We start from the raw sequence: 71,886 nt of genomic DNA on the forward strand, positions 1-71,886 counted from the left end.
TATGAGGTTAGGAAAAGATTTTGAAATTGTGATGGTTCAGTTTACAGCACGAGGATAAATAACAAGAGACAGAGGCTTTATTAAAGCAGTCAGATTTATTGTTCGAACTCCTTGGCAAGGGTAGCTCAAAATCGCTGTTTCAGAAAGCTGCTCTCCGCCACCTCCTTCCAACCTGCATTTAAAATCATTTTTAAAAATCGCCAGCTTTCCCACAAAGTAGCCAATTATTTCAAAGGGTTTTCATTTCTGGGTCACAAACACTCTGGCATTTAACCCCACCTCCTCTCGCGAAGACGTTCGCAGCAGAAGCATATGCAGTATTGAGTATCAAATCAGTGTTGTGCTGCTTTGATTTTTCGCTCGTGCTCAAGCCAGCTAGAAGCACGTTGCCCCCGCCGACGGCTCCGGGTTGCCGTGCAGAGGGTGCCCCGGCGCCAGCGTGTGCGGCAGGAGCCCGGGCGGCTCACACGGTGCAAGCTGAGCAGGGGTTTCAATTATCCTTAACCGCTTGGGAGCAATTTAGGTCAAACTGCCGTCGGTGGCTATTCATTGATACGGGGAATATGTCCCGTTAGGGAGGACTTCTCCCCCCCACACACACACCCCCTGGGAAAGGTCAAGTTTCCAACGTGAAATCCAGACCCCACTGAAAGGATATTTGGCGGATTGTTCCTGCGCTAACCGCCCCCCCCCCAAAAAAAAATAAATCCCAGAGCTGAGCGGAATTTTGCCTTCCTCTTTCCCCGTTTTGGTGCTACGAAGGGAAGGGGCAGAAGAGCCCTCGGGAGCCGGGGAGCCTCGCTGCCTCGGGTTAGGGAGTCCGAGAGCAGCACGGGGAGGAGACGGAGGTCTCCGAGGTAAGCTGTACCTCGCAGGTAGCGTTTACTTCTCTTTTACCTCCTCGCACACATTCCTTTAAGTTAATAGGAAGCTGCTGTGGACGATGAGGGACGTCTTCTGAGGTCAGGAGGCTGCCGCCAGCCCAGCACAGCCGGAGCCGGCGCTCTTGCCACCGCAAGCTTTCCGGGGGGCACCTCCACACCTTAAACCTGGTCCTGATAAAAGCGAATCTGACCCAGAACTATATGTTTTTATGCTGATCTCTTGCCCCTTCAAGAGAAAAAGAAGATGCCGTGAGAGGGGATGAGAGCAGACCGCAGGGCACCGCTGCTGCTCGGGCGCAACCCCGCTTTCCTCCCCGGCTTGCACAGGGGCCGGTACCACCCCCACTGGGACTTTCCCTTGCTTTCTTAGCATTCCTCCAGGTTTTCGTTCAATAAGTCCATTTCCCCCCAAGAAAGCTGGGACAGAGCCCAGATATGGGAAACGGGGCTGTCGACAGGCTCAGCTCCCCCAGCTCCTCCGCCGCCAGCCCCGCGGTGCCTCCAAGCCGCCCGGATCTGCAGACCTGTTATGTTGCTTTTATTAAATCGAATAAAATTATGATCATAGGTTTCTTGCTTGGGTCGGTTCTTTTTCTGCGTCGCGGAATTGCAGAAGCCGGGCTTTCTGCACGACTTCGCAGAGGTATTCGTTAACCTTTAAGTAACCTGGCAGATAGGATGGGGTTTTGCCGCTCTGAGACACACACTGGGAACCTTTTCTCCTACGGTGGAGCCCAACCCGGGGAGACATTCCCTCCCGACAAGTCACCGACATTACCGGAGAGAAATAAACGGAGAACAGAGAAGCAATTTAATTAGTTGCATCTTCAATAGATCACGCTTGAGAGAGGCATTTCTTTCCGAAGGAAAACTCCACGTTGCCCAATTCCCCTTCATTCCCATCTGTTAAAAAAAAAAAAAAAAGACTTCTCTCCAACCTAGAAGCTCAGATGAGGTTTCTGAGGCAAGTCCAGCTATCGCTCTGTTACAGTTTTGCTGTCTGTATTCCCACAGAGAGGTTTCAGCGCGTTACCTGCATGTGCGTGCCTAAGTGTGCGTGTACGCGGAAAGAGCTCTTTTCCACCCAGTTCGGCGGATTCTCAAGGGGAGTCTGAGAAACCGTCACCTTTCTGCCCAAAATTTCAAACACGTCTAGCACAACCGGCAGGCCTCCGGCTCCCGAGGGCAGGGGCCCGGGGAGCTGCAGCCCGCTCCCACCCGACGGCACACCTCGGTCGCCCCGCGCAAGCCTGCGCGGCCGCTCTACTAACCCCTGCATCAACTTTTGGCCGCTTTTTCCTCCAGCATCCGTCCGCCAAGGCGGAGCGCCCGCTGCTCCGGTCCCGTCGCTCCGCGCCGCCCCGCGCAAGTCGGACGGGGCGGCCGCGCCGCCTGCGCCCCCGCGGGGAAGCCGCGGCCGGCGCTGCTGCGGGCTGAGTGCCGGCAACGTTGATATTTATAGGAAATGAGAGCCCCGCGGAGCAGGGCTTGCTGTGACCACTGGCACCATAGCACGGGGTGACAGCTTCAGGTGCTCCCTGATGAAAATCCTGTTATTTCTCCTCCTGGGAACTCATCCCATGAGACAGAAGTATTTTTTTTCCCCTCTCTCTTGGAATTTCAAGAACATAGGAAATCTTTTTGCTTTTTCCGCAAAGTAAAGAACTAGTGGAAGATCTCGGCGCACAGGCTATGGGACACCCTTTCCAAAATAAAGGACGCCCAGGAGTTGCCGGAGCTGCTCTGCGCCCCTTCCGCCTGCGCGGTCGGAGCCGGCGCCCACAGCTTTACGCAGCACTGAGAGCAAAGTAGTGAGGGGAGCCTCGGGGCGTTGCGCGGGTGTCAAATGCCCTGGGAAACTTCCACCGAAGGCTGATAAGAGGTATCTGAACCACCAAATATTCCCTTCTTCCTTTTTCCCTCCGCACATAGTTACATTCCTGGTGAGTCCAATCCTGCACACATCGAAGAGCAGTTTCTGTACCGACGGGATGAGCCCTAAAACCCAAGGGCCAAACCCACTGCTCTAGCTAGCACGGGCTCAGGGAAAGCTTTTCTCGGCTCCAGCCGAACACGCACACTCGGATTTTTTCTTCCAACACCTCGAGACACGGGTTTAAACACAAAAGTGGCGAATCTTTCTTAAGGAGAAATACCTACACAGTAGGCATCGTAACTGAACTTTAAAACAGGTCAGTCTAAACCAGGAGTTGATTTGAATATGATATTTTGAGTGCGGCTTATTTCAAATTTGATTTTAAGAAGGGTTCATTCCACAAAGAATGTAAGGAGGTCAATTTATTGAAAACGGAGAGAGAGAGCGTGAGAAAGCCGTGAGGGAAAACAAACAGGAAATGGATTTTTCTTCCTAGTTTTGAAAAGGATAATACTTCTGTATGTGCACTCCGGTATTTTTGCGTGTCGGAGTGAGAGAGAGAGAGAAACTTTGAAGTTAATCTGTCTTCTTCTTCTAAACGCACATTTGAATATTTAGACTTAAAGACGATGCCGTTGGAGAAGCTGAGGGCAGCGGTCCACAGGCAATCCGCCAAAAGTACTGAATAATTTTATTTAGATTTTATTTTTAATAGAACAAACAACGAATAAAAAGAACATTACATCTACAGGCTGTAACAAAAATCATTTCCGACAGATGACACCTACAAATTTTTTTAGTTTCATAGCTACAAAGCTGTCAAAACTGATGCATATTTCAGCGTCAGAAAAATACAATGCCGAAATGAAGAGAAGGGAAAGGGTTGTATTTCCTGACGTACTTTAAAATCAGTCCTAGATAAGGTGGCTTTAGCCTCCGTTGTTCTGCATATCTAAGCCGAATAGTTTCTTCTTTCAATTATCTGCACTGCGTTAAAAAAGAAAAAAAGTCAAGTCACTTTAAACAGGAACCAGAGGAAGACCTTTCAGTTTGTCAAATTCATTAATTAGAGAGCTGCATACACTAGAGGAATATGCGTTTTCTTCCTCTGCTTTCCGCCCCCACCAACAATTTCACCATGAGGGAGTGTTTACCAGAGTGTAACGAACAGTTTCTGATGGCTGGATTTTTGCAAAAATTCTGTTGTTTTTTTTTTTTCCTTGCTGATAGTCATATCTTGAGAAGCAGAAAATGATGAAACCCTTTACAGCATTATACGTGCTCATTAAGAAGTCAGCTCTCTTACAGCCCTTTCTCCTCCTTACTGGCAAAACCTATCTCTTTCTCCATTTAGACTATTACCAGCCAGCCAGCAAGCTCTGCCTTGCTCTCTGGTGCCGCTGCAAAGAGAGCTCTTCCTTCCAGCGGCTACCATTTTTTCATCCCTTTCTCTCTCTCTCTCTCTCCTTCTCTTCCACGCCAATGGTTTATTTCCCTAACTCTCCTCCAATCAAGGATTGAACTCCGTGGGAGCCTAACACGTGAAATCCTCCTCGTGTTGATTCCCTCGGCTCCCCAAAGCGACGGCACCGCCGTTTGCAGCAGCAGCAGCGGGAGCGGCCGGGGCCCCGGGGCTGAGGCCGGGGCCGCCCGGGGGCTGGGGCCGGGGTCACCGGGCGAGCCTCGTCGGGCCGTGCCTTCCCCCCGCCGTGCCTCCGTTTCCCCACTTGTAACCCGGCAGGAATTGCACTTGCTTCTCCCGCGGTGCTTGGCCATCCTCTACCGATGGAAAACCCTCCCTCCGTGCCAGCTATGTCGTTGCTGCTACTGTAATATAGCGCTCTCCCGCAGGGGGAAGATTTACAGAAAATTAAGTGCCTCATTTCATGGCTGCGACTCTTATGAAAACACAGCGCTGATGTTAAAAGAGATGACAACCCCAGCCCCCTCCCCCCCCCATGAGCTCTTGAGGAAAACGCAACCAATTTACACTGTTTATAAAGACCTTTTTCGCCTCGGATCGAGCTAAACACTGTGGAGGGGTCCTCTGAGCAGCAGCAGGAGAGCTTCGCGGGATGCACCCTCTGGTTATGCGCTTTGGCTTCATGTCTCGTTGCACAATTTTACTCCCGGAAGAGATCCTGGGTCGGACTTGTGTCTGTCAAGCTGACAGAAGGAGCGAAGGGAGTCTGTGGACATGTTCAGAGAAAGGGACTCCGATCATGTTTAGAAAAAAACAAACCAAAAGGAAACAATTGAAGCCCAGGCAGACATAAAACATCAATGGCAGTTTGCGTTTGTTGCACGTTAGAGGCTGAAGGACCAGGTGATTTAGGTGGTAAAAACACTATCTTTACAATGCCTCAACTTGACTCAGAAGTAAGTTCAGATCGGGTTATGGCTCTATAAACTGAATTGCCGAATGTGTTTTTAATAAAGACAGACAGAGAGGGAGGAAAGCGCCTTCTAATCCTTCGTAGTGGTGCTCACTAGAGCAAGATAGTTCCTCAGCACCATATAGACCTTTACAGATGTTTCCTAGTAGATTTATCCAGCGTAGATTGGCTTTCTGTTTGCAATATGCTTTTTCTTAAGTCACGGACATATGTCTCTTGAATATGTCCTTTGCCCACCCCAACTACACCAACACCTAACTGCGTACCTCACTTTGGTCAAGCATTTCTCTCAGGGCTTGGTGGGTGATGCTCTCCACGAACTGCTCTCAGTGGGGGCTTTCCTTGCCAGGCCTGAGCATCTCAGGGATGTCCAGCGGGGACAGAGGGAAAGGGCCTTTCTTCCCACGCTGATCTCATGAAATTCATGGAAACTTCACCAGGAAAAAAAAGGAATTGCTAAACAATGACTTTAGTGTGCATACTTATAAATAAATATATATGTGTGTGTTTACACATAAATCCATATCCAGAGGCATATACATGGACACGTAGGCATACCTGTGGATATGCAGGTGATATGTATGCGTATGGTAGCTCTGCTAGCTCTGTGCAGCTCTACATTTAACACGAGGAACTTCCTTCCTGCAGTGGGGTCTCTCGGGCATCCCTCCCTCCCTGCGCACCCTGAGAGCAAGGGCTAGCCAGCCCTCCGATGTGCCCTGCGGCCTAGGTAGCAGGCAGCAGGGCGGAGGCCTGTGCCCACGGCTGGCCTCGCGCCGGCGACGCTACGGCTGCTGCGAGGCCTCGTGTTGATGGGGATTCAAGGGACCCCACGGGCACGGTGCAGCCCGCCGGGGGGGTGCTGTCCTGTCCTCCAGATTTTGAGCCACGCTATTTTTTTTCTCCTAGACACAGTAAACCATCAGCAATCAGTGCAGGTGAGCTGCCAAGCAAGGGGGAGGCACCTCGGGGGGCTGGGCAGGGCAGGCGGGAGCAGGGCTGCGGAGGAGCTGCGGACGTGGGGAGAGCGACGTGCCGGAAGCGGGGGCCGGCAGCGAGCGGGACGGGCGCAGGCGGGGGACACCGGGCCCCGAGGCGGTACTGCTCTGCTCGGCACTGGCCCCCACGGGCCGCCGGCAGCGCCAGCAGGGCGCACGGCTCGTCCCCGCGGCCCCGGGCACGGGCTCTCGCTCCGCCGCTGCGGGGCTGCGCTGGCAAAATCCGCTCGCGTTTACCCCGAGAAAAGCTGGGGAGGAGCGCGGCTTAGCAGCGCCGGGCCATTCTTTGGTTTTTGTTTTTCTTTCTTTTTTTTTGTTTTAATTTAAATAACGCCGAGAGAATAAACAAACACCCTGTCTGGGGTCGGAGGCATGTCAGGGCTGTGTCTTTCCCTCGCCCCCTAGCCAGAGCGTTTGAGGCGAAATTATGTCACGGATTTCTGCTGGGCTCAGCGACAGCAAAGGCAGTGCGACTCACCGAGACTAGCTGTGCCGCCATGGATAGACGAGCCCTTCACCCGACGCAGCCAAAGGGAGCACGGCTCCTCCCGCCGCCCTGATTTCCCACTCTTTGTCTTAGAGAAAAATTAATATCAAGAGTCCCGGAGCGAGCAGACGGGAGCAGTTGTTGCTCCCCTCCCTGGTGATGGGGAGAGGAGGTGCGGACGGTTCAGCTTTCGGCCACTTTGCTCTGCCCTTACTGGGCTGCTGCAGATGCCTCGATCAGGGTATGTGAGTCTCCTGTATGCCTCTTAAACCTCCGCTTATAGTGGGAAAGTAAACCCGACCCCGAGAATTGCTACGGAACCGGTTGGTTAAGTGTTTAGTTTGAGGCTTGAGAAAAACCGAAGAAAACTCTGTGAAACAGAGTGCCATACTGCTGCATCTGAGGTCAGCAGGACTTTATATCTCGCGTCTCAGTCCAGTTCTGCTCTGGAAAGAGGATCTTGGTCACTCTCTGGGTTTGGCCATTCTCTTCTTTCCTCTCCCTACCTGTCCAGACCTACCCCCTCATCGTGTCCACGTTAAGAGCCCGGGATTATTGTCTGATTACGGGGCGCAGGCAGCAAGTTTCCCTCCGCTACAGACAGCCCTAAATCCACCTTCCTACATGCAGCGTCGTGGGATTTCCCACGCAGAGGGGACACCGAGATCTTTACTCCCGAGGAAAGGTTGCCGGCAGCCCCGACGGCAGCTGGCGAGGTAGCGGGCGCCGGCACGGAGCCCGAGCCTCGTCCCTGCGCGGGGCCGGTTGTGCCCTCCCGGACACCCCGTCGGGGCTGGGCGTCCCGGCAGAGGCAGCAGTGCGGGGTGTGCGGCCTTTCTGGGGAACGGGCTACGCCTCCAGCGGGCAGGCAGGCTTGCCGGGGACACGGGGACAAAACCACACGGTCGCAGTAGGGATACTTTGAGGTGCAGACGAGCCCAGAGGCGGCGAAAACAGCGGACGATCACCGGTTCTGTTACTTCCCTGGGGAAAAGTAGCCTCTGCAAACAAAGGCCCTGTTACTCGGTAAAGACTCTTTTTCGCCTGATTCTGCTTCTGCAGTGGTTAAACAACATCTTTTTGATGACCGATTGTAGTGTTTAAAACTCATTAACCTAAGTAATGCTTTTGCCACCACGTGCACTTTCGGGGTGCAGAGATGCTGCATTCAGATGACTGCACACCCAGCTTGGTCACAGTTTGAAGGCCAGACTTCAGGTTTGAGTGTTGCTTCTTGCTATGAATCAAGCAAACACAGAGCTGTTAGCGACAGGATACTTTGCGCTTCTAGGGTGACTTGCCTGTATCTGGCATACGGAAGGATAGATGAGCAGGCAGAGGGATGGATGGATATGGACCTCGAGCAGCTTTGTGTTTAAAGGTGAAATATGAATTTAGCAAAGGGTTTAGGTATTCACGTGGTGACGCGTAGGGGACACCCAATGATTATGGAGGCGGCTGTTGAGCGACATTAGTCTCAGTGCTGAAATCGTTGTGCAAGCGAACACTTTCCTCTCACCTATCTCATTTTTTGTAAGAGAAAAAAAGAAAGATGCTGCTCCCGTACACCCCTGCTCGTTTTCAGCTTCCCTCCACCCCTGCTTAATACGCCGTGATGCCCCTGGCCCCTGCCGCTGGGTCTCACTGCTCTGCGGCAATGAGAGCAACACATCAGCTACCAACCAGGGGCAGGCCTGATGCAGGCTGTTCAGAGAGGGGCTGAGGGGAGCGCAGCCTCTCGGCCACCCCCCATGCCGTTGCTGGGTCTCTCCCCGCACCCCCTACTCCCCTGCGCCCAGCAGCGTGGCGCACCCGAGGCGCCAGCACCTGCACCCCAGGTGGGGGCGGCGGCTGGGGGGACCGAGACCCCCGGCTGCCCTCGGCCGGCAGCCGCCCCGGGAAGGCCAAGCCGGCGCCCTGCCCCTCCAGCACCCCGGTACGGAGGGGAAAGCACGGGCGTCCAGCCGGGCACCGGGGCTGGAATAGCACTGGATGGGGGCTGCTGGGCAGGGAGAGGGGTCTGTCTGTGATCGAGATGTCCCGTCGGTGAATGGTTGTCCTCTTCCCTCCTGCCCTCCTTCCTTCTTCCTCTTCTCCCCTTCCCTCTTCCCTTTCTCCCTTTTCTCCCTCCTTCCCACCCTCCCTCCTTCAGCACATGACACTCCTCCGAGTTCTTAGGCCCAGTGAAAGCATAAGGTCCACAGCGCAGGTGCCTTAAGGCTTAGAAGACAGAGCTGAAAAAAGGGTGCCCCTTGTCTTTAGACGGCGAGGTGTTTCTCCAGAGGGTGCCCGGCTGTGGGAGCCGACCGAAGCCAGCAGAGCCGAGCAGGGGGCTGGACAGGCGAAGTGAGCACTTTAACCCCCGGCCGGGCCGATCTGCCGTGCCCCGAGGCGCCCGGGCCAAGTGTTTGCTAGGGGCGCAGGGCAGCCCCCGGCCAGGGGCAGGCAGGTTGTCCCCTGAGGGCCGAGGGTCGGCTGGGCGGCGGGACCCGCTGGAAGTTTCCCGGTGAGGTTTTACAGTCCCACTCTCCCCAGCCCCTGCGACCGTCTTTTTGCATTCCGTTTGCAAGCCCTAGCAGGAGCCGGGCGTGAGGGCTCAGAGGTTTCTTTCGGCTCCTCGTCCCCCGCGACGGCAAAGCCCGTGGCCGGCTCTGCCGCTGACGGCGCCTCCGCTGCGGCGGCTGCTCCCGCCGCCTCGCCGGGGTCGGGCGGCGGCACCGCCGCGCTCGGTCTGGTCATCTTTCCCCAGAAGCTGCCACAGCTCCCCAAGTTGCTGTGCTGGCAGTCCCGCCGAGAAACATTAGCCCAGTCGTTTTCTCTGTCTCTTTTTATTTCCTCAGTTTCTCCCCGAAATCTTTATAAATCTGCCTTTTCTAGGAGGAGTGTCCAGGCGGGTGGAAGTCTGAGCACAATGAAACCTGAGAATTTCTGTCACTCTCTGCATATGGTCCGAAGTGCTTTAATCCCAATTAGGGGCGGCTGACACACGGTCCTATTCATCCCAATCAGCTCTTGAATACATTTGCCTAGAAATGAACTTCACAAATAGACTCTCTCCTAAATGTGCCCAACAGCAAGGAAAATCGAATTGAGTCAGGGGCTCATTCTAAGGCGATCGAGGGAGAAAAGGTATGAATTTATAAGGTACACCGAAACATTGCAATTCAGCAACAAGTTTACTGACTTTTATTTGCACCATGTCAACCGAAAGAACCAAGAGATACGGTGGGGGCTGCGGGGGGAGAATCCGGTTAAAAGGCAACTTTAGACAGACTTTGAATACTTTATGCGGCAAGTTTCGCCTCCAATTGAAGCTGGGCTAAAAGACAAAAAATCTCAGACCATACACTGGAATTTCTAACTAGCACAAAATGTGTTTGAATCTGATCTCGACTAAAGCTCGCGATTAACAATAAGAATACCAAATTGAGATCCTGTCATCTGCTGGAGTTCCCATAGAACCTGAATTACTATTCAAAAGCTGCTTTAATATCCCACCCGCATCTCGTCTGCACCGCACAGCTGGTTAGGAGCCGCCAGCTCGGACCGCAGTGAGCCGGCTCCGCCAATTGGCCTCACCCGCCGTTAGGCGTCGGGGGCACGTAACCGTCAGCAGCAGTATAATAGTGATTATTATCATTAATAGAGTTTGTTCTTTAAAAGGAATTGAAAAGGTGGAAAGGAAAAGAAAGAATAAACGAATGAAAAAGGAAAGAAGAGTTGAGAGAGAGCAGAGAATAGAGAGAAGGGGGAAGGAGGGGAGGGAAAGAAAGAGGAGAAGAGACGGAGAGAAGAGAAGAGAAGAGAAGAGAAGAGAAGAGAAGAGAAGAGAAGAGAAGAGAAGAGAAGAGAAGAGAAGAGAAGAGAAGAGAAGAGAAGAGAAGAGAAGAGAAGAGAAGAGAAGAGAAGAGAGAAAAGAGAGAAGAGAAAAGAGAAAGAAGAAAAAAGAAACGAGAAAAGGAAAAAGAAGAGAAAAGAGAAAGGAAGAGAGCTCAGGCTGTATTGGTCTCTTCGGCAGTTTCCCGGTGCCAGGGTCTCGCAGGCCACCGCGGGCGCCTCGCCCCCTCTGCCGTGCCCGCGGCGCTGCGGGCGGGGGCGGCCAGGGCGGCGGCGGCCAGGGCGGCGGCGAGCCCCGGCCCGGCCCGGCCCGCAGCCCGCGGAAGGGCCGCCCCTGCGGGGCAAAACCATCTCGGAAAAAGGTCACACCGGGAGCCGGCGGCTCCGGTTCCCCGCGAGAGTATCGCCTGCTGAATGAACTTGCAGCATTTTGTTAAAGCCTCCACTGTGCCGCTCTCCGGCATAATGAGCCGGGCCCTGTATACAGGCATTCATGCTGGTCTGAATGTAGTGTTGAACCTTCTCTGTGCCGGAGCAGTTTGATGGTTTGAATGGAGCTCCCTGGTGGGACATTGCTCTCTGCAACTGTGCCTCTTTGGATGACTGTTGTTCCTTAACATTCATGCCTCATTATGGGGCAACCTGTTAAATCAGGGAGAACACTGTGCCAAAGTGTTACTCAGGGGCACTGGCAGTTCAGCGGTGGGCATAAATAAGGGCTGCCTAGGAAAATAACTTTCATCACATCTCTGGGCAAAAGTGATTTCGCTTTAATGGTGTCTCTAGTAGCCCAGTTTAAGTATATAAAGAGCGATGGTGGAATGTTTTGATTGAGTCTAAACATTGTCTTTGAATAAAGCTGAAACCATGTAATTAATGTGTCTTTTTAATAAGGGACAATACGGTCGTTCAAGCTATTTAATTTCATTTAATTTTCCATCCCATTTGCTCCAAAGGCTGCTTTTACTTTTAACACCCGGCCTTTCATGCTGCATCTTGCTCCAGTGGGCACATTAGATCGGTTTCACCCTTCCTTTTTAGGGAAGGAAAAATAAAAGAAAATGTGGTTCCTTTCCTCTTTTGTGGACAATTTATTTCACTTGGGGAACTTCAACTTTGAGCCACAGGACAGAATAAAAATTGGAGAACTGGTGTGAATGCTTCCAGAGCAAGGGCTTTTCTTTTCTGAGTGGATGGGAACCAGCCACAATTGGCTATATTAATAAATAACTTTCCTCACAGTCGGCCTTTACATGGTCCTATTGATAAAATTGTTCGCGTGTCGTTCACGCTTTTTGACTCATTAAGGCCTTGGACGGAGCGGCTCCCCAAGCGGAGCAGTAGGGTACCTTGGTCGCCTTGAAAGCCCTCTCTCTACCTCTGCAGTTCTTGGAATTTAAACTGGGTCTCATCCTAAAGTCGCTAGGCCAGAGGTTATAGGGACATGTTCATGGCTTAAATTTATTGCCCTCAACTTCTTGTTTATCCTTTTTTTCCCCATTCATGCTGCTGATCAAAGGGGTCATCTTCAGTTCCCCGCATCCTCTCCCCCCACCTCTTCTCATCCCCGCTGAACTGAAAAAGAAATCATCCCATTCCCGGGACGGTCCTTACAATTGCACCCTGGAGAGCCATGATCGATAATCATTAATGCTGCTGCGGACAGGCGCGACATTTATCTCGTGCGTGCGCATATGTATCATTATTAAAACTATATCCATGACCTACACTGATTTAGTGCCGGCCAGCAGCCCCGGAGCAGGCAAGGCGGCGGCAGCGGCCCAAGTCGCTGCCGGGCCGCCCCGGCCCGTCCCGTCCGGTCCCGTCCCGCCGGGGCGCACCCGGGCCGGGCCCGGCGCTGCCCGTGCCGCAGCTGCGGCCGGAGCCGCCCCGCCAGCTCCGAAGGGCGAAACGGCGGGTGCGGCGGAGGCGAGCGGCTCGGCAGCCCTTGCTGCCCCGCTGCTTCTCAGCCGAGGAGAGGCTGAAATTTCAGGGCTCGCCCTGAATGTATAAATACTGGCCGGTGTCTTCCAGATGGCAGCTCGCTCGCATCGGGGCAAGCTGGCAGCGCGCTGCTGCCGTCGGGCTGGAGGAAACCGCAGGCAGCGCAATCAGATGTCATTTTAGCGTTAGCATGAACTGGGGAGGCAGCGCTCTGCTTGCTCCCCCAGCATCTCCCCGTGCGGCGCCGGGCAGGTACAGGCTGAGGGGCGTCTTTCCGACTGCGAACTCGTAAGACTCACTGGTTCATAACTGCTCTTTTCCCCCATGCAGATTCCTCTTGTACTGTGGCCTTTGCTGTCGCGGTGACACTCCTAACTGCGGTAAGCAAATCCGGATTGAAACCCACATTACGATCACACTGATAGCAACATGCTAAGGTTTATCCTGCAGAAAGGTCTTAGTGGAGAAGCGCTTGCTCAGCTACCTAGCACCTATTGTAAGACACCTCGAAATATAGCCTTTTTTTTTTTAAGGCTTGCTTTTGAAATTAGTAGATTATTAGGTCTGACACTGAAACTACGGCAAAAAACTCCATACCTGCAATTGCTTTTGGAAGAAATAGATAAAATCTGTACATGCAACTGTCCTTGAGAGGAGAGAGAAATGTTCAGATTTCTTCTTTTTGAACTGCTATAACATATATAGCAGAGAAAACTTCCTAGCAAGAATTAGACAGGATTATAAAAGGGAAACTGGAAGATCTCATTTTTTACTATACTCTTTGGTCTTACAGGCACATCTAGACAGGAGAATGCACATAACAAAAGCAAAAGTTGCACACTCTTGCTTTTCAGTTCCTTAACAATTCTTGCGTCTCTTAGCTACCCTGAATTATGAGCTAACTTAATCCCAGGACTTCATTTTAGCTTAATCAAACTGCTTACAGGAAAAAGAGGCTTTTAGACACCATCTATTCCAAACACTTCGTTCTAGTTTTCTTTAGAGTCGCTTTTTGTTAGGCTTCACCTGAGAAAAGTAACCTCGATGAAGACAATTTTGGATGTGGGCGATGAACCTGTGGATGTACTGAATAAGGAATCCAGCTGCACACTCTAGACGTCTCTGATATCTTCTGGTTGTGTGACTCTATTTCCTGGCCGTTGTATGCCTCTATTTCCTAATGTATCTATCTCCTGATAACACGAATTACACAGTTTCCCCAGCGCTCGCAAGTGCAGGGGTTTGTGTTTTACAGGGGCTAGAGCGGCTCATATCTTGTGCCATTCTTCCTACTTGAGGATCAAAGCTGTTCTAAATAGATTACTGGCCTGAAACCAATCCACTGAAATGGTAATATGGTCGTTCTTTTTTTTTTTTAAAAAGTGTAGGTATTTTCTGGTGTTTTCCCATCAAGTACCTGCCCAATTTCTGTATGGCACACGCCGGGAATCAATAGAAGTTAACAAGTCCTCAAAACATTCCCCATCTCTTTGTTTAATCTCCTTTACAATAAAGCCAAGGGAAGAGAATTAAAAATCTTTGAAGTATATTAAACCTCAAAAGGCTCAGCCAAGTAGACTTAAAATAGTCACTTATTTTCCAAAACTGGTTTGTCGAGGAACAATAAAAGGAAGTAAAATTTATGGAGAAATTATACAGTGGATTTGTCACTTAAAATATCGTAACTGTCTCGAGGACAATACCCCATGCTGAGGATTAATGGTCCCTCCAGACCTTTGATTCACCAGCGCCTTTTCTTTGCCCTTGACAAATTGGATTTTTAGGAATGGGAAGGTCGCCTGGCCCATTGTTTGCTAGCCATTCACAGTACTTGATTATGCAGGAGGGTTAGGGAAAGGCTCCATGTGACCCTCTTGGATGGGACTCTGCAGCTGCTCGAGGAGCTAAACTCTCTCACCAAACTCTGCGCCCTAGAGCATCCGCCTGCCAAGGGGTCCCCCTCCTGCTCCCATTGAAAAGCCGGCGTGCACACACCGCCGCGTCACTCTGCAGGCGGAGATACGCCTGTGTTCATCCTTCTCCCTGGCTGTCTCTGTCACTCCAGCCCTGTTAAGTAGTTTGGGTCCCTGATTGCTCATACCCAGAGGCAGCAATGCAAACAAGCAGGGCTCCGGCCATCAGCGTGAATGCAGAGAGCTGCATCCCAGCTGGACTGCGTCTGGGTCCTGTGCCGGGCATCTTCAAACTGGGCAAGTACCTGTCAGACCGCAGGGAGCCGGGACCCAAAAAAAAGGTATTTTCCTATGGTGTCTCCTGCATCGCTGGACCTTACTTTTTTCGTTGACTCGGGGGAAGCCCGCGCTTTGGAGAAGAGGCTGCTTTCTCCCCGCTCTCTTCGATCCTCCCTTCTTAGAGTGAGCCAGGAAAAGGAAGGGAAACGTTTCTAGAGCGTCCCAAGGTTTCTCCGTGCGGCTTTGCTCGCGGATGCAGACAGAAAAGCCTGCCTGTCCCTACCCTCTCCCACTCCTGCCCAGCGCCGGGGGAGCCTGCTAGCCCGGCTGACTCCTTCGCGGCGAGACAGATCTTCGTGAAAGCGCCGAGCGCGGCGGGGCTCGCCGTGCCCGGTGCCCGGTGCCCGGTGACCGGCGCCCGGCGCCCGGGGCCGGAGGGAGCAGCCCCGGCCGGCCGCTGCCCCGCGGGGCTCCGCTCCCCGGGGATCGCCCCTTCCTCGCTCTCTCAGCCCCGCCACAGAGCCGCCCGGCCCAAACCCGCCGTGTGTGCCTGGCGGGGGGGCCGACCCCGGCCCAAACCCGCCGTCCACACGGCCCAGGATTTCTCCCGGTCTCCCTCTCGCTCCTAGAGCCCCAGCAAAAGCGGGGGCATGCGGCTTTCGCATCCCCCGATTTTTGTCCGGGGGGAAGCGGGGGCGCAGGAAGGAATCGCAGGGAGAGGCAGATGGACTGATTTATTTCTGCGTTTCGTTAGGGTTTTCCTCCCTCCTTGCCCAGTCTCCTCGGCCGCTGGTCCAGCAGGCAAAGCTCTCGCCCCAGAGCCCTCAGAGCCCGGGCTGCGGGGCCAGGTGGGAGCGCAGGGCGGGCGGGTCGCGGGGGCCCCGGGGCGGGCGGCCGCAGGTGCCGGGCCAGCCCCCGCGGCCGGCTGAGCGCAGCCCGGCCTTTCTGCAAGCTCCTGGGCCAGCTCCGAGCTCCGGAGCCGCAAACGACCCGCACAGCCGCAGCGGGACGGAGGTGACAGCCCCCCGGCTGGCGGCTTCAGGGGTCAGGCAGCGTCCGAGCTGGGAAAATGGGGACTCCTCGTTTAAAGCAGCGCGAAGGAGCTGGGGAGGGACACTTACCCCCATCCGACAGGCTTTTCGGGGGTCTGGGGATGAGTGCCACAGCCGAGCCCGCCTTCCATCCCCCCGTGCTCACACGTTCCGCTCGCTTTTTTAATGCCCTTTAATTGTTTTTAAACGCTCTGCCAGCCCACTCAAATTTATTTCTCATCTGGCTCCATTGGTTTCTCGCTTTAGACTGCTTTGTTCCGATGACTTTTATTGCACGGTCATTGAGCGAACGGGCACTTCATTTTCTCTTTGTATGGGTAAGCAGATTATGAAGTATGGGGCTACCGAGACTTGGTAGCTAAGCAGAATCCTCTCCCCTTTTCCTCTCCCGTCCCCGTCTCCCCACAAGTCATGTATTTCGCGATTGTTCTCCACGGATTCAGAAGCTGCACAAATTCTTCAGAATCGACTAAAACGTCTTACCTGGGCATTTAATATAGCGTAAAGCTGACTGCAGCCACTGCGACTGAACAAGGTGCATTTGGGCCAGCGGAACCCAAGGGAAACATGAAATTTATCCTCGTAACGCTGCACACGGCTAGAGCATTTTCTGTCAGGCCGGAGCTCTTCCACCCTTACTCCCGCAGAGCAGCAACTTACTGCAAGCCACTCTCAGTTTTGTCAAGGCATCTGCAAGTGGAGGAAGGTCCTGCTCAAAGAGGAGTAAGGATGGACGAGTCTAACTAGTGGAGAAAATAAGACGCTGCCGCTGCTCTTTCCAAGCTGTGATTCCCAGGGATTTGCTCGGTCTATCGAAAGCTGCCTTGCTAGCTGGTTGCCGGGGCGAGGGGAAAGCTCAGGGGTGGCAGGCAGGGGCACGGGCAAGCTCTCTGCTTTCTTTCTGCTTTGTCTCGCGTGGGTGCCGAGTGGGAATGACAGCGGTGCCGCCTGTGTTCCAGGTGCGGATGGTGAGAGGGGAATTAGTGGACGAAGCCGGGAGCTCAGCTCTGGAGTGGATAGGGTTAATCCGGGCTGCCCGCAACTCCCAAGAGCAGACCCTGGAGGCTGTGGCGGATCTGCCAGGAGGACAGGTACCCCGCTCGCGGCTCCGGGCCAGCCTGGCACCGCTCTCCGCCAGCTGCGTCCCCTCTCAAGGCTCCTGAAGAAGTTGCCTTTCTCCCCCACAGATTTTCTACCGGGCGCTGCGAGACGTCCAGCCGGGAGAGGAGCTCACCGTGTGGTACTCCAACCCGCTGGCTCAGTGGTTTGACATCCCCATCACCGCCACTCCGACGCACGACGAGAAAGGTGCGGGCGCCGGGACACCGTCCTCGGGGGCGGTTTCTGCGCCGGGGTGGGGGGCACAGTAAGACTCCCGGGTCTCCTTTCTGGGAAAAATTCGTCACGGCATTGCCACTTTCATAGTTTTGTATCTGCGCGCACACACACATACGTGTGCACACGTGTGTGTGAGTAAATACAACCATCAATTTCAGATCGACTGCTTAACTGGCATCTTTGACGTGAACTAAACATGTGCTAGGCAAACGCAAGCCATTCAAATAGGCGCTCTCAGAGAAATTAATACCAGCACAGCTGCAGTGACTTTTAACCTGCCACCCTTTAAAATAAGACTCCATCTGCTCATTTTAAAGGGTGATATATTAACTTGGTAACGTATGGAAAGGCCCCCATGCCTCAAGTCGTTCCGTTATCGGCACAATTTTATGATCTTTTGATAGAAATATAGGTTTTATGAAACAACGCTAATGTTGCATGCAAGACAGCAATTTATCTTCATACGTTTTAAAAACGTTGATTTCACGGTGTATGTTCCTTGGTCAGAGCTTCAGATGCTCTTTTCAGGTTATATTGAGGACAGCGACCTTCTAGCGCTCAGATTGACGTAGTCGAGTCAAAACGGGTAACGGTCAGTTTGCGTGAATTAGGCTGCATTAGATAAAAATAAAGTCGGCGTCAAATAAGTATGCCCGGGGATATCAAGAGAGGAGAAGGCATCAATCTCGGACCGCTTATTTCAATCCGCAAGCTAATTCTCAGCTGGGATTGTACCAGCCACTTTTACAGTGTTTTAAAAATCCATAGCGTGGGTAGTAGATGAAAAGGGAGGAAAAGAGCATTTATAAACGTGGCCTGCTTCAGTGTTCATCTGTCGCGCTTGTCAGGCGGTGGGCACGTCCTGCGGCGCTCCGGTCCCGGCGCCCGCGCCGCTGCTGCGGAGCGCCGCGGAGGGTAGCGCAGCGGGGCCGGCCGGGCCGAGGCCGCCCCGTCGGGGGCAGCGCAGCCAGCCCAAGGGGGAGCGCGCAAAGCCCACGACGGCCCCTCGGGTCCCGCACCTTCCCCACGCACAGCGTCGCGCAGCCTGTTCCCGAGAGAGGACTAAGGACAAGATCCGGCCAGGGGCTGAGTCTCTAACCCTCTTTACCCCTCAAGGCTCAAGCTCATCCCCGGCGGCACGAAAGGGATGATTTACTTGCAGGCTTGGCCCTGGCAATTAATTTTCAGCTGAACACGTGCGATGCGGAATAGCCGAAGTTCCTGTAAACTGCAACTGCATCCGGATAAGAAATTCGTGGTCACGTTTCTCCTTCCCCTCCCCCCCCCCCAAAGCGCGGCGAGGCCGTGGGTCGGAGGGGGATATCCCCTTAAGGCAGCCGGGGCACTGGCGAAGGTCTCCCACTGCAGAAAGGACGAAACGGTGCTGGTCTCTGTCTGAGCCCTCTCTCCAGCGGACTCTGCCTTTTTCGTGGGTACCCGGCGCTCCTCGGGAGAAGTGACAAGACAGCTCAAGTCTGCAAAAGGCACGCAGCGGGTCGCATCTTCCTTGCTAAGTCAAAGCGGGGTTAAGTCGCAAACTGACCCCGCAGATCTGCTGTTTCTTCAGCTCCACAGTTTCCAGACTAATCAATACGGATTCAGAATATAAGGGGTGTATCAAAATGCGGAGGCATTCTTCTGTGGCTAGCATGATGGAAAAAGAATAGCATAAATTCATAGAAAGTATTACCTTTAGAAGTTTGGAGAATCTTTTGAACAAACGCATTTAACTCCATCGATTTTTTTTTTTTCATGTGATGAACTTTTTTTTTTTCTCCCAAGTGATCGTTGCCTGGGCTTGAGTTTAACTGGGGAAAGTTACCAATTCAGCTCCATCATCCTTTTCGGGACGAAGCTTAGCTGATCTCGCTACGATTTTGTGAAGGACAACCAAAGCCGAGCAGCGTCTTTGAAAAGAGCCACAAAGCCAAGGTTTCTGAACCAACGCACTAGGATTTAGAGCGGCGAGGTTCCTGACCGCAAGCCTTTCAGTCCTTAATATCTAGTTTGCCCGTTTTTCAATGCAAGGCAGCTGGATTACTGCAGTGGCTCAGTCTCCCACTGCCCCCGAACAGTCAGAGCCCGGGCAGACACGCTCCCGCCTTCCTTCCCAGCTCAACCCAACAGGGCGAAAAAACCCCTGACAACCGAAGTGAGATTCCTGCAGAGCCGGAAACCCCCCTGCTTCGAGGCAAGCGAGGAAGCGACACACACGGCACGCACAAACGTACGAGCCGATTTAATCCTTCCGTGCGGCTTGGCATCCAGGTGGCCCGAGGAGGGCCAGGACTTCTCCTATCCTCAGCGGCCCTGAGTGCATGAGCTGCCACCGGTTGATCCCCGAGAGCCAAATGTCACCTGGAAAGGCCGCTTGGGAGGCTAATAGCGGCTGCAGGTCCCTCCGGCGTGACCCGCCGCTCCGCCGTCCCCGCTTCCGCGTGGGGCGCCCACGCCGCCCCTCGCCACGCTCGCCGAAGGGTTAATTGAAAATGTTGCCAGCTCCCGCACGCTCTCTGGTCTATTCGGCGCGTTTCCTCGCGTTTGTCTCTTTAGGGCGTAAACTCTTGAGTTCGGACCGGTTGCTAACGCGTAAGGGGGGCTACGGCTCGTAGGAACTTCGGTGGCTTTTGAAATATCTTATCGGTGTGTTTTGGTGCCCGGGGTGAATAAGAACGAGGCAGAGATGGATAACTAGATAGAGACGGGTAGCTGGAGAGTCAGCAGGGCGGGCAGGCAGGCAGGCAGGCAGGCAGAGAGACAGACTGCCGCAGCGGCAGCGCTCCACCGTCGGGGCTGAGAAAAGGCGGCTCCTTGGAGGGACTTTTCCCCACAAGCAGGGCCAGGAGCAGGAAAACGAAATCTGTGCCTTCACCGTGCCGGGCAGCCCTCACACAACCGCGGCCACCGAGGTCTGTTCCGCTCGAGAGAAGCCGAAACGTTTAGGGCCGGGGCACAAAGGGCATTGTCCTCTGAAAGGGAACGATTACATATGGCCCATACATATCGGATATTGTCTCGCCGCGTAATGAGGGGCTCACGATCATTAGATTGGCCTTTGTTCGGTGCAGCCGACTCCCTGACATACGCTGCCTCTCCTGCAAACGCCAACAGATGGGCCCCCCGACAGACGACTCGCGGCAGCAGCTGCTCCCCCCCGCCCCGGCCCCACGGCGCCCGTCCGCGGGCGCGCACCCCGGCCCGCGCAGCGCCCGCGCCTCGCCGCGGGCAGGGCCGAGGGGCGCCCCTCCGCCGCGGGGGGAGTGGGAGGCGGCGGGGGGGCCGGGTCGAAGCGCGGTGGGTGCGCGGGGCGGGGGCCGGTGCCGCGCCGCTGACGGGCCGCTGCGCTTCCCTCCGCAGGGGAGGAGCGGTACATCTGCTGGTACTGCTGGAGGACCTTCAAGTACCCCAACAGCCTCAAGGCCCACGTCCACTTCCACTGCGCCCTGAGCCACGGCCGGCCTTTCCTCCACCACGACCACGGCCGGCCCGCCGAGGCCTTCGGGCTCGCCGCCAAGGCGGCCGCCGAGCTGCCGGGCGCCGCCGCGCTGCGGGGCCCCCCCGCGCCGCCGCCGGGCTGCGGCCCGCGGGAGCCCGTCAAGCGAGAGGCCGTCGCTGCCGCCGCCGCCTCCCCGCCGCTCGCCAGGCTGGGGCCGGCCCGCAAGGCGGCGGGCAAAGAGGAGCAGGAGCGGGCCTTGGACATGAGCGTGGGCTCGGCGCGGAGCCAGGCGCCGCTGCTGGGGCTGGCGGGCGGCTCGACGGGCGGCAACGGCCTGGCTTTCTACCCCGGGGCGCGCTCGGCCTTCCGCCCCGCCGGGCCGCTGCGCCAGGAGGCCAAGGGCGCCGCCTCGCCGGCCTTCGCCAAGCTGCTGGGGGGGCTGAAGGCGGGCCGCGCCGCCGAGGCGCCGCCCAAGTGCGCGGCGCTGCCGGGCGAGGCGCCCCCGACGGCGGCGGCGGCGGCGGCGGCGGCGGGGCTGCCGTGCGGCGGCGGGCTGCGGGCCCTGCCGCTGCTCTCGCCGCTGGAGGAGGCCTCGGCCTTCCGGCACGTGGAGCGGGGGCTGCCGGCCGCGGCGCTGCCTCCCGGCCGCTACCCGCCGCTGCCCGGCGGCGGCGGCCTGGAGCGCTTCGCCCTGCCGCCCTTCGAGGGCCTCAAGGCGTACGCGGGCGAGTGCGGCCTGCCGGTGATGCCGCTCACCGTCTACAACGGGGAGCTGCTCTACAGCGCCGCGCCCTACTACCCGCTCAAGCTGCACTTCGGCGGCCTCCTCAAGTACCCCGAGTCGGTGTCCTACTTCGGCGGGCCGGCGGCGGCGGCGGCGGCGGCGGCGGCGGCGGCGGCAGCGGCGGCGGCGGGGCTGCACGGCGCCGAGCTGGGCTCGCTGGCCAGCATCGACCGGGAGATCGCCATGCACACGCAGCAGCTCTCCGAGCTGGCGGCCGAGAAGGGCCGCGGGCGGCTGGAGGCGCTGCCGCCGGGGGCGGCGGGGGCGGCCGGCGGGAAGCCCAAGACCGGGCACTTGTGCCTCTACTGCGGCAAGCTGTACTCCCGCAAGTACGGGCTGAAGATCCACATGCGGACTCACACGGGCTACAAGCCCCTCAAGTGCAAGGTGTGCCTGCGGCCCTTCGGGGACCCCAGCAACCTCAACAAGCACATCCGCCTGCACGCCGAGGGCAACACGCCCTACCGCTGCGAGTACTGCGGCAAGGTGCTGGTGCGGCGCCGCGACCTGGAGCGGCACGTCAAGTCCCGGCACCCGGGCCAGAGCCTCGGCAAGGCGGCCGAGGACAAAAGTGACTCTGCCTACCCGCACGCCGAGCAGGAGCAAAAGACTGACAACGAGAGCGACGTGGACGTCTGCTTCACGGACGATCAGAGCGACGCCGAGACGAGCAGCAGGAACCGCGAGCAGTAACAGCCGAGCGGGCCGGGGCCGGGGCCGGGGTCGGGGGAGGACGGGCTGGAAACCTCCCCGTAGCGGAGGAGCAGCGAGAAGTGCGTGTTCGCTGCGCACCCCCGGCTCGCGGTCCGCCGCCGGGGCCGGCCACCGCCGAGCTGCAGCCGCGGCCGCGGGACGGGCGGGAGAAACCCTGGCGGGCGCCGAGCCCCGCCGCGCAGGCACCGCTTCCCCGTAGGCGCCGATATTTCAGTGGCCATATATTTTTATTGTACCTTTGTGTCGAGGAAATTGTGCCTTTTTGGAAACGATTCTTTTCTATGTACTTTCCTGTCACTTGTTCCAGCTTTTCGAGCTGTAGGTCTCAACAACAGTCCCGGTTCTGCAAGCGCCTCTAGCATCTGTACACTTTATTTGACACCTCAGATGTGCTCTGGTGGGTCTTGAAAAAGCAATACTAACAGCTTTTTGGGGGGGAAAAATGCAACAAAAAGCCGCATTTGCAGCACTGAAGAGATTCGTCTATGATAACAGGTGCACCATTTGATCAAGTTGCAATTATTTATAACAGATAATATTTGAGTAACAGATGTAAAATAAATATTGAAAAGCATGAATCTAAAAGCACGCACTATATAATTTTAAAGGAAACACACTGTTTGGTAGAATACAAATGTGGTGTATGTTTGTTTTCTAATGAATGATGTACAGTGGATACAGTATTTTGGTCTTGGTTCCGGTTTGTCATGCGATTTTTTTAAAAAAAATAAAGTTCCTGACAAACTACTGTTTGTCTAGCTGTTCACTGAAGTGCTGTTAGCAAGATCTCGTTTTTCGATGTAACACTTCTGATAATCAGGAGCTTGGCTCAAATCCCGTTATATCCAGCGGCTTTGGATCAAGCTGTACACAATTTGCCTCTCATTATCTTCTCCGAATATTTTCCTTGTCTAACTTGGAAAAAACAAATAAGCAAACTCCCAAACAAAACTCACTCCGTTTTCCCCTATGCCTACGACTTTTTGAAAACAATCATTCGAACAGGGCCAGCACAGAGATGTTAAAGGGTATCCATTATTTGCTTGCTTTATCTGTTTGCGTGTTGTAAAACGTGCTCCCTTTGCAAACACCTCTCTTTAGAGTCACCCTTGTTCTAATCATCTGAGGGAAAAATCTCTTTATCTTGTTAGTAAGAAAAACGAAATACGTTCAACTCAGAATACTGTCAGGAAAACATTTTTTTCCCCCTGGAGAATCCTCCAGTTCAAAGTGCAGAACTGTGAGAAACTCCTAATGGTGATAAGGCAGTTGCTCAGCTTTCCGCACTGAAGTCAGTGCCCCGCTGATTTCAGTGGGAATTGTCATTCGAGTGGGCAGAAAAGACGTGGGAGAGCCACTGGTGGTGGTCTGGGCAACCCTCAACCCTCAGTCTGGTGATAAACCTTTTCAGTTGAATCGGAGTCTGCGAGTCTCCAGGATCATTTCGGTCCCGGGTGAAGGTGATGCAAAGTAAAGCACAAATGAATTTCTTCCAGCGTCTGATCTCAAAGATACAAAGGTGATCCTCCTTTTGCTCACTTAAGGCTAAACATGCACGACAGTAATAGAAAATGGAAATTCAAATGCCGCGCTCGCCTTCCTCTACAGGCTTGATTTAAATTCAAAAGTTGTAGGAATTAGATTTTTTTTCTGGGCTCGTGCACTAAATACCTACCTACTCAATTTGCTGTTATCCTGCGATGAAAGTGTGTGTCGCTGTCATATAAGTAAATGGAAAAGGTATCTCCTGTGGACTCCAAATAGAGCAAGATCTTGTTATTACCTTCACTGGAATAAAAAATCTTATCGTTATTTATTGCACCGGGAGCGGGATGCGGACTTCAGGCGGCCAATTCTGTATTTCAGTATTTATTTTTCTGTTGCCTTCCTAGAAGAAGGAAGCCTCTCATGGCTGGTGCCGGAGAGAGATGCCTCACATACACGCTGAGGACATAACTCCTGCATCAGGGCTGTTCCGATCTCGGCGGAGGCACCGTGTCTCTTTGTGGATTTGTGGGGCTTCTTCAGCAGTGAAACGGCCCTTAAAATCCTCCAGCCACCTATTAGGTTTGGATAATTGGTATAATAAAAAAAGCTCTCTTGGAGCCTATAAGTGACAAAGGATAGAAGATAAAACCCTAACCTGTGAATTATTTCCGTATCGCTGGAGTCTGTGTGTTTTAAAAAGAAGTGTCCCACCGAAACGTAATACTTCAGCTGCCTTAAAAAAATCACTCCGCACCAGTCAGCTGGTATGAATTTTATGTAAAAATTAACGTAATCTTTGATATGAGAAATAGAATATAAAACGAACTAAATAAAACCAATGACAAACAACGAAAGCTGAAAAAAAGAAAGGACACCAGCACTTTATTTTCTATATAAATAGTTTTTACCGCTGTGCAGCGGCTAACCGAAATGCAAAATACTCGAGGAGAAATCCTGTCCCATTTTGTTTTTAGGGCTCTATTCCTGCAACGTCGCTAGCGGAGACGTGCACTTCAGCGTTGGATACATCCATCCAAACACGCGGGCCATACGGCGGGCCACAACTGAAGCTCTATTAACCAGCAGAGACGAGCACCAGCGTGGCTGAGCCGCCCTTAATCACGCCTGCTGGACCTCTCTTGCGCCAGGCGCGGAGAGGCAGCCCCTTCCCGGCTCGGCCCAGCCCCGCGGCTTCCCCGGTGCCGTCGCGGGGCGGCTCTGAATCGCTCCGCGGCGCCGGCCCGAAGGGGCGTCCGCGAGTGCCCGGCCGAGGGCAGCGCCGTCGCGCCTCAGCTGCGGCTTCTCATTTGTCACCGTTGCAGCGCGATGCAAAAATAACCGTCGGATATGCCCGTGACGGCCAGCAGCAGAGACCTCGGTTTGCTCACAAGCCGTCTTGTGACAAATGACTTTTAAAATTGTATTGTATTGTATTGTATTCTTATAGGCGATAATATTGTCCCGTAACCTGAGTGAAATGCAGCCTCGGAAGCCTGGATTGCAGTATGTGCTTTGTAAGTCTATTAAAGAAAAAAAAAAAAAGCAAGCCAGACTCGTGTTTTTTTTTTTTTTAAAAAGTCTCAGCACCAGCTCCGGGGCTCCGGCACCACTCAGCCAGGAGCAGCGCAGTGCTTCGGGCTCCGCGCCGGCTGCGGCCTTTGCCGGGTGCCGGCCGGCGGTGGCGGCGGCGGCGGGGTGGGGGAAGGTCCCTCGCCTCCCGCCCCCTCGGGGCGCACCGCCCGCCGGCGGCCGGGCGCCAGGTGTGAAAGCCCATTGGCTGAGCTCGCGCAGCCCGCGCTGCTATTGGCCAGCCGGCGATGCTGGGCGGGCGGGGTCCGCGGGGCCGCGGCGCGTAGCGCAGGGCTGCGCCCGGCGCGCAGCGTCCTGCCGCTCCCGCGGCGTCTGCCCGCAGCCTGGTGGCTGGCAGCTCGCGAAGTCACACGCCGTTCGTGCCTCTTCCTGCGCCCTCAGGTCTCCCTCGGGGCAAATATGGGTCTGAAAAGAGCTTTTTCTTAAGAAAGTGCAAGCGGTAGTTTCCATGCCGAGTTGACTGCAGACCCGACCGTGGCACAATGTGCTTTAGACTGCGCTTTCTTAACAGCTCTAGGTCGGCCATTGCTGCCGGCTGCAGCACTGACTAGTGTTTGTGACCAGGGGAAAAATGGCTTTTCTTTCCAAATTTGTAAACATTCACTGTTACAGTACAGCGAGATGTCCTCTGCATCTTCATACAGAGAAAATAACGTTTAAGATACTACAGACAGATTTCAGCTTTCCAGATGAGAAAACATGCTCTTTTGGTCCATGGGAAGTGGAAAATATAGGCAGAAAGGATGGTGGTGAGGCTGAAGAAGAATTATCTCCTTTAAACATCACACATTGAGAGGTTTGTTCTCTCAAGGACCATGGAATTTAAATTACAAGGTTTTCTTATTCTATTTTTATGGGAAACCCCAGAGACATCTAGGTCTTACTACTGTAAATTTGCTGAATAGATTCAAACATGTTACTTAAGTTCACAGCTTTAAACAACCTGGCAAGTAACCTGATTTTGCAAAGGTACTGGATACTAGCCTTCCCCAGTGAAGCTAGTGGTGCTTATTTAAAATTTGTCAAGGTTTTTGAGATACTTGTCAGAACTGACTAAGGAAATGGCTGCAGTCTACTGTAATGCCAGTGAGTTCCGGCTATGGACTGGCTGCTAGCACGATACTCAGAGGAGGATTTGATCACTTCTAGGCAAGGCAATGGCATTATGTATTTACAGGCATACAGATTTTTTGCATTGAACACACTTTTTAAATAACATGCACGCATGTGATCTGGTCAGAAAGCTCTGAGTCTTAGACTGCTACAGGTATGCAAATGGAAGTGTTTTTAAGTGTTTTGAACACTGCAAATCTGTGATCTGGCAAAGAAATATGACTTCTAGATTCATAAAAATCTAGGAATTCACTTGGACACATTCATGCTGAAAATATTTCTATGGAATTGCTTTTCTGTTTTCACTAGAAGTTACGGATTTGGAAGGATATTTTGAAATAGTTGCTTTGTTTGTAAACAGTATTTTCAATGCAAAAAACAAAACCAAAAATAAAAACAACCCCCCCCCCCAAACCCAAACCCAAACCTGATAAAGTAAGCAGAAACTTCCTATGTGACAAGGAGACATGGGGAAGGGAGAAATCTAACTGCACTTGGTTTTAGGTCAGGGAATAGTAAAGGTTAAGGATTCTTTTTAATCTTTTCCTTTTCCTCAAAACTGGCAGAAAAGAATGATGTTAAACCTGACTGTGAGCAGTTACTTCCTGGATTATCACCGTAAGGTAAAGAGGAACATGTCAGGGTCAGGTTCAAGCTCACTAGAGTTGATTGGACCATAGCAGATAAAATCTAGGAGCAACGTAATGCTTTCAGATATATTCAAAGTCAATCCAGTGAGGAATGATTCCCTGCAGCATGTTGGATTTTATAAACTTGCATTTTACAAGAAACAGCAGAAAGAAGATCCTTAGCAACTGAAAAATATAGCAGAAGAAATAGATTACTAGAGCTGAGGTATATATTCAGCTATGTTTAGAGATGATATTATGAAATACTATGGAATAGTATGAACAAATTCACAAGCTCTCTCTGTAGACTTGCAGCTGGGAGTGTTTTTTGATTTTTAATATTTTGTAACATTTTATCTGTTGTGTTTTGGAACATACTGTCCTCTTTCAAGTGTCATGAAAGAGCTTTTTTAGAAATTGTGGACTATTGGCTTCTGGGTGATATGATTTGGTACCAGGTGATCTGAAGCCCCTGTCTGAAATGGAGAAAATGTGATTTAGAAAAACAATGTCGATAAACTAAGGATTCAGGGTGCTAAGGTTTAATTCCTAACTTTTTTTGCTGCTTATATCACTTTAGCTTTTTTGCAGATGAATAAACAATTGTGTGGGGAAAACATTAGGAAGAGAGATATCCTGAGAAGAGACTATATTTTGCATCCTTTACACCTTCATATTCATAAAACCTGCTGGCGAGTCAAAGCTGTTCAAGTCTATCTTTAAATTTGGAGCATATAATTGCTTCTTGTAGCATGAGCAAATTTTTCTTTTAACTCTAGTCAGAAAAATGGAGTACTAAAAATACATTTCAACTCTGACTCTGGCATATCTGTGTAGGACTTCCACTTGTCCATTTTGCAGAGCTCTGAACAACGCAGTAGTTCAATAAATACCAAAAAACCACAGAGTGTATTTCTGAGTATATGTATTGAAAAAAATGAAGAGTCTGCATACCATAGGGTTTTCATGGGTACTTCACCAGAGATCCTGCTAGCCACAGCACAGGGCTAAAGAACCCTTCTGAGAACGCACATTTGCAACTAAGCAGCAACTTAAAATTGTAGCGCCCAAATAACTATTGATGGTTAGCCCCCAGCTTGTCCTTTCTACGTGGCGAGAGAGCCCGTTGTCATAAAAACAAGCAAAACAGACATTTTTGGTTGAAATGAAGGGCTCTGGGGACTGTTTCCAGGCCCTGCACTGAGCTGAGGCGGGATTCGGGTTGGGACTTGTAGCTCCCTGTGGCCAACAGTGATACTTGTCTTTGGGTTAGCAGTCCCTAAGGCAAACTACCTCAGCTTTGGCTTAGCCCAAAATTCACTGTGTCAATACACAGAAATTCTGTGGGCGATTTTTCTTTTTTTTTGCTCTCCTGTTTTTAGAGCAGAAACATGACTTGGCACTCGTTAGCTTTGTGCTGGAGACAGCCAGCTTGATGAAAAGAATGCTTTTTGGACAAAGTGGTAGGAGGAAGGTAACTGATTTTTCAAGCTACTTCTGTGAGACCTAAGAAACTCTAAAAAAGTTTGTTATATTAAATGGTTTCAGTGATTCCATAACAGGTTGTATGTTAAAAGTTAAATGAGGTGATTTAGCACCTGAAGAAACTAAGGAGACTTAAACTCCAGAACCACTTAATTTTAGTGTAAATGGGGCAGCTAAGCTGCTTAAGCTTAATTTTTCAAAGTGGCCTGAATTAATTTTAAAGTATGCCTCTCTGCTTTGTTATGATCTTCCAAAAACTCTAAAATAAGGTAGTGACACTTAGAATTTCACTTAGAATAGAACACTTAGAGTCTTAGGGTGAAAAAACATTGTTTTTCGCAAGGGTAATAAATGGGAAGGATCATATAACTTTTGTTTCCTGAGTGGAAGTTGTTGGAAATAAAATTTGTCACAGCTTATGGAAAGATATCGTGTTTTAAGGGTGTATTATAAAACAACTGAAAAATAAAATTAGCAAAGTAAAACACTATACAGTGATGCACAGAATTATTTATCCTGATTAATAAATCCAACGTTTTCCTTAAAGTAAACCAGAAGAATTAATTATAAAACATAACCTTTATCTCTGGTTATATGCAGCTCTTCCATAAAGGTCTAATTTACGACATTTTATACTAGACTTTACTACTTGTTCTGAGCTTAGTGTTTTGGAAATAAATGAATTTTGGTGAAGAGCAGAGTAGTAAATTAGAATCCATAGTTAGAAGTGTATCTTGACATGATTCTTTATGAATTCACAGTTATATTTAAAGTCAAGCTATACATTGGTAAAAAGAGAAATAGATTTCATTGATTATTATGTATCATGTAAGAAAAGGAAAAAAATGATTTTAAATTAAAATCCTTTTAAAATGCCTTCTACTTTCATGCAGCAGATGGTGCTAGATTGTGAATATATGTCAATTTGTTTTATTTATAGTCTGAAGAATGTATGGTGAAAGACATGACATGTACAGTGTTCAGATAGACTATATAGCAAAGTGATCTTTGTAAACTCATCTGTTCTGGCACAGTCTTCTGTGGTGTGCATCCTTTTCCTGATGTCTCCTCTGCACCCTTCCAAGACATCCAGAGTTGTTTCTATCTATGGTGCTTAGGAAAGAGGCCAGAACTAACAAGGAATTGAGTGACGGAATTGCAGCCAGTTCTAAAAGGTAGCCTTTATCTAAAAAATATGTAAAGCAGAGGCAGAGGTACTAGGAATTTACACAAATTTTACTTGCCAGTGTTCTTATCTTTTGTGCTAGAGTCTCTTGACTACAGTGTGGCTAAAACACAGTGATTTTCCTGATCCAGGTCCGTGTGTCAGCACTGCTGGGCTTAGCTTTGGCAGGTAGAGCCATGCTACCATAAGGACAAGCCAGACTCCAGACGCCTATAAATCCCATCCACCCTTGGGACATGTGACAGGCTTCCTCCGCTTCCAAGGGAGAACTCTAGAGTGAATTTGCCAGCCGTATGATGTTGTTCCAAGAAAAAGAAGTGTTTGGGCATCTACAGAAGGACATATGTTTGGACCTGTACCCAGACTTCCTCTCAACAGGTCTTGCAGCTCACCTGAAGTGCCTGTTTGCAGCCTTGCACCTAAACTTGCTCTAAGTAAAGGTGCTACAGATGGGACCTTACATAACTACCAAAGCATAGCTTGTTACATGGCTTCTGACATTATCCTATCTCCATCCTACACATTTTTATTCAACAAATCTGTCCAACAAATTAAATCTGTTGCCTGAGCATTATTAAAGGAGCTCAGTACCTGACGCTTGAGGAGATACAGTGGACGACTCTTGAGGAGATACAGTGGACTTTTGGTGTGTAACTTTTTGGGCTCTTTTGAAAAGTTAGATGCAATAGTTTGCAAAATAGGCTGATTTGTCACTTAACTGTACATTTCATTTCTGAATGTTCATTAGAATCTGTCAGCTTAGGTCCTGGTAAGATGCTTCAGTTTTTAGGAAGGCATAGATCAAGAGAGATGCACAGTTGCAGTTCATTCTCTCTTTATCCAATACCTAGGGAAAGAAAGAGGCAGCATCACTTCAACCTTTCTAAAGGCCCTTTCTGGAACAGAGAAACACCCTTTTGGGATCCTTTAGTCAGATGCTGATTAAATATTCAACAGAGAAAAAGCTTACTCAAATACTGAGGAAATCTAGGAGATATTTGCAAAGATATTGTCAAATATCGGCCCAGGAAGCATATCCTGGGATCGGTACTGTTTTTTGTTCGTCGGTGCATTGGGATGTACACCTGTGAGGGAGAAAAAGAATTAAATCAGTGGATTACTAAAGTAGAAACTAGTATGATTTTCCAAAGAGTGACCGTGACAGAACTCATTAATCTCATCAAAGAAGTGGTTACTAAAGCAACTGCAGAAAGTCTAATCACTGGAACACAGCTAATGTCAGTGTATCCAGGTGTTGCTGCAATTCCTCAGGAGGGAGGTCTGCATCACAGTAATGGCATAATTGTTTAGCGACTCCACAGACGAGGAAAACAATATGAAGAACAGTTCTGAGGCTTTGATCACCTGAGTCATTCTCTCATAAAGACATTTAAAGTGTTACCCAAATTTGCATCATGTTAAAGCTTTTGAATATCATTCCCTCCATGTGAAGGGTATGGGGAAATCTCTGGTATTTTAACTTTGCACATACAATTCAGACTCCCTGTTCTTTCCTTCAGGGTCCTGTGCAAATTAGCTCCCATCTCTCTTCCTTTTATTCCATCTTCTAGTCCATTTCTTGCCTTCCTTGCTTGGCTCAAGCCGCCACCTTTTTCTACTCTCACCTCTGATTTCTTCTCTTGTTTTCTTTCATTTTGCAAGTCACTAGTTAAAAGCCTTCTGGAAGTCCTTCTCACTAGTAAAGATGAAAGTATAAAAAGAAAAAAGTCAGAAATGCCTGTTTTGTGTGCTTTGTGTGACCCTTGCCTGAATTCTGGGAACAAACTATATGTAAGTAATAACTTTCTATGTGGTAAAATCAGAAATGCTCAACTGTAGAATATACTCATGTACCATACAGATACATACCGTTAATATCAGAAACGCATCTTACACTCTGCTGGACCCCTAAAGGGTCTTGATCTTTGGGAACAGGGAAAATGTGACAGAAATTACAGCAAGTAAAAGAAAGAAAAAGATAGAGAAACTGTAAGCAGTAATGATGTTGAGCTAAGGTGGAGATGTTGTAGAAGAGTTTCAGTACCAGGTTGATAGAACCTGGATGTAATTCAAGAAAGGTTTCTTAAAAAAAACCACTGATAGCTTACTTCAGGCTTTACTCTTGAGCAGAGTTAGATCTTTCGAAGAAGCTGAGCCAGTCTGTAGTCTTCACATGAATTAATGGGTCAATTTGTACGTCCTGAGGAGCAGGATATGTTAATGTGAGCCCTTTTTACCGATAATATATAGATAGACCTTCCTAACTGAAGTCAGCTTGCACTTGCCCCCTTTGGAGTGCAGGTAATGCAGATGCTCCTGTGCCTGCAACCACTTCTGGGCTTCCCACAGTCCTTAGCTTGCTCAACTGTGGGAAAACGTGAAATGTGTTTGTAGGACAGGATTAAAGAGATTTCTAAATTGGACTCTATGGCAGTGATGAATCTCGGGCAAACTGGGAAGCACTAGTTATATCTCTCTTCCGGAGGAAAAAATATAAAGTAGTAGTAATATCACATAGGGAGAAATAATTTTAAATTTGTTCTTCAGTGAGTCTCTTTTACCTGAAAGTCCTTGGAGAGTAGCGATCCCACATTGCTCTGCTCAGCCCTTGCTGCTGCCCCAGCCATCGGGCCCGCTGACCCTGCTACTCAGGGACATGCAGATTCAGAATCTCTCCTTTTCCTCTGCTTTTCTGGAAGAAGCTGGAAGACTTTCCTGTTTCATTCAGTCACCTATCTTTTTGTATGGTAATCTCCTCAAGGGAGAAAGGAGAAATTTCACAAGACAGCTAACTTATGTACTCTCTTTAATGCCAATACAAATCCAGGTTTGCAGGTTCAAAGCCCTTACCATGTCACCCTGTATCATGGTGTGTGTATCATGTGTCTGTCTGTCTTCTGTCTATCTGTCTGTCTGTCTGTCTGTCTATCTGTCTACCTTTTTCTCCACAGTGTTTATATTTATTCATCTTTTCCATGCCAGATTATTCCCTTCTGCATTTTCCATTGAAAAACATTTTAGAAAGTCTTGTGTCTTTGGCATCACGCGTTTTGTCCTGAACTTGGTTATGGTCAAATAGGGATCCATATCGGAGTCTCTAAAGCATTGTTTAAGCAATTTTAACACTATTCATACAAAATCAAATACCCACATGAATTTCACTGCGAAGGTGACTGCCATAACTCCTTTTGTGTCATAATTCAGGTCTTCTCAGATACCTTTAAAAGTAGCCTACTGAGGAAGGTGTCTTTAGGTTTCAGGCCCTAAGTGTTCACAATAATGAACATTTTAATGCTTGAATGATTCTCTTCCAGTTCTGCCCTTCTCCAGCTCCAACTCTTGCTTTACTGCCTTTCCTCCTTCTTCCCTTAAGAGACAGCTGTTCTGCTTTGGAGAGAAGAACTGGCCTAAGGATCTCAGGGAAAATTTGAATATAATAGTTTATCTGGGTTTTTGTGAAAGAGGGTAGCTTGGCTGAGGTTGTTCTAAGACAAGTTTTTTCCTAATTGCCCAGACAATTAGTCCTTAGTTTTAACAGCTCAGAAGGATGCAGCTGGGTTTTGTGGGGTCTGCTTCCTCTGAGAGACATCTTTGGACATTGCTGTCTTTCCCGAGCCTCTTGCCCACAGCTCAATGGATTAAGCCTGACTTTGCCTGCACACAGCCAGCTTCACCGTATTTGAAACTGAGAGGCAGATTACTGTCTGTGAAATGAGTTAGATAACCACAGAGTACTAAAGGACCGTTAAGAAGGCCTGTTCTTTGCCCGTCATCTCTCTGAGTGGGAATTGTGCAGCAGAGGTTTCTGGCAAAAATAAAATACGTTTTGCTTTTTGACGTGTGTCTTGTCTCTCGAATCAATGCCCCGAGGAAGGACCTTAGCTCTGAGATTCAGCCAAACATATGTTAATCAGAGAAGGACCCTGATTCCCCACCAGCTTTGGCCATATCCCCAGGTAATAGAGAGCTCTGCTGACACTGAGTCAGGCTTATGGGCTCCCTCAGAGGACATGAAGTCCAGTCCTGGAGACACATGCCAGGCAGATGACAGAGCAGGAGCACGAGATATGACAGCGTCTGCATCCCTGTAGGAGCCTCCTGCATTGGCATAAGCCCGTCCTATGCAGCAGATGATCAGTGATCTGCCTTATGCTGGTCAATAACTCAAAGCATGGGGAGAGCACTGGAAAAGGCCGACAACCCAAAGAACTGTCCTGTGTCCAGTGCTCCTCCTTTTGAGGCCTTGGTTAATGCTAAGAGGTAATGACATGTCTATTACAAAGGCTGTGGGGTGAGTTACAGGATGAGCATGGCATAGGTTAGCAATGTTTGTAAAAAGCTCTCGAGAAGAGAAAGGCTTGCCAGGTGTGCAGTGAGACTTCACAGGACAGGTGAGACACGTTTGGGGAAGTATGGATGTGACTGGGAGTCTCCAAAAGTGCTGAAGGAGCTTGCAGTGTGGGTGGAGAAGGATGTTTTAGTCCTGGATACACACAGGGACAAGTAGAATCAACAGCTTAATGATAGGACTGACCGTCTGATACATTTTCGGCCCTTAAAACAAGTGCTTAATTTCCCAAAACTCTTACAAACATTATCTTTTGATATTTTATTTTACCTTACCACAGTAAGGAATGATTTCTCGACTTCTCTATTATCTCAGGTTTATCTGTCTGTGTTCCACATAACTTAGTCATGTTTACTCAGCATTTCACCTTAATGTCATGTAGTACCTTAATTTGTTCACCAAATATCTACTCTTACATTGTATGGACTCCTCAGTTTCATTTTTTCTCTGCCTTTGCCTTTCAGTTCCCTGCAGCATTGTTTATTTTCCCTTTGAAACTTTGTCGGGTCTATGTTCTGCAACCTTTAGAAATCTGGATGAGCATTTTCTAACAGTTACTATTTCAATTTTGTGTTTCTGATCCCTATTATAAACTGGTTTTGAGCTAGGGATGCCACAATACAATACTGAATGTCTGACTCAGCAATCTCAGATGTGCTAAATGATGAAGAGAAATCACCAGTTTGAGGGTTATTTTTTAACTTGAAATCATATCTTTTAGAAATATCTTTTTTTCTAGGATCCCATATTCTTCAAGTTTCTTTAGCACAGTCTGATAGCTGCATTCTTTTCCCCACTTCACTGTAGGCTCTTAAAATTCTAGCATCTCTGAACAAACAATAGAAAAAGTATTAGAAAAAATAACCTTTTGCACACTGCTGAGTCTACATGCACTGCCATGTTTAGCTGTTCTTTTCTTATTATTCACCACTTTCTGCCACTCTTCTGGATTTAATCCTCTGGCTTTACCTTCACTCCTGCAACTGGGAAGTGTTCTTTGGTAGAAAGAACGGATCACTGTAAGCCAGAGCTCATAATTATCAGGCAGGCTCACACAGAGCAGGCAGCTGCCCCTAGCAGCAGACTGCTGGGGATGGCATGAGGGCCCTGCTCTCATACACTGTGTAGCCGGTGCTAGACTGCAGGAGGCTGGACTTGCTCTCAGCCTAGCAGCTTGGTGCTGAATGTGGAAAATGACCCTCCCAGCAGCAGCATTCACTGCCTTATCTCTCTTATTCTCACTCTGTTCAATAGGAGAAACCAGCCTAATCCATCTGTGTGCTGTTCGGTGGCTGTCCTGTTCCAGCTCCTTTCCATAGCAGGAACAGCCTAGCCCTGGATCCTATTCTTGGTGGGCTGCAGTTTGTCTGTTTTTGCTTTAATGAGTTACTGGATCATTCACAAGGCCATCTAGTCAAATCTCCTGTTTGAAGGAGTCAGTGCTGAATTCAGACCAGGTTGCTCAAGGCTTCTCAAGATGCTAATGGCAGTGAAGCCTCAGCTGATCATACTTAAAAGAATGAGAACAGAGCATTTTGGATAGTTGTTTATCTTGACTTAAGCAAGGCTTTTGACACTATCTCCCATGACATCCTCATTGATAAACTGCTGAAGCAGGGAGTAGATTAATGAACAGTGAGGTGGGCAGAGAAATGGATGAAATGCCAGGCTCAAAGCGTTATGATCAGTAGCATGAAGTCCAGCCAGAGGTAGGGTTCCCCAGGGGTGGATGCTGGAGCCAATGCATTTAACATCATTAATGACCTGGACCATGGGGCAAACTGCACCCTCAGCAAGTTTGCAAATGATACAAAAGTTAGAGGAGTGATTGAAATATGAGATGGTTGTGCTGCCTTTCAGAGGGACCTCATCAGGCTGGAGAAATGGAACGGATCATGAAGTTCAATAGAGGGAAATGCCCAGTCCTGTACCTGGGGAAGAATAACCCTAGGCACGAGTACAGGCTGGGGGCCAACTGGCTAGAAAGGAGCTTTGCAGAAAAGGCCCAGGGGACAGTGGTGGACACCATATTGAACCATGCCAGCAATGCATCTTTACAGCAAAGAAGGCCAGGGCTATGGTGGGCTGCATTAAGGAGAGAGGTGCCAGCAGGTCGAGGGAGGTTCTTTCCCCTCTGCTCAGTACTGGTGAAACACATCTGGAGTGCTGTGTTCAGATCTGGACTCCCCAGTACAAGAGAGATAGGGGCTTACTGGAGTAAGTGCAATAAAGGGCCACAACAATGACTAAGGGACTGAAGGGTCTGTCGTACAAGGAGAGGCTGAGAGACCTGGGACTGCTCAGCCTGGAGAAGAGAAGGCTCCAGGGGCATCTGATCCGTGTGCATAAATACCTGATGGGGGGAATAAAGAAGATGGAGCCAGACTTTTCTTAGTGGTGCCCAGAGGAAGGACAAGAAGCAATGAGCACAAATTGAAATAGAGGAAATTGCATGTAAATATAAGAGAACACGTTTTTTAGTGTGAGGGTGGTCAGTTTCTGGAACAGGTTGCCCAGAGAGGTTGTGGAGTCTCCATCCTTGGAGATGTTCAAGCTGGACTGGACATGGTCCTGAGCAACCTGCTTTAGCTGATTCTGCTTTGAGCCAGGGACTTTGAGCTGGACTAGACAGTCTCCAGAGGTCCCTCCTAACCCCAAGTTTTCTATGATTCTGTGAGTCTGTGAAAAGGGCTTGGATTGGAAAATCAACACAGAATATTGTTGGGTTGGCATTGGTCTACTTACAACATTTGGAGTAAGATCTGAACTTTCCCAAAGGCCGAAATCGTGGTTTATGAACGTTAGCACCTTAGCCATTCTGTCAGGGGCTCTGATGGACAAGTACTGTCAAGTGAGACCATATTTTATTTTCTATTTTGTTTTGTTTCTAACATCACACCCTTTTTCTGGCTTTTGTATGTCCCTTTTCATCCCCTGCTTTCCAACTGTAAAGTACATGGTACAGAAAGCTGTATCTGGTCTCATCTCCTTTTATAAGATGAAGGGATGGATCATGCAAAAGGTGCACCATGAACACTGATCAGAAAGCTGTAATCTGGCATTTAGGCTCAAAAGCAGCAACTGACGATTTTTAAAGGCAGACATAATTTCATACTTAGTATTCACATGCATATTATTTTTTATAATTTGCCATCTTTCACGTTTCATTTTTTCTGTGTCTTATTTATTGTATCCAGGCTCTGCTTTCATAAAATTCTCTCCTCTCTTCAGGAATGTGAGTCAAGGCTTTACTCCCTGACAAGTGTCTTGTGTCAAATAGCAGCTACAAGATATTGTGCATACTAGCTGGTATACAAGAAGACTGGTAAATACTTCAGAAGGAAAACAGGCATTTCAATAAGGCGCATTTTATGATCAAACAAAGACAGAGACATTCATTTGTAAATTAACATTATGTTTGATGTGAACCCAGTGAAAATGTCTTACTGAAGAACCCATAAGCTCTATAGAAACCTGTGAATACTTTTTCAGGTACTCACATGTTCATAACATTCAGTGTCTGCGTCGCGTGATTTGATCAATAAGTTGTGTTTTTTTTTTTCCTATTAACAGATTTAAAGTCTGTGAGAGTGACTTCTGTGCACTACAGCTAATACTGAGGATTTAGTCACTTAGGCAAATTTTAGTTGCTACCATGAGTTTTGAAATATATGATTAGACTCTTCTGATAAATCACTAAGAAGTACATAATCTATATCTCAAGCTTTTTGGTGACATTATAAGTGATAGTGTCACAAAAGGTATCCAAACACTACATATAATCACAAGAAAAAGACCAAGGTGACAAAATTATGCCAGAACAGGATGTTCAACAATTAGCTGGGAAGAAGCCTCTTCAATAGTGTAAGTCAGCTAAGGGCTTAGCCTTCTCCTGTCATCAGTTGAACAAATATAATTTCGCAATGTTACAGAGTTCTTGTTGTTTACACAGTTCAGTGAAACTCTGGTGTTTCTTAAAGAATTAATGGAAAATAATTCTGCCTTAAAATAAATTAAGTTTTCGGTGGACTGGAGACTTGATGGGGGAATATACATGCATCCAACTCAATCCCTCCTTCTCTCTCTAAATACAGAAACAACTCTTTCTCTGGTTTTGTTCCTCTTTTTGCTGCTTCTGTTCCTCTGTGTGCATAATATTTTACTGCATGCTACGGACTTTCAGGCCCCCAGGACATCTGAAGTTGCTCACTAGGGGTGAGTTATATCATCTAACTAGTCTTCTAAAAGCTATCCAGGCTGTAGTTCCTGGAGACATAAATGTCTCCTAAGAAATGCTTATTCTTTATTTGTATATTCTTTCATTAAGCTGTTACTTACTGTGTATGACACTCAAACATCTCAGAGTTGCAAATGTGAATGGGTTCTTGACTAAATGTCATCAGTAACATATTTACTTTATGGTGGACTGACATTTTCTGGGAAAGAACAGTAGCGACAGCAGGGAACTGTTCCCGTTCTTTTAGGAATTTTTGTGATCTTTCTACCTCTTATTTTAGGTTTGCTGCTGGAGGTCAGTAGCCAGTAGACATTTTCTGAACAAATGAGAAACTGAGAAAAATGGAGGGTTTGAAATAGTGTATCAGAGATAATAGGAATAATTTGTTTTTTGATGGTGGAAAGGTAGAAATTGATCCTTTCTCAACACTGGAAAAAGTTCAGTTTGCAGTTTTCAAGAAATGATTTTTCCTGCTACTTGCTTCATGCTGAACAACTAGTTCTAATAAGGAACTTTCAGTATTTGCATCTTTATGATTATTTCAGAAACAGTAGCTCATTTGTTCTTAATAATATTACGGAAAAATACCAGTAATTATATAATGGCTGTAGAAATCACATTTTAGGTAAATGAAGAGAGAAATGATTTTTTATTATAACTCTCCAATTTATATGTAATTACCAGCTATAAAAGAACCTTCCTGGTATGCATAATGACCACCTTTTGTCCTCGCATAAAAAGTGGAGGTGTTTTCATTCAGCGTTTTGTTCCCTTCAGCTTATTTCTGGCTGGTTGGGGAGACAGAGGCAGCTGTTTTTATGACAAGTCACACAGCCCTTCCCCAGACTATTGAAAATGTTGGTCTGAAAACCAGCTGGGTGTATTCTTAGTCTGTCAAGCTCAGGCCATAGAAACTAGAAGTCTGGGCAAACTAGTCAAAATGTGCCATTGTTAAAAAAGAGCAGTTCTTGATTTTTTTTTTAATGTTAACAGAAACTAGCAATTGTTAATTACCTGTAACTGCTATGATTTAAGGGTAATACAATAGAAGACATGCAGACAACGTAAAGTGACACACATGCCAGTTTTTTCCAGTTACTTTGGACTCCGCTGGAGATTTCATGTTCCATGCTCTTTTTGTGTAAGTACATATAAAATTCTAAAAGAAAAAAACACAAGACTACTCTTGCAGCTTCAGTTGCTATGGCTGTTACCTGTAAGTCACAGGTTGATATATAATGAGAATGGATATATTTTTGTCTCTTGGGTAGAAAGAAAATTATGGTCATAGCCACCTTTCCGACAGAAGTGTGTCAGTTAGTTAACGGACAGGTGGGGATGATAATTTGGCCTTTGTATTTTGATTGGACTAGAGGGATATTGTTTGAGACAGAAAATCTAGAAGAGAGGTGATTGCTTTAAAAGGTAAGGTCATGGACTGCACTGACAGGCTGTAATTACTGGGACAGAAAGCAAATGTTTGATTTAAATGTCATGGAGAGATGAGAGGTGGAGCTTGCCAACAGCTTGGATACATACTCCTAAGGTGGAGGCTTCTCAGCTGAGTGAACTTGAATAACAGATAGAAGAGCTGATGAGTAGCAGTCTTCATAGCCTACAGTAACGTTATATACTGGACCATTATCATGTGAGGATGCCCAGACGCTGAGAAACAGCACTTTTGTCTTCGTCATTCTTGTGACGGTATGACATTCCAGGTACAGCGAACGACTGGCACAGAAATGACCCCTGGACCTCTCAGCCTGCCATGAACCTAACAGCAATCCAGACAGCTGCAGGTTTCAGTATGGGTAGAGTTGGAAGAAACGTTGTTGTCAAGAATGCCTTGTTCTCTCTTTCAAAAACTGAAAACCTTGACAGACATTTTCCGTACTTCACAGTCTGCCACAGCTTGACTCCATTTTGGCAAAAAGAGCCAAGACATTCCTAAGAAAGAAGCAGAGGAAAAGAAGGATCTTGCTGCAATGTTATTCTTTCGAACTTTAAATAACTCATGTTTTGAATCAGGAACTAGAAGCTGGGTGAGCAAATAATTCTGAAGCTTGACTTATCCCATCTGCCATCTCTTCTTATGAAAATTTGCCCAGATATGGGATCTGAAAATTGCCTCTTGAATTACATAATCTCTGTTATATGCAGTGCGCTGTTTCAACTGGCAAGCAGTCCGTACTCCACTCAGCACAGAATTCTTGTGTTATAGCTGGCCAGGTGAGTAAAGCGAATAGATGCAAGAAAGCTGAGTTATATGAGCATGAGCATTAGTAATTCCTGAATGTCCTGATACTGACTGGTTCGGGGCCCTGAACAGTCTGCATATGAGTAGGAATTTATAGCTTTTGAACTTCTGTTGTTCAAGGCATTTTCCAAAAAGATAAAAAATAGTCCCTAATCTGAAACACTATGGTCTGGAAGGTGGAATAAAATGTTCTGTGCACAGCATGACAAATAGGAGTCTGGTTTCCCACGAATGTGTGTCCTGTGTGCTGTTCCTTTCTCTGGATATCCGCATACCCCAATTTCCCCGCAATACTTCTACTTTCATTCTTTTTCCCCTTAACTTCTCTATGATACCTTCTGTGTCTCTAATTATCAGTTATGCAAGGGGAGGCATATGCTACAGCTGGTCCTGAGCTGTGTGTGTGCTCGTTGGATGCACCCTATCTATACAGGGATTGGCACCTAATGAAACAACAGACTGATAGTTGCAGAGTTCACACTGAAGCCCTTCCTTCAGCAGAGGCACTCTGCCCAAATGTAGGTTCAGGGTGAGCTGAATCGCACTCTGGTCCCTCTGCTTATTTTGCCTAAACCTCCTCTGATGATAGTGAGAGAGTAGAAACCCACGTGCAGATATCTACATTTACATCTCTTAAGCTGGAGCTGAATCTGGCCACCAGTTAAAATCCGCTAACATTAGAAGGGAGGTTAAGCAAATAACCACATGAGTAGGATGGTAGTTCATAATGGTGGTGCCACATTTATATTTTGCTGCAAAAGTAGTCCCCAGTCAGACACTGTCTTTCAGCACTGATGTGTGTCCAATGAAGGAGCATGATAAGTTAGTGCGCTGGTTTGACATATACTTGGCAAAGGCATTTTACGTGGAATCAGATCTGTAAGGCATGGAAATACGTCAGCTGATGGTACTGGGTTACCTGTTCAGATACTAATGAAATGCCTTTGTTCAAGATTTAGAACTGAAAATTCAGTGTCTATTCATAAATAAGGCATGTTGCATCAGATATTATAATAATTAAATCCTTAACAATCATACTTAGTATCTAATTCAAAAACTTGTTTTCAGCAATCAGCATATTTTGTTCTGTTATTGTATGAAAAAGTGAACTAAGTAATGATCAGATTTACAAGACTGGTAATTTATTCCTAAATCTGTCAAGTAACAGAATTTTCTCCGTTCAAATGAACAACACTTATTAACTTGACAAATGTTGAAAGATACTTATTTGAGGCAACAATGCTTTGATATCACTGAACTTGTAACAACAAAAACACTACTCCGCTTTTTGTTGTGGGAAAAAAAACCATTTACTTTACTCTAAAATTCAATATAAACCTAGTTGTCTCTACCCCATTTTTGAAAAGACTTGGCTATGTTTTAGAAGATTTTTAAGCTATCTCATTGTACTAGATTCCAACTTGGAGGGTTTTTATGTCAACAATTTTTGAGCTTCTTTTGAGAAAAGCTGACAGCTCTCTTCAAAGAGTACTGCCAGATGTGTTGTGCTATGGTGGTCTTTTAACTCTGTGAACAAAGGCTTATATGTGCTTAAAGGAGGTCATCGTGCATTTCATCTCAATCGTTTTCATCCACTTTGGACAAGACTGATTCAGTCTCCAGCTCTAGAAAAACAGTGCTTAGCCCATAGAAACATGCATCAGTTTCTGTAAGTGTTTTTAACTCTGGGAATACTTGTAGCATACTACAATATGTGGAATAAGCTTTTCCATGCCTGATGTGACCATGCTTTGTTATGAATACACTAAGAAACGTGTCTGGACAAATTACATGAGTGAAAATGGGTGTAGGAAAAATAGACTGATAACTCTGACATTTCAATGACACCTCTATGTATGCTGGCAAGCACATTATCTATTCAGTAACCCCTTAAGATTTATTTCTTAAAAATAAAAGAAGTTTTTCTTTGTTGCTTTATTTAGTCTCCTCCAGCCTCTGTGAAGAAAGGGTTTGTTTACCTTATAGGACTTATGGACATTTTTATTAATATGTGTGTGTGTGTATTTATATGAAGAACCTTAATGAGGGAGAGCTAACACAAAAAGTGAAAGAAACTTAGGTATTATTCTTGTCTTTTCAGTACTGAGTTTCAGAAGTTTTTTCTCTTGCATTACAAGCTTCATAATCTTAAATGAAAGTTTCAGCATTTTGGAAAATGCATAGAAAATGTTAGCTCTGAAGGAAGAAACTATGTCTGTGAGGCTAGGTTTGGCCTTATGGTGAGTCTGGATAGCATGGCTAAGATTTTCTTTCCTAAAAGTGTTCCAGTGGTCAGTCTGAGAGGCAACGAATGAGTGGATCACAGTTTGCTCGCTTTAAGAAGTCAAAAAAACCCCACACTCCCAGTGGGTGCATCACACTGTTGTGATGGGTTGTCCAAACAAGGCAGGTGCTCCATAGCGCTTTTCTGGTCCTAGCACTGTCACCTCCATCTTGCCTATATTTGTCCTTTGCTTTTCAACCAAGTATTAGGTGCTGTCCCTGTAAGGTTTTGAGGAACTGCAGAATGATGTGATTAATGCACAATATAGAACTGAAAACATATATAGGTATGTGTTATCTGCTTAATGTTGGTGCTTACAGACTGTGCTGTCTCACCATCTCCCTCAAGAGCTTCATATGGATGCTGATGGATACGGAAGAGAGAGCTCTGGCTTGAAGGAATCTGCAGATGTCGCCACCGTCGCCCATAATGACCCTTTGCGTTGAATATGAGTGAGAGGCATGAACACTTTTTTATTCAACCCTGAAGCCTTTGGAGATGGGACAGAAATATTTGGTTACCACCAAACATCACAAACACCAGAACATAACATCTAAATAGGGTTCAAATAATTCTTTCTTTTTTTTTTTTTCCCGCAGACACACTTGTGTTATTGACAGTCAACAGCAACTGAATGGTGAATATAATACATAGTAACTCATGCTAAAACCTACAGGTAAATGACTGTCTTATTTTGCAGTAAAGAGCTTTCCATTTAATATACTGGAGTTTTTCCAAGGACATCTTTTCATAGGAGAAGCAGATGCAGATGAAGTTTTGCACAATTTAGGCTGCATTTTTTTTTTATAAAACATTTAATTAGCAGGCATGAACACAGCCAGACACTTGAAATGGCATTAAAACAATTGTTTGATATTAAGCAGCACACACATTCAGCTTGTGAATGCAGTTATACTGAAAAGCCCGAAAATATCAACAAACTGTGGTGTGTTTAAAAAAGAAATTTTAATTTTCTTCCAAGGTTTTTTCTTACATAAGTTGAAAGCTAAAAAAAAAAGTTCAAATGAACACAAAAATAGGAAAGAATAAAAGGAAAGAAAGAGAAAAGATTGTTTCACTAAATGCCAAAAGCTTATTAATGGTTCTTTTATGGATCAGAAAATAATTCTGACCCATATTTAAGCGCAGTGCTGAACTGCTGTGCTCTTACGTGGAAAAGTTTGTTCACATCGTTATAAGAGACCAGGATTTTGGTTTGTCTTCTAAAAATTTGAATACAACAAAACAACTTACATAGTATTTAGAGTGAGAGGTTTGTGAAAAGAGCTAGGAAATCTGGCTTTACAACCAGTTTTGCAAAATGGTTGCTCAGGGCCAGTTTCAACAGAATGTTGCAAAAGCGACTGCTTATTTTACTGAACTCATCTACTGATTTACATTGAAAGTGCCTGAATGGTTAAGACTTGATCATATCCTAAAGAGTCTTGATGTTTTGGGTTAAAGTTCAAAGAGTCCCTTGAAGGGACTTTTTGATAGTGCATAGGAAAGTACAGCATTTTGTAGAAATCAGAGTATGACTTACCCTACCTAATTCCTTAACAGAAGAAAACGTTGATTGCATTATCTAAAAAATACAGACTTCCCAGATTTCTACCATTAATTAGTGATTATTACATCAGTCTTTGTCTGGAGTGCTCTTATATCCACACATGCTTTCTAGACATCATGATCATCATAAAAAGTGACAATGTACAGAGGACTACACACAAAATATCACAAATCTACCTCCCCAAAATCAGAGTTCTTCCAAAACATACTGAAAAACTTGTAGTTGTGGCTGAGATCACAGGCATCACTGTAAAGGCCTCAGATTTGCACTGAAAAAGCTTTTCATTTTAGCAATCTAAAGAGGACCATCACCCTATAAGCACACCTCTGGAGGAATAAGCTGGGTCTCTAACTGTGCCACCTGCATGCAACATAAAAACTTTGTAGTATTAAAAGGTACCCTGTCCTTTAGTCATATATTCCTAGTAATCACGTATTATATCCATATATGCATCATATAGAAAATCTTTTACACAATTACAGCATGTGCCATAAGAAGACTATGCCTTCAAATGCATTTTACCCATACCTCCTCCATCATCTTTGGAACACCTCCTAACCTCACCAAACTCGTATTCAAAAACAAACTTCCTGCAGCTCAACAAGTACTGAATGAATCTGTCCGTAGCAGAACTATGCATTCCAAAACAAGAAATAAATGGTTACTACATTTCCATAACTACCACAGTAAATGTATCTCACAAGACAGTTACCAAAATCCGTGGGTCCTATACCTGTTGCTGGTACAACATTCTCATCCAATATGTTAAATACCTTTATAGAAATTATCTGGGTGAAATCAAGCTATCACAACAGACAGGCATTAATTAATACAGAGAGCTGAGAAACACCCAGTTACCAAGGAGAGAACATTTTCCTAAAACAGCAATTCCGTCTTTGACATCTAAGTCCTGGTTTTCAAGGAAGATCTACTTAATCCCTTCAAAACATGAGCCTGGAAATTAAAATTCACATTTCTGCTGGATCCTGGACATCATAGCCATTATAAAAACAAGAATTATAGGACAAGGTAACATTGCAACTTATAGAGTTACAAAAAATGCCAGAGCTGGAAAGAATGAAAAGCTTTGGTGTGCATGTATTTCTAGAAACACAAACAGCTAAGACTGTTTGAGAGCGATTGTCTGAGTTTAACATAATTTTTTAGTCAGTTAGACAGCTAGATAGAAAATGGGGATTGTCATCTGTGGAGCAGGGTGGGGATGTTAGCAGCAGGAGAGAAAACGAACTTGTTGGCCTCTGTGAGACAGAGTCACGGACATGGAAGTACATAATTAATTGCCATTTGTAGAAGATAATGGGTAAAATTATAAATGCTCTATAATGCTCTATAAACCTGAGGCTTTTCTGGTAGCTTTTAAAATAATCATAAGGTAGAGGGAGAAAACCCAGAAAAGAATCTCGTACCACCACCTCATCACTGAACCATGTTTTCGAGCAAGTGAACATAATTAATATTTTATGCAGTTGAGATAAGAAGTTGAGATAAAAACAAATAAGCAAAGCAGGACCTTTCATTTCAATTACGTATTTAAAAAAGCTGCTAGTGAATTGTGCTTTCCTGTTTCTATTTTTATAATGTACACATATACAGTCATAGACCAGTTATGGCCACACAAAGAAGGGGCAGTAGGGAGCATCAAAACTGAGTTTACTATGGCGGAGAGCACGGCAGACCCTGTATGAAGCCACAGAGCATGGGATTTTCTAAACAAAGCACTCATGTGGCAATATAAAGGATTTAGAAGAGAGTAGTTCATGAACATATTATAGGGAGAGATTAGCATATGTAGTACCATTTTTACAATCAGCCCATGGGTTTTAGAAAGGGTCAATTATTGCCAGCACCTGCTTTCGATAGCAATTTTGTCTTAGCTGGCCAAGAGGTCATGCGAATCAGTCACGAAACTTATGCTTCTCTTTATGAAGCCTGGCCTAATGAGATGGTGATTGCCTGCTGGGTAAGGTGAGGGATGAAGCAGAGGAGTTTTGGAGGGGCCATTGGTGTGCTTGGGAGAGTATCACATAGAGGAATGAAGGAGTGCAGTTCGATCTGCTGAGCCTGGAGAACTGGAAGAAGCAGCTCCGCTCATGGTCAGAGTCATATGTTCCCTTGCAGGACGAGATAAAAATGCCCCACTCAATCTGCAGGTAAATATTCTTAGTCCACACCTCTGCTATTATTTGCTCTTTCACAACATGGCTCTAGCAGAGGGTTTGAGCAGTTTAGTTCTGGACGTTGTCAGAGCACGGCTACATCAGTCTGCCCTTTGCTGTTACCTTCCTTAATCCTACTTAAACTGCTAGCTCACCTTCGGGCTGTTTGCTTCTTACAACACAGGATGTTGATATGGTCCCCTGGAGCTGGGCCTCCTGCTAACTCCACCAAGAGTGGGGATGTTTATCAAAAGTAACCTTTGCATATGGCCTTATTATCAGTCCTGCAGTGTCTGAACTCTGGGTAAACCATGTGCAGACTGTAAAATCTCTGGTCCAGTCCTACTGTCTGGGCAGAGCTGTGTGGCCTCTGCAGAGGAACAAGCACTTTGCTCGGGCAGTTGCCCTTCCAGTGTGCAGTTTGGAGTGTCTGCGAGAATGCGCTTTCTCTTCCTTCCTTTTGCCTCACACAAGAGCATGAACACCTAGAGCAAAGGCAGCTCCAACAAAAGATGCCTGAGGCTGATCTAGGCTTGCATGTATTCTTTCCCTCTCCTGGTATCTAGACAATAGGAGGTTTTGCACTGAGTGATGGAACAGAGCTTAAGCAGCAAAACGCAAAATAAAGCATGTCTTCTGGCTTCTGAAGCACAGACTAGCAGCAAGAGGCAGTGAGTCCACCACAAGCTACAACAGAAGATGGAGGTAAATTTTCAGTAGCACTGCATATATTCTTCATCATCTGGGAACCTGTTGGATATCTTAACTGCCTTCTCCACTTGGCGCTCAGGTATTCATTTTTTTTTTCCTTAACGGTGGTTAGTTTGTGCTTTGATTAAGTAGATTTTGAAAAAAAAAAAAAGAACTGTATGTATGGAGAAAAGTACTCTTCTTCCTCTTTAGATAATGTTTACTGTAGTTCTTAGTCATATTCACTTGCGTGAGTAGGAGTATTTCAACACAAAAATTTCGGTTAGTCTCACTCAAGTCGCCTCTTTTTAGTTATGCTTTTCCCATTTCAGAATATTGCCAAGGTTTTCACGAGGAATAATTATGCTGATGGTGTAGCCCTTCTGCTCCCTAAAAGAAAGACTGCAAGAGAGTCACTGTAAGAAACAGAGATGTTGACACCAGGAGCAGAGATGGAGTTCTGCAACAAGGGCAGCCCTTCTTCACAGGCACAGTTCTGAGCCTTTCACTAAAAAGGGCTTTGCCAAAAGAGACCTAATGGTCTGTAGGATAATATACCCTATAATGCTATAATATATATGCGTTAATTTTCAAATACATACCAGTTCAGTAATTACCCTGAGTATTTCCTGTGTATTGTAGCTAAGTTTTGGACAGATATTGCTGTCCTAAAGTTGTCATGCTGCTTAGTCCCCTTCATTGCCTAACCTTGCTCTGCTCTACCCGAGGTCAATAACTCAACATTGCACAGGAAAGTTGATTTGTTAAATAATTTAATCACCTCTTCGCATAATGATAGAGTAAAATTGGCAGAGGAAGCTTGTTATCAATCTGGGGTACTGGTAAGCAGTAATTATGTGTAATGAGGCTTTTGTCTTGCAGCATTCTGAAGATCATCTTGAACTCCTCCTCACGCTTTAGCAAAGGGACTGTCATGTTGAATTTTCCTTTAACATTTTCCTCACTCCCTGGAGAGAAATTATAGGTCGTTAGATGGAAGCTCATTTGAAGCCTCAATTTTCTTGAGTATCCTGCTCTTGTGGGGAGTACCAGGTGTGCTCAGCGGCTGTGGCCTTCAGGTTCAAACTCAACTGGCATTCTACAAGTCTTTGATTTTTTTTCCCTTCTGCTGAAGAGGCAGTGGTTGTCTTGGCAGCAGAAACAAAGCTTCATCCTTGCCCTTTGATATGTAGTAAGGCAAATAAAACCAAAGTAGGCTTTTGAGAAATGGGGTATTTTTAAAGACAAAGATTAGAGTAAATGCTCTCATGCTGACAAGATATATTAAAAATTAATAATTCTATTCACATTTTATGTTATTCACTGTGAAATATGAAGACATCACTCTATAGGCTTTCCAAACTCTTTTGTGAGGTGTGACACACCCAGAACTCCAGATGATGTTGTGCTCTCAGAATCATATCCGAAAGGAAGATAGAAAAGCACTCAGGAAATTAGTTTTGCTGAAGAGGAGCAAATATTGAAAAATGACATGATTGTATTAAAACTGTTAAAAGGAATCTTGGAGTACTGAACAGACAAAACAAACTGTTGAAAGAGAAGATAAGCACTGCCTTTTATTGATTCCTAGAACTTCCTACATCAATGATTTCTACAATGCCGGCCAGCTTTGGAAGGACCCATATTCTTGATAAGAAGGTCAATATAACATTGTAGGAAGCATAAAAAAGCCTTTTATGGCACTAGAATTTTGAAGTTTTAAAGAAAGTCATAACATGACCTGCTGTTTTCTCAAACCAAAACATGTTTCACCCTATAATCAAACTGTATTTGTGGATTAAAACTTATGGTGAAGGCAGAAGTTAGATATTCGTCAAGTTTATTTGGCACTATTAATTCTTGCTGTCAGCTTAATATAAATTATGATTTTCTAGTTAGCTTAGTGTGGTTGTGTAGATATCTGAATGCTTCTTTTGGTAATTCCAACTTTTCTCATGCTGCTGTTGCAAGGACTTCAGGAAAATATACAACAAATGAAATAATAGTGAGGAGAACTGGCTAAGCAGCTTATACACCTCAGGTGAACTACTCTGAGAATAAAACAATAATATATCTGTATGAGAATAATTTGTCTACAATGCAATTGAAAGCAAAACCTAAGATTTAGAAGTGCCTATTCACATTCAGATCTACATCTGTTAATCCTCAGTGAAAATCTTTTCTAGTATTTATTTGATTCTACCAAATATACAGGGCTTGTCCCAAATGATATCTGGAAATATGTACCTAATCAATTTTATATAACAACAATTTCAGTTACGAGGGCCTCTATGTGATGTGTTGAAAGATATTAGCTTTACAAGAAAGAAGATTAACATTAATTCGCAGCGCAACAGGCTTGCATTTAATGTTTATTCCTCTAAAAAATACCAGAAATGACAACATGGAGTCACGAATAGTGACAGTTGCTGGAAAGTTAACGGAGGTTACCATGTTAGGGAGAACTGGTTGCCTTTAACAGAAGGTCTGTAAGCAGATGAGGTGAAACAGAGTCTTTTTTCCAGCCTGGGATCAGTAAATAATTGCAGCAGTATCACGTTGCTGAACTCATCAGTTTCCTCATTTGAGATGACTGTGACAGGCAGTGCATCCCTGAAGAGGAGGTATGTGGCAGCTGGTTTCCAAACCTCCAACAGTTCCCAGGAATTGTGGGGCACCGGTGTTAGCTGGAGCAGTGACTGTGGGAGAGGTGACCCTGGAGAAAGCAGCCAGCAATAATGAAAAGTTGCTAACCCTTCCCTGGATGCTTGTCCAGATGCAGGTGTCAAATCAGAGCATGACTAAAACAGCTGAGAAGCCCAAAACTTCTGAGTTTGAAGTACTTCAACAAACTTTCCTCCTGATGAAATAGAAGGAAATTTGCTAACCTTTTTAATGACTGCAGTAAAAAAAATAGCATAGATTTTTGTTGGAAACGTTGAATACAGTGCAAGCATCTTGCCATATCCGTATCTTTGGATTGCTGTTCTTGTAATAGTGGGAAAAGTTATTGATAGATAAAAATGAATGTGTTCCAGGGATGTGCTGGGACGTGTGTTGTATGTTTAAGAACACTTCCCCGTCCAGTCCTTGTACTAGACTGTTCTCTGCATAATGACCAGTTGTCAAGATGTTAGGTCTGATATGCTACCTTTAAAAGCAACAAAAACCAAAACCACTGTAAAAGATTACTTTTCACGTCTCTATTGTAGTATTATGCTAGCAGATTAACTATGACAAAAAGTGCAGAATACTCCTGCAGAGTGTGGTTTTAATAATCAAGGGGGGAATTGAAACGGAAGGTCAGAAGGCACACTGGAATCAAATAATTAAAGAGATTATGATTTTTCAAAGTGACATGAGACATTTCTGAGTAGCGGATATTATAAATATTTTGGATAGGGAGGCAAAAAGTCTTGTAGGGAATTTAAATTCACAGGAAATATTTCTGGTTTATCCTTACTGAAAAAAAAAAGAAAAGATTTAACTAATGCCTGTTGTGGTTTCAGTGGCCACAGGGTATTATTTGGGATGAATTGCTACAGTTATATAAATTAAACTTATAAGTGGCATTACTGATAACAGAGACTTCATGATTCTTGGAAATTCAGTGCTCAGATACTTTTCAATCTTACTGTGTGAGAAGAGACTTGCAACACATCATCTCATGAGATGCAGCTCTACACAGACCTGCTTGCAACTATGTTTGTATAGGAAGGTTTGCCATTCATCGCAGTTTTCTGCTCATTTGAAAATGGCTCAGAGAAGCTGGTGCTTGACTCCGTGAACCCTCAGTTGGGAAGAATCAGGAGATGAACACACCAAGCAACGTTAATAATTGTTTCAGATGTACCTTCCTTTTTATACCTTCTGAAAGGCTTGTCTCACGCTCCAAATTAATTTTTATAGCACATTTCAATGGTAAATGAAAATGAAAGCCTTCTGGTGTTATCCTGAACATCTATAAAGCAGTATTTTCCCATGGATACTTCTGTACTGATGAATCTTGAATTTGGGGCTTCTCTTTATTAATTTACCGCACAGGCCAGGGTAAAAGGACAACTAAGAAGGGTGACTCTTTAGATACCTTACTGATATTCTGTTTAGGCAAAGTGAGCACGCAGGCAAATGCAAACTCTAATATATATTCAGAGATTTGTGTGCTGGTTATGCAATACCTTAGAAAGAGGATTAGCTCTTAGATTTTCTTGTCCATTTATCATCTGCTGAAACAAATATAACTGCTTAGTAGAAGCTACATTATTTTTATTAAATGGAATTTCAGTTAATAACTGTAGCTTAATCGATGCAGTATATAATTTGTTTTCAATAGGCTCTATTGGTCTCCTGGGAGACAGTGACTGAAGGAAATTCAGCAGTTGTATGATCAGGCATCAATTTTTTTGTGGTCATTGTACTTTTAGAATTATAATTTATATTGTTTCAAGTAGTTTATCTTTATGTATCTTCTTTGCGACTGCATATAACTGTCTTAAAGAATATTAGGAAGGAGTATCAGAAAGCAGAGCATAGTATGAATCTTTTGCATGCTCCAGATACAATGGGGTTACAATACTGTAGCAAAGCTTTTTCTTGCAGATGACCATGTGTATTTTTAATGTAATTATGTGAAAACCTACAAAAGTAATTTAATGGATTAGTAATCAAAAGCTAATTTGTTTTATTCTAATATATAATTAGCATACAAAGCTCAAACCAAAAAACCGATGAGAGGTGTACAAATAAAAAAAAAAATTACCGTAGATAAAAACATGTGAGTGGATACTCTTAAAAAAAAGCTAACAGAATGCACTAAAACTCTGGATTCAGGTGTAGTGTCAGTAGCAGTCAGAATCTGGAATTATTGTTATATGCTTCATCAAAGTGGTAAAATGGTGTCGGTATTTATACAAGGTTTGTAACAGGGATTTTCATTTTCTCTGAAGAAACACTTGCTATAGCAAAAAGCATACTGCTGTTTCCATGAAAGACAGCTCTTTTGTATTTTCCTGTGTCCTGATAGTGTTCTTTTACCCTAATTTCATACAGGAAGAAAGCTTATATGATCATGTGTGTAACCTGCATGTATCTTCCCCCTTGTACCTTTTCAGTCTCTTAGCTGATTTCAGCCAAATTTATCTGAATTGAGAGGTTTGAAAGATACTTAAATTCCTATGCAACCCATGAAAACAGTCAGTTGGATAGGAGAGAACATTTCTCACCAGAGAGAAGTTGCAAAGTGATCTTGCATGTTATTAGGCACCACAGAGCCAGCATGGGAAAGAGCTGCTCCAAGTGTCTAGCGTGGGAAGAGCTTCAGCCAGAGCTCAGACGCTTGCCTGTCAGCCATGAGACACAAACCTACGGGAGATTCATTAGCACTGACGCTTGCAGAAATTATTATTTTAATAACTGAGAGGAGGGAGGGCAGTGAATGCAGCTCACAGAGCTGCTGTGTAAGCCTCTTGCTTGACCGCGCTCGAGCTAGTCACCAGCCAGCTGTGCTGCATGGCACTGGGCTGACAAGCCAGCTGTGTCTGTAATGCCAGATGTGTCTGATGGCAGATGCGTCTGTGCTTTGGGCAGAGAAGCCAGCTGCGTCTGTGACGCGGCCAGCTGTGCCTGTGCTTTAGGGCAGTGAGTGATTGAAACCACAGTGCTCTACCTCTGTTAGCCTGATGGCCCTTTTGTCCCAGGGAGGCTGGGATGAGAACTATGATTTTACTCTGTTTTGGAGTTCCTCTTGTACCCCCTCTAGGGTCAAAAGCTTCTTGAAGGTTCCACACAGCTCTTTACCTCAGGCTTTGCCTGTTTTTAAATACTCAACATTACCTTGTTATTCTCCTTCCACTGATTTTGAACCTTTTTAACTTAACTCCTGTAGTGGTAACTTGTTGGGAGTTGGTTGGGCTCCCTCCCGGAGTCATCAGGCGACTCCTAAAACCTTGGATAATAGCTAAACACTGTGTTGAATGAAACTGCTGCCATTATGCTGACTAATAGAGTATGAGAGTGTTACTGCATCTCCTCACCTGCTGGCCGACCTTTCCTCAGAGAAAAGCATGCCAAGCACTGCTCTTTCTGTAGCTCAGCAGTACATGGCTCAGCTGTTGCTACTACTTCTACCCCACTTGGCACTAAGTTATGCTGCAACTGCAGCACTCCCATGGCAGGTTTCTTTTAATTATTTCCAGTGCAATATAACAACCACATACATGAATAAGTGAACAGTTGCCATTTGGCATCAGTCTCGACTTTAGCTTTTTGTCTGTATTCTCTTGCTAGACACCAGGAGAGGCAGGCAGACCTCTTCTCTGCTCTTCTGAGACTGCCACTGGAGGCTGGCTTTCCTGTAAAAGTTATTTGTTTTCATTACAGTTGTGAGGAAGAGATAATGGACCAAATTCTCTTCCCTTTTCCGGCAGTGTAAAGTGATAATAACTCCACTGGAAAAAAATAGTTATTGTAGTTGCAGGTGGATGTAAGAGGAAGGATATGTCGGCTCTTCATCCGTCTATATGCATGCACTGATGCATGTTTGATTTCTCCAGACGCACAAGAAAAGACAAAATACAGGGAAATACTTTAATGCAACTGCAGTTTTACAGATTTAACATCTGTGGCTGAAACTTGCACAGTGCTGGTCAAGAGTCCTTTAATTGATTTCACCTTTTTTCCTCTTCCCCAACCTGCTTAAGGAGGGAAAAAAGTCCAGGAAAATGGTTGTTGCCTTCACTGGGTGCATGTATATTAGTGATGGCGTGCAACACAGGTTTTCTTTAGGTGTGAATCTGCCTTTGATCCACACTTCGGGGCCGGTGGAGCACACGTGGTGGAACCAAGGACAAAGCTGTGTGTTGGATGCTATCCAAGCACCCCACTTGCAGAGTGCGTGCAAGGTACTTCCTTCGAGAAAAGAGCACATCATACCTGAGGTTCTCCAGCTATGTGGTTCTAACACGTGTGCAAGGTCTTGTCCCTCCCTCACAGCCCAAGGGAATCTGTAACGGTGTGGGAAACTGAATTTTTGAGCAAATGGCGTGGCCATTGTCAGACTGTGCTGTGGGAGACTCTTGCTGGTCACCAGCAGCCAGACAGAGTACGCCAGGTCTTCCTGCCAGCAATAGAGGGAAAGATATATTGCATGCCTGTCCTCTTTGCAAGCCTTGTGACTTAGCCCCTCCGTCAGGAGTTCATGAATCAGAAAGCAAGGGCGGCTCTCAGAGGGGAGCCACACAGACGAGACCAGCAGGCTGGTTAACCTTCGTGTGGAACGGGTGAAAATGTTGCTGAAAGCCCTGTCCTACCATGTGGCAATATGTGGAGGTCACCTGTCGGTTGACATGGGCACAGCTCTCCGCACAGCTGGGGATGTACCTGTAGCTGGAAGGGGATGTGAGGAGCAACAAAGTTCACCTAACTGAGTATCTATGTCTGAATTAGTTGTTGTAGTCTCCCTTTATAATCAACGGAGAGAGAATTAGGCACTCTTAGGATATAATCCTCAGACCTACTAGCAACTTTAAAGTGAGATATAACTTAGAAGTGCCCGTTTTTTGCCATTGATCACATAGGCAGTCTGGATGACTAACTGGGATGTAGATTTTACACCACAGAGGTTTGTCCCCATGTTAGGGGACTTGAAACTGCACTAAGGGGCTTAACTGCATTTCTCTGCTCATTTTGAGTCTCTCCGTAAATTCCAGCCCTAGGCTATGGGGACTAAGGGGACTTGGCCCCTTTATGTAATCAGTGTTTTTGGGGGACATTTGTTACATTGCAGCCTCTCTGAACCCAATTTCTTAGCTAACCCACCAGCTTTTTGAAGTGCTGGGGGACCGCGGGGGACTGCAGAAAGGACCAACAGACCTGTCCTCCATGCCCAGCCTACAGTGAGGAACAGCTCAGCTCATTCTCCTTCCGTTCCTCCCCAGCACCCCAAAAGGCTGTCGATGTGCAATGCCACTGGAGACTGTAAATCCAAGAGCTTCTGACACCAGTCTCAGCAAAGGAAACTTTCTTTTGCCGCAAGGAAAAGGCCTAGCTGGTAAAAAAAAAAGGTATATAAATACCATTTCCTATATCTGTAGGGGCTCTACCTGAGCCCCACCGAGCAGCCACAGAGATGGACATAGTCACTTCCAGCTACTTGTCTCTATTCCCACCCTATTGGCTTCCGAAGGGGAAAGAAGGGGCCTCTCCTGCCAGAGAGGACACTCCCTCTTCTTCCCGCATATGAGGTTTCAGGATGCGAATTTGTCTAGCCTAATTTTCTTTTGTGCTGTTAAAGATTATTGTGCTGCTCAAAAACTGTGACGTGTAAAAATGAATGTGTTCACTGTGAGCTACGCTGGACACATATTTCTTTAATCATTATATTTCCCATATCTGTATGAAATTCGTTAGTAGAAAAAGGCTTTGCAATTGTGTCGCTACTTTCTCTGTGAGTGTTCTTGAGTTCTTGAAAACTTTGCTAATTTCTCAGTGGCATATTCAGAAGAACAGAATAGAACAGAAGACTTTTAGCTGGGGCCTATTATGTGTTTTTCCATCTGTTGGGGGTGAACCAGAAAGAGCTATGTGTTAGGTCTTGCCTTATGGCGAATCCTGATCTGCAGTTGCTATTTTCCCACACTTACTTAAGCTTCTTTGCACATCCACGCGCACAAAGCAGATGCCGGTGCCACAACAGGCCTGAGAGCCTCCTTCTGAGTGTGAGATAGTTTTATACAGCCAGGTCCTTAGGACTAGCCTCCAGCAAAGCCAACCAACCAAACAAAAAGGCTGCTTGCAGTTGACATCAGATGATCTGAAACAGGTTTATTGATTGAAAAGGCAAAAAGCATATGAGATCATCAGTTGTCTGCTGTAATCCTTCCGGATTCAATAGCCTTTTTGGTGAAAGGTTTTGGGAAAGGAAAATAACTGCAGGAAGTACACAGTGTTTTTCAGTTTTCAGGTTCCTAAGCATGTAGCAAAAAGCAGTAGTCCTGTAGAGATACCACAAAGATTAAATGATATTTTCTCTTTTAAAAAAGTAGGAGGGGACGAAACAACAAGTGAAATATATCTTTTCCTACATTGATGGTGACTGTTCCCTCTCCACAGGGGTGAAATCTTGCATATAAAAATAACTGGGAGTATGCCATTAATGTCAATAGGGCCAAGATTTCACCCTTTTTATTCAAACCTGGACTCTCTCTTTGGCAATCGGCCTCATCTCAAACTTTGCTCCAGGGAGCCATTGTCTTTGCATTATTTCCAAATCCCCAAGCATTGCTGCAAAATACTTTTTAGAACTAGGCAGACTACTCACAAGAAACAGTGAAGCTGGTAAATTTATTCTTGAAAGACTAAAATCATCTCAAATGAAAATCAGCTCAAAGTTTTACTTTATTCTTTCTTCTACATTATTTGGAGGCTTTGTGTAGCCATTTGGTAGCTTTTGAGTGTGAGGTGGTCGAAACTGGTTTCACTTCCAACTTCATGAAAATAAAACTCACGATTTATTTATGGAAGTTAGAACTGTTTATGGGGTTAGAACCTATAGAACAGTTACACTGAAGTTACTTTAGAAACTGTGCCTTTTTGTAACAATGAAATAATCTACCATGTCAAATTAATTACTGTATTTTAATATCAACAGCAGGTGCAAAACTTCATGTTTTTCCTATGTGTTGTAATTATAAAGTAAATTGCAGCACTTCATATTCGTACTGATAGAACATTCGCAGATATGCATGATTTAAAAAACTAATTGATTTTGCTTCTTATCTTTCCCAGACAGATTTTTGGGTCAAATTCTCCTTCCGTTCTCTCAGTAACTAAACTTACATAACTTCTGCTTTTGTAACTAAAATAAAGATCTATATCACTCTACCTGTTTTTGGCATTTTATATCTCAGGTTATATTCAGGTAACTGAATCAGTGCTTGCTAACATCTATTTTACCAAAATAGGATTGCACTATTTTATCTCTATGAACTAATTCATATAATGTCCTCTTTAAAGATTTAATTTTGGCCCCACTGTAATCTGCAGCACAATTCTTATTTATTTCCATGGTGCAAGATCATTTAAACATATTTACATTCACTTTTGCAAGATTCTACTGAAAAGACTTGGTGGAGTAGCTTTTCATTTCAAACTGGTCTACCCATATTTGTGGATGAATGTTTATGGAATTTGGCGATTTAATCTTCTCCTCCCATTTTTAGAAGCCTATTCTTAGAATCAGAAATCCATTGAATCAAAAACATACAGCCTGAATTATTGTTATTTTTTATATCTGTGAACTCCTGAATATTTGTTTCTCAAATTTATCAATTGCTTGGCACTATTTTTGTTAAAGAGAGTGTAAAATCTTTCCAATGTTTGCTATAAAATACAGATATAAGAAGGAAACTATGAAAAACGTCTTGCCTTTGTGATAATATTATTATTAAAAGTCTAGCAGGGGTCTGGATCTTAGAATTGCCCTTAGAATTTACTTTATTCCAAAAAGCTTTTTGAATACATAATGAATACTCACAAATGAAAACCTATTCAAACGGTGTGCTATTGAATCAAGTTCATCAAAGTTAAAGTAGCATGTATTTTCTGAAAGCTGTAGATGATTACTCAGTGGTCTAACTTCAATGAGTTCTGATAATCATAATTTCCTGCAATAGAGTTGATTAAATTATGTTCTGTCTTGGGGTGCCTTTTCTTATACCAGAATGATTGTAAAATGCTCTGTTATGTTCCATTGCCATCTAGCAGATTCTACTTAAAAGAAACCAGCCCAGCTACCATATCTATTAGGCAGAAAAAAACTCCTCCTGTTTTGTGTCTACCAATTCCTTTAATGTGTTACTTCTAAATTGTACCTGCCAAAGATGATCAAGAGCTGGCATTTACGGAACTTAAAGGAGCAGAGCCAGACTATGACTGATAGGCACATGGCAGCCTGCCTCGTCTGGCTGGAGCTTTTTGGGAACCCAGTCCACCTGCAGCATCTCAGCACACCACTTTACACCAGTAAACCACTGCACCTTGCCCACGTGGCACTGAAAGCCTTTGTCACAAACTGCGGGGGCTTGGCCTGCCGGCTCCTGTGAGCTAAGGTCCAAGGTAAGGATTGAGATTATTCTTTGTATGGGGATTCTTTAGCCTGTCTTCATATCCGCAGCAAAGATAATCTATGGCTTCTGTTTTGCAGGATCCAAAATACCTCATTTCTAAACAGTGCTGCACCCCACCTTTTTAAGGTTTCAGGGAAGAAGGTTTAGAAGAATATTATGATATTTGCCTCTATCCTTATATTAATACAAAGAATTTTTAGTGTAACTCACCGATATGGCTGGAAAAGGTTGGTACGGTGATTTAATGGAAAAATAAGTTTGTCAAGGTTTGTGTAATTATATTTCACGTATTTCTTGGCCATTATTTAATCTCATCATCAAAGCCCTGTAAAATAAGACTGTCATATAGTATTTTTTAGGTTTTAACTACTGGGAATAATGCAAGAGAGTCTCTGAGGCTATGTTTAAAGTCATTTTCAGTCTAACAGCCGAGGAAGAAACATTAGCTCAAGCTTTAAGTAAAAGCTTGCCACATTTTTCATCTCTGACTAACGTCGTTGATCTTTACTCAGTTTAAAACATACTTGGAGATGTTTTTGCACCCTTACGGTTCCAACACAGCACCTCAACCCTGTTCATAGTGGATAGGGAATTAAAGATCAGTTTTCCTGGAGTGCATTTTTCCTGTACGGTTCCTGCTGTTCCCAGAACCTCACTGGAATTTCTTCTAAAGGTTACCTACATATCACACTAGGTTTTTTGCTACAACAATCAGGAGGATGTAGCATTAGTTTTGTTAAATAAAAGCTGGTCCTATCTCCTATTTACATAGTTGCCGAGAAACAATAACCAAATGATGTTAGTATTTGCTGTCATAACAAAAAGCATTCTTGATGTGCAAGTGAGGGGGCTGAGACCCATGGAATCCTGTCATAGCAATAATGACTCATCTTTTGTTAGCAGTGTGTTACATTTGAAACATATTTGTAACATGTAATTAAATAAAATTGTGTACCAGTGGAATTATACTAATACTATAAAGAAAACGATGCTTAAGGCCAGATGCGTAACAGAATCTGAGTAAATGTGAGCTTCTGATCATGTTCCAACACTTGATCTTTGAACTTTCAGTTTATGATATCCTTTGTCAAAGCCCTTCGATTGATTTAGAGTTCATCTTTCCCCATCCGTTATACTTCATAAGCCAATAAGGCTCTTGGGGTTTAAGTGACAATGGAATACAGTAAAACACTAGTTAATTTATTAACTCTGTCCATAGCTCACCTGAAATTATTTTATACTGAAAATTACATTCAAAATACATTAGAGGCATATGTGTAGCCCAGCTGCTGCAATACAGATAGAAGTGCAGGTACTGTTTCAGGAGGACTAAATTTAAAAATAACGCTGTGTATGACTTATTCCTGAACCTTGCAGAATTCAGAAACTGCACTATTTCTCGCTGCAATGAAAATGTATATATTGTAATATTTGTTTTGAAAATTTATATATTGGCTGACCGTATGAACATGTTCTCATTGCCTACTCAGGCCTTTGAGCAATTTGCAGCCTTTTGTTAGCAAATAAAGGCTCTCTGAGCCTCCTACTTGAGCACAGAGTTTACCAGCTGCTATCCACTACTAGACCTCATTAGGGGCCTGCTGTTCTGCTGAGAACCACACCACATGCTACACCCCGCGTTGTCTGCATATTAGCCTGTTGCTGCTCCTTAAATTACCAGGTACAAAAGGTTGTTCTATTTCTCCATAGAGAACTACCACTCTTATGCTGTTTGAAGAGGCTCTATATCATGATCTCTCTAACTAATTAAGGTTTGCAGACAAGCCACAGGTTGTTATAGAGGATTCGTCCCCATGGCTGATATCAGTGGGTTTTTTTGTTTTTTTTTAATTTACAAAGGATTAAAGCTGCTGTTTCTCAGATTCAAGTCTTAAAAAAACAACAAAAAACGCACATACTCATGTAGATGTTTAAAACAAAATACTTAGAATCAGCTAATATAATGAGCTATTTTACCTCAGCTGCAGGACATTGTTAAGGAGAAATATTTCATAAATTCAAAAAGCAGATTTAAATATGGGAAAAATGGAATTATTTTCTGTGTCACTAGAAATAAGTCCATTCTAGTTATGATCATGGATAGTTTCATATAACTCTGGACATGGGGGGTTTGCAAACTAAAACAAAAAAGGAATGTTGACCCAGTTAAGTCAATCAGGTAATACTCTTTTTTTGCTTTCATGAGATACAATTTTGATGGATTTGTGTGAATATATGGATAATTTAGGGCGTCACCAGGGAGAGACTGTAATTCAGTGATCTGCTTGAAGGCAGAGAGCGCTGCTCCTGCTGCCCCTCTGCTGGCTTCCAAGCAAGCCATCAGTCATCATGTACTGGACCGCATTTATGGCACTAGGATTTTTTATAGCTTACTTTTTTTTTTACTGTATGATAGATAATGTCTTATCTGTTATATAGTGTTATTAGGTATTTTGTGATTTCTTTCCCAGATGTAAGTCTGAATAAGAATTAGTTGCATTTCTAATAAGGTAGCACGTGTTCCACAGATATCACGTATTGATTTGAGACCTTGTCCAGCACCTGGAACACTCAACTTTAAGTTCGTTCTTTTGTGTATACATCATCATATGCTGGTGCCAGTAAAGATTTGCTACTTGCCTGTGATCATGGAATTATCTACCTATAGATAACATCAATGATGTGCATTATTATTTAAAGAGGTTCAAATAACAAATATGAAAGGAAGAAACAAATATGTTAGTTAAGAAAATAGGTTAGGAACCATTTTTGTAACAATGGCGAATATATAAAATGTGGTTTCTCTTACTATTAAGCGTACAGAAATGTACCAGTACTGTATACAGCTGCTTTACAAATGCATTTTGGCCTATAATAAAACTATTTTCTTTTAAATTAGAATAGCAATATCGGAATCTTTTGGGAAAGTCCATGTATATAATCCAGCGGCAGCCAATGACCCTGTTACATGATCTGCCATCTGTTTAAAAAACAAGCAAACCCAGTTATCCTTTTCTCCAAGAACTCACAGCCGTATCACAAGGTGTTCCAGGAATTCTATAATACACATGTATATAAGATCCAAAATGCCCACATGATTGTGAAATGTCAGTTACAGGGAAACATCTTCATTCTACATATTTAACTGTGTAGCTCACTAGCATTAGGGTTTCCAGTGGTCATAGATTTCTGTTAATGATAATGCGGTCTGATACCATGGGTACCACATGAAACGATCCTCATCCAGTAATCTCTAGTTAAACCTGTAGCTCATGCTTGAGCTATGCCACATTTCTGAGAAAGCAACACAGTTTAAATTTGACCACTTGAAATGAAGGAGTTCCAGCATGTCCATGGCTGTTTCCAGGCTTAGTGTCGTTCACGGTTCAAAATTTGCCCCTTACTCATCATGAATTACATTATTTCACCTTCTAACCAGTATACCTTGATCTGCTCCACGAAGAAGCTACTGCTACCGGAAATTCCTTCCCTGCATATGTACTTTACATACTAGAAAAGCTAGTGATTCTCTTTTTCCATCCTAAAGCTGAATAGGCCTTTAAAATTCACAGACTACATAATAGAGGAATAACATAAAAAAAAAATTGTGAGGTTCTAGGAAACAAAGTCACTTGGCAGTCTCTGAATTTCTACAAACCTTAAGTAGATTATAGTCAACTGTTCCTGTTACCTGCTTCTTTTACGGAATAGAAAGCTGGAACTCTTCCATCATTCCAAAGACATGTATGAACTCGATCTTTTCTGAGTGTTTTCCAAGTTTTCAATATCCTCTTTAAAGTATGGAAAACAGAATTGGGCATAGTATTACAAAAATGTTTTGGCAATACTGTACAAAAGGAATTATATCTCAGTTTCTATTTAGGATTCTTCTGTATATCCAAGGTTTGCAAATAGATCTTTCATCTTAGCTATAGCATCAAGGCAGGAATTTGTGTTCTGATGATTTTATATTGTTTCCTAAGTCTCTTTCACTGTCAACACATTATATGAATAATATATGAGTCTTACAGATAGTCTCTGCCTTTTTTGTTCTAGATGTATGACTCAGCAAATGATTAAGTAAAAAGTAAAGTATATTGCTGAAATGAGCACATTTTACCAAGCAAACTGGATCTGTCTGTGCAAGTGAACTGTCCAGTTATCACTCCCTTCCCAATTTTTGTACCACCTGCAAATTTTATCGTTGGCTGCTTTATAATTTCTCCTTATCGTTTTAGCTTTTTGCTAAAAATAAATCCCTGTAATACCTGCAAATAAACATTCTTTCTGGTTTATGATTTCCCATTTGCAATTATTTTCGATGTCATATTAACTAGCTTTTTGCCCATTTTGCAGACTGCTGGTTTTTTACAACAACGCTGATATGTAATCAAAATGTGATGCTGGACTAAGTGAGATAACTTGTAGGAAAATATTGAATGAACTCAATTTTCAATATTAAAAAGCTTCTTGCATAAAAACAATGACATGCACATATATGACAAAGCCTACATAAAATCCTGTTCATTATTAATACTTACATTCTCTTTTCACAGAGATTACCTTCCATACTTATCTTCTTATGGTTTTGCTTAAGATGAATGTCAGGCCTCTTGCATTGTTGTTAGTGGCTTGGTCCTCTCTTATAAGCTTTCCATTTGTCAGAGTCAAATTGACTTTCTCCCTTCGGGTTTTGGAATTTCCCTGATATTCACTTAAAAAAATAAACATATATACAAACAAACAAACAAAATCTCTTTTATGACTCACATAATTATTCAGCATTTAATATTCTGGCTGGGATGATATTTGCTCAGCTGACTTCAAACAAGTAGCTTTAAGCCAGGTTGGTCTAAACTTGAGCATTATCCTAGGTTCTGTGGTTTCTCTCCATCAGTCTAAGGTTCTTAACGGGTACTTTTTATTAATCTTTCCATAACTGTTTTTATCAATTGCTTCAAAAAATTAATTTTGGTAGGGTATCATTTGGTTAACTGGTCACTAATCAGCTGATATCTGTTAAGAAAAGAATCACTGTTCTTCATTATAATAGGTGGTTTGGCATTTTGAAGATTTTGTTTTTAAGTACTATATTTAAAGAATTGTCCTTAGCCTTTTACCACCTATAGATGTGCTGGTTTTACCGTTAGCTTTCCTTACAAAATATATGCAGTTATGGAAAGTTATGGGAGCCTTAGTGACCTGTAGATGTGACTGCAGCTCCATGTATATGCAGCCTCTCTCTTCTAATTTGATCATTTGTGCTTATGTTCCCTGAATTTCAAGTTTACCTTTTTCCTACAATATGAGAATGAAAATAGAAATAACCATAACTGATGAAGGTATTTTTGGACTGAAAGGCTGCCATGTAAAGTTTGTAGTATCTCTTCTTGGATTTAAAAAAGTAGAACTCTAGAATATATACAAGACCACAGAGGGTACCTCAATATTTTATGTTGAAAAAGTTGCTTCTATATGTATTTCTGGATTTTTTTTGCATAGGATTCCATGACTTGGTATTCAGACTTTTCATATAGTTCTCGTTCTTTGAAGTAAAATTACATTTTTCCAGTCACAATTCTGGAGCCAACGGATGCAGGCGTTTGCACAGTAGTTTCTGGGCTCTGCTTCGAGATCTTCACTGGGAACTTGTAGCACCTGGAGCTTCTGGCACCAGGAGGACAGCTCCTTCTCTGCCTCCAGATCTGGGGCTCAGTGCCCTGGCAGCAGATAAGGGGCTGGGAGCTGGCTGAGCTTGAGCCCTGCAGCAGCACCAGGAGGAAGTGGTGAGTGATAGCTGTGGGAGACTTCCTGCTGCGGGGGACAGAGGCCCTCCATCTACTGGCCTGATCCGCTGTCCAGGGAGGTTTGCTGCTTGCTGGGAACTCAGATCCGGGAAGTTGTGGAAAAACTGATAAGGCTTGTCCAGCCATTGGATTATTACCTGGCAATGTTCTTCTGGGTGGGCACCGATGACACTACTAGGGGAACCTAGAGTGTATTGCATGGCTCTATGGGCAAGGACCGAGTGCACGGGGGCCCAAGTGGTTTCATGATTCCTGCTGGCGAGGGGGAAGGGTTTGAGAAGGAGTGGACAGATCCTGTGGGCCAGTAACTGGTTGCGCAGTTGGTGTTGACACAGGGATTTGGGTTTTATAACCCTGGGGCCTCTCTCTAAAGAGTGAGAACTACTAGGAACCTAACAAAGTGGAGCAAAAGCATCTTGGCAACTGGTTGGCCAACCTGGTGAGGAGAGCTTTAAACTAGGAAAGATGGGGGAGGGAGATCATGACTCCTGATCAAGTGAGGAAGAGGTGGCCGGGTTGGCAAGCAAAGAGTGCAAGGATGGTGAGGAGGTAGAGTTGCCCTGTATGTGAAAGACCAATGGGAATGCATGAAGCTCTGCCTAGGGACAGACGAGCTAGCTGAGACTTCATGGGTCAGGATTAGTGGGCAGAACACCGCGGCAACATTGTGGTGGGTGTCTGCTACAGACTGCCAGATCAGGAAGAAGATGTAGATGAGACCTTCTTCAAACAACTGGAAGGAACTTCATATTCACGGGGCCTAGTCCTCAGAGTGGACTTTAATCGCCCTGATATCTGCTGGAGAAACAACACAGCAGGGCACAAACAATCCAGAAGGTTTCTGGGATGCACTGATGATAACTTCCTGACGCAGGTGACCAAGGAGCTGACAAGGAGAGGTACTCTGCTGGTCCTCACTCTTACAGACAGTAAGCAACAGATAGTAGCAACTAACAGACAGATTCATGTGTTAAAAAAAAAAAAAAGAAAGAAAGAATAAAAGATCTTGTACATCCGTTTCCAACTTGTTGTATGTTCAAGAAGCTAAAGGTTAAAGGTCATACAGTGGAACTTGAAGAGTGTATCATCATTCAGTCTAGTTACTGACGTAGTATATTTTGACATTCCTTGCACTGCAGTGCATTTGGAGAATCTCCACTGGGCAAATGCATGACCTCTTCCTTTGCATTCCTTTTGGTCAATAGAGCAGCCCGAATCTGCTTATCACTTCTATGCGTTGCAGCATTTCTAGAGCACTGCTCATCTAAAAAGAGTTTTAAAATAATAAAATAATCAGTCTCATCAAAGGATTGATGTTTCAGGGAAGAAGGGACAAGGCTTATTTCCAAGTTCAGTGCATTTCCAAGCACGATGTGCAAAGCGGGGTACTGTTGGCACAGAGGTCTATAAACAACCTTTTGCCTGAACATTTGTGTTGTTTCCACATGGCACTGTATATCTGAGTTTTGTAAAAGTCATGGCTTAGAAATAAAAGTATCAGTGATATTACAGCTTTTTGAATGACAATTCTTTAAAAAATAACTACTTGATGTATGTACTTAACTGAAAGTCACTGCAATAGACACAACAGGGTAATGATTGCTATGAGTACAGCACAGTAGAAATATACCAGGCAAAGTGCTCTAAAGTTGTCCTGAAAATTTAGTTCTGTAACATACTAACTTCATATTACAGGTCCAAGATGCGAGACAATACAATCAAATGATTATATAGTCACAACAGGTAAAATAGACTGCCATTCATTTTGACTATGGAATGAAAAGCTGGCTTGTTAAGCTAGTCTAACTGCTTAGAACAATGTGGGTCGATTTAAATAAAAGCAAGAACAGAAACTATGAGAATCAAAATTTGAAAGAGTGGCTAAAGTTCGGCTGATATAGTGTGGCCAGTGACCTTTAATGGTGTCTTGTCGAAATGTGGGCAACCTGAATTGGTGGAAATTGCGTGCCAGTGCATCAGAAGAGTTTGAGTGAAATACATGCTCCATGGTTATTTAATTTCTTTTGCTAATACCATTGCTTCCAGTCCCTTAAGCTGGGAATCACGTCACCTGAACACTGCAGCTGGAAAAATACTACTGTTAGAAAGGTTGCCACTTTTTTCAGCTGTAAAGTATTCCTTTTGGACCCTCAAAGAGGTGATTCTAGGTGAGATTGCTTAGTAGGAGATTCAGATAGAGCAACTGGAAAGGGAGGCATCCAGAACACCGTTATAGCAGTTGTGACTTCATGCTGCTAAAACGATAGTTTAGGTTTGGATTATTATTTTTCTGAGGCCTAAGGAAAGACGTATGTAAAAGAAATTAATAAATGCAGTGTGAAAAAGTTGAAAGAGGAAATGCAGCATATTCATATTATGATTTAAATTTTCAGTTCTATCAGAGGGAAATTTTTATAGGGGTGCTCTCATTCATTACTTTCTTGGATACTGATCATAAAGTGCGAGTAACTCATAGATCTGTTTCCTAGCTCAGATATACTGAGGAATTTAGGAGGGGTTTGGCAGCACATCTGATTTGGGAAGAAAACAGCATGAATTAGTATTTATGATTGCCTTTGGATATACAAAATATTACGTCATTTCAGCATACAGCATGTGGGATATCTGATTTTTTTTTTTATAATGTATCTGTGACATAGAAGATTTTTCACTGTCAGTTTAGGAGTACTTCTATCTCAAACATAAATAAATCAGGGTAGTAGTTCAGTATTTTGGGAGTGAGAAGAAATCTGAAGACGACAGCAAAAATAGGAAAAGGAACAAAAATAAAGAGTTGCTGACTGTTTCAGATCTGTGAAATATAAGAAAATAGGTATAATAACTCTGAAAAGGAAGAAGCTCTTGGGCTGCACTCTTAATTTGTTCAGCTGGGTTCCGTGGAAGATACAACACACGGTCTAGCAAATCAGCTTTTCCAGTGGTACTTTGTTTTTGGAGTATGCAAGTGCTTTAGCAAGTTTTACTCTATGTGGGCTCTTAAACAGGCTAGATGTCTTGAGGAATGTTTTATTTCAGCTAATGTTCCACCACTATTCATCACTCATGCAGCTCCCTACCCCTCCAGCTCCTGATTTTACTATTACAAAAAAAAAAAAGACAATCTTTTGGAAAAAAACCCAGCAAACTGCCCTAGCAACTTCCCCTTCCTCCTGCCTTATGTTATCATCTCATTGTTGCTGATGGCAAGTCCCTGCCTGAGCTGTACCATCAGCTCCTCTCGGGAGGAGCCTTTATTTTGACTTGTTTGCAGGAGCTGCCACATGGCAGTGGGTGGGCATGGTTCAGACCCTTCCGCCCCCCCCCCCCCCCCCCCCCCCCAAGGTGGGAAGCCAGTCCAGGGCCCCAGAGCACTCCTGCTCGCAGACCCCACAGCATCCACAGCGATGGAAGGGCAACAGCCGTCAGTTACTGCGGCCACATGAAGGTTGCCCACTTCATGGTATCTACCACAAAGTCCTAAAGAAATTCCTAATAATACAGTGTTCTTTGTTTATATACAAGTGTAGATATACCTATGCTGAATAAACACTATAGCCAGGCTGTTGGCTGCTTAACTGGTGAGTACATCACGCTCTGTTCTTAAGGGCATATAGTCTGAAAATGTTACATGAATTGAGAGAAGGGGATACATCAGGCTTCAGCTCAATAATCAGCAACGGTTTCAGCTGTAACGCTTCCCTCACCCCCAGTTAAAAAAACAAAACACTACCTTCTCAACTTCCATCCACTGCTTGGTGTTACATTCCTCCTGCAATCACATTTTCAGTGTTATTAAGTTCCTCCCAACACTCTTTTCCTTTCAGTAGTTCTCCCTAAATAGTTAGAAATAAGTAGTTGAAAGTGTCATGAATGAAGGTAATCTTAAATCTGGATTAGAGTGAAGCAATATCACTGACTGAGTCGTTCTGGCAGCAATGGATGGGATGGAGCAAAGGGTGGGAAAATTTGTTCAAAAAATGGCTATCACACTCTAATAGTATTCACTGGCATCGCTAAGGAAATAGCAATGAAGAGGCAAGAGTGAGAGAAGTAAAATTATTTGGGTCCTTGAAATCAAGAATGAAAGGTAAAGTTTGAAGTTTGGTGTGGCAGAAGGAGTAGCAGCAACAAGCTAATAAAAGGGAAGGACAGTCAAAATGACAGACAAAGAGTAATCTCAGAGGCATATTTTTTCACAAATTGAGGGCATTTAGTAGAGACATTAGAAATTTGAAAGGGCTGTCCTGGGAAACCATTAGATCCTGAATGAGAATTAAAGCCTGGAAGCCATTTATCTATATGTTGTTATGTTGTGGCCCAGAATGAAGTCAAAGAATTTAGCTTTGATCATGTTAACACTAGGACAAAAATTAAATATTTCAGATAGAGTGCCATAGTGACAGGCTAGGAATTGTATTGCTTGGAAGAAGACAGATGCAGAGATTGAGGCTGTACTTTCAATTAGGATTAACATAAGAATGGCCATATTGAGTCGGACCTCGCCTACTATACTGGTTGCAACAATGGCCAAAAGAAGATGTCACTTTGGGAAAGAGAACAGCAATAGAGCAAGCATATGGTGATAATTTCCTGAAGAAAAGTGGAAAACAATAAAGAAAAAGATCAATAAAACCTGGAGGGGAATCTCATGGGTAGAGAGAGAAAGAAGGGGCTACAGCAGATGAGATGCTCCAATAACAGCTACTCTGAAGGGTGGAGGATCAACAGCGGACATGCTTTGAAGCTTGAGGTGAATCAGATCTCGGGGAAGTAAAAGTGCTGGTAAATGCTGCAGAGAGGACAGAGTATACGTGTCCAGAGAGATGACCAGGAAAAGAAGGCTAGCAATAAAGGGATTTTTTTTTCTTTCATGAATGATCATTCACTGAATAATGAAGTCATGGGGTGGCTAAAGTGTTTATGAACTTATAGTTATTTCAGCCAAAAGAAACATGAGAAGGTATTTAGAAAGTATCAAAAACAGGTTTTGAAATTTCCTGAATGTTTCATGTTCTGATGCTTGTAAGAAAGGAAATAAGAAGCTAGTTTCAGAGAGTGAAAGGAGATCTAGCTAAGCACTGGATCAGAGGCAGCGATGAGGGCAGCGGAGAAGTCTCTCAAATAACCAACCGCTTGGATACTGGAAAAAAGAGCAATCAGATATGCTGTGGATCTATTCCTGTCATTTTCTTAGCCATTAAAATGCAAGTCTTTGTATCACAGAATCACAGAATCACAGAATCGTTTAGGTTCAAAGGGACCTCTGGAGATCATCTAGTCCAACCTACCTGCTCAAGCAGAGTCACCTAGAGCATATTTCCCAGGATCACATCCAGACGGCTTTTGAATATCTCTAGCGAAGGAGACTCCACTACCTCTCTGGGCAACCTGTTCCAATGCTCTGTCACCCTCACAGTGAAGAAGTTTTTTCTCAGGTTCAGATGGAACTTCCTGTGGTTCAGTTTCTGCCCGTTGCCTCTTGTCCTGTTGCTGGGCACCACGGAGAAGAGGCTGGCCTCATCCTCTTGACACTCCCCCTTCAGAAACTTGTACACGTTGATGAGATCGCCTCTCAGTCTTCTCTTCTCCAGGCTGAACAGGCCCAGCTCTTGCAGTCTTTCTTCATAGGAGAGATGCTCCAGTCCCCTCATCATCTTGGTAGCCCTCCGCTGGACTCTCTCCAGCAGTGCCATGTCTCTCTTGTCCTGGGGAGCCCAGAACTGGACACAGTACTCCAGGTGAGGCCTCCCCAGGGCTGAGTAGAGGGGCAGGATCACCTCCCTCCACCTGCTGGCAACACTCTGCCTCATGCACCCTAGGACACCATTGGCCTTCTTGGCCTCCAGGGCACACTGCTGGCTCATGTTTAACTTGTTGTCCACCAGCACTCCCAGGTCCTTCCCTGCAGAGCTACTTTTCAGCGGGTCAACCCCCAGCCTGTACTGGTGCATGGGATTATTCCTGCCTAGGTGCAGGACCTTGCACTTGCCTTTGTTGAACTTCATGAGGTTTCAAATAATTTGAAATAAAATTATTTATTCTTTCTACCACCATGGAAAATTTTAAGGAATATGTCTCAGGTTGAACTTATTCCTTTTTTTTTTTTCTAGTTCAGAAGTGAAAACAATCCATCTCACTTGAAAGCATGATTTCATGTTAGAGGAAGTTGATATTAGAGATGGAAGAAAGGTTATGGCTGTAAATGGCATGTTAGAATTTAGAGGAATGTAGGTGATGTACAGGTGTCGTAGACCTATGTTGTTGATACTTTAGGAAATGGGAGGGTAATTGAGGAGTAACCCTGAGACAGCTGAAGGAGGAAGAGCAAAAGAATGGAAGAGAGAGCTGAGGTAAGTAGGACATTTGGAGGGATTACAAGCTGGGAAATCTTGGAAACAGAGGTGATGGGTTTAGGACAGTTGTAGAGGGTGGGTTATGTGGGTAGTAAATGTCTCATAGGTCATGGAGTACATTCTGTATCAGAGGCAAAGGGCAACAAACTGAAGGAGAAGGGAATAATTTCTGTATAGTTTCATGAATACTCAAGGCGCCGAAAATAAAAAAAGAGCCCTGTGGTGGAATCCAGAGGGTACTTATTTTAGAAGAGAAACTCATTATGGTGTTGCTGACTGGGTGCATGTCCACGCTCCCCATCCCGCTCTTCCCTTCTTGGTAAGTCACATGGCAAAAACAAGGCTGGTTAAAGAGGCTATCAGCTATCACCGTCTTTCCTGACAAGCAGCAACTTCTTATTGTGTGAGGCTGATTAATAGATGTGAGACTCATAGCATTCAACAGAAGAGATTCACCCAGAGGTGAATTTGGCCCCTGAGGCTGTGGTACGCTCTGATTTACAAGACTGATGTTGCTGGGTCAGCTGGGAATAAGGAGATAGTTTGCTCCATTGCTGTTTATGACATCTACTGTGAGACTTTTGCTGGCACAGCTGCAGAGCAGACACAATTAGTGTTCAACAAAGAGAGGCTAATTATTTACAGATGCATCGGAAAGAAGAGATTCTGACACTTGATTTCAGAGTTTCTGGAAGAAGTGAAGGTGGCAGTGACACCAGTTAGCCTCACAGCATTCAAACGAGTAACTTGATTTTATATTAATGCCAACAGAGCTGCTTTCTTTGGTGACCGAATCTCATGGCAAGGTACTGTTTTGGTGTGTCAGTGGTCCTGATGCTCTTCTCAGGCAGTGAAAAGTCCAAGAGTGGAGAACCTACTCCAAACATATCAGAAGTCTTTCTTTTGCCTATTCTGTCCTGAGCTAGAAGGAAAAATGAAACTTCCAAAATTCATTGCAAAGAAAGATACTCAGTAAAGGTCCTTTCTAACTGTTTAGTGAGTTGGACCATTTTGAAGCCTGATATGGCTCAAGTGCAGGCTGTAACATTTGAGAAACCTCATTTTTTTCTCTGACTAGTTGTATCTGAAGATAGGTTTCTGCCAAATACCTAAGCTCTTTTTGCATTAGTTTTCTTGTATTTAAAATGGGCATAATGTAGATGACTTAATTCCCTAGCATTTTGCAAGTCATTACTGTCCAGTGCAATGAAAACCTCAAGCAGAGAGTTTTACTGAAAAGCAAAGTCCATGCTCCTTATATCTTGCTCAAAGATACCGGAAATGAGTTAGCAGTGGAGAACCAAGCCCATGATTGCTGGATTCAGGATGGGATTTCTAGCTGGATAAAAACAAGACTCCTGTTAAATGCAGCTGTGACGTCCTAGATACTCCTTTTAAAAATCCTCCAGCGTTCAGTGATTTTTATTTTATTAGCTATAATAGCTCTTGCTTCTCCTGTTGCTTCCAGTGCAATGGACATTAGTGTTATCCGTGGGTTATGCTGAGGTGACTGGAAACTCATGCTCTCCTTTCAGCCTCTGAGCCAGCATTGAATAGCAGCACAGGCATTCCCAGTCTGTCCTCTCTATATGCAGCACGTTGGCCTGAAGG

At 45.1% G+C, this 71,886-nt stretch overlaps 1 protein-coding gene across 1 annotated transcript; it reads left to right on the top strand.

Annotated features, from left to right (window-relative positions):
- Window positions 1-14,525: 14,525 nt before the first annotated feature.
- On the top strand, window positions 14,526-21,917 carry PRDM13 (PR/SET domain 13). Its single transcript, XM_068936444.1, has 4 exons — window positions 14,526-14,676; window positions 16,626-16,757; window positions 16,854-16,974; window positions 20,362-21,917. The coding sequence occupies exons 1-4, from the start codon at window positions 14,536-14,538 to the stop codon at window positions 21,915-21,917; spliced, it is 1,950 nt and encodes a 649-aa protein (XP_068792545.1). The 5' UTR covers window positions 14,526-14,535.
- The last annotated feature ends 49,969 nt before the right edge of the window (window positions 21,918-71,886 follow it).

The sequence above is a fragment of the Struthio camelus genome, chromosome 3 (assembly GCF_040807025.1).
Source record: "Struthio camelus isolate bStrCam1 chromosome 3, bStrCam1.hap1, whole genome shotgun sequence".
Taxonomy (NCBI): Eukaryota; Metazoa; Chordata; class Aves; order Struthioniformes; family Struthionidae; genus Struthio; species Struthio camelus.

Coding starts and splice junctions, on each gene's coding strand:
- PRDM13 (XM_068936444.1), top strand. CDS start 14,536: ATGCAAACAAGCAGGGCTCCGGCCATCAGCGTGAATGCAGAGAGCTGC. Junction 14,677..16,625: donor AGCCGGGACCCAAAAAAAAG/GTATTTTCCTAT, acceptor CCTGTGTTCCAG/GTGCGGATGGTGAGAGGGGA. Junction 16,758..16,853: donor CGGATCTGCCAGGAGGACAG/GTACCCCGCTCG, acceptor TCTCCCCCACAG/ATTTTCTACCGGGCGCTGCG.